The sequence below is a fragment of the Vitis riparia genome, chromosome 7 (genome assembly GCF_004353265.1).
Source record: "Vitis riparia cultivar Riparia Gloire de Montpellier isolate 1030 chromosome 7, EGFV_Vit.rip_1.0, whole genome shotgun sequence".
Lineage (NCBI taxonomy): Eukaryota > Viridiplantae > Streptophyta > Magnoliopsida > Vitales > Vitaceae > Vitis > Vitis riparia.
Window position 1 is genome coordinate 22,984,378 of NC_048437.1, and position 60,948 is coordinate 23,045,325.

The 60,948-nt window shown below is 33.0% G+C and overlaps 4 protein-coding genes across 11 annotated transcripts; 2 read left to right on the forward strand and 2 right to left on the reverse strand.

The window, feature by feature from the left end:
* Positions 1–12,619: 12,619 nt before the first annotated feature.
* LOC117919121 (homeobox-leucine zipper protein ROC1-like) lies at positions 12,620–17,380 on the forward strand. 3 transcript variants are annotated; one of them, XM_034836207.1, is made up of 11 exons: positions 12,620–12,795; positions 13,279–13,351; positions 13,945–14,019; positions 14,102–14,443; positions 14,842–14,955; positions 15,086–15,301; positions 15,465–15,645; positions 16,263–16,510; positions 16,586–16,702; positions 16,801–17,077; positions 17,180–17,380. In XM_034836207.1, the coding sequence occupies exons 2-11, from the start codon at positions 13,331–13,333 to the stop codon at positions 17,206–17,208; spliced, it is 1,620 nt and encodes a 539-aa protein (XP_034692098.1). In that variant the 5' UTR covers positions 12,620–12,795; positions 13,279–13,330; the 3' UTR covers positions 17,209–17,380. The 3 variants fall into 3 exon arrangements, with proteins under 3 accessions (XP_034692098.1, XP_034692097.1, XP_034692099.1); XM_034836206.1 differs by having other exon boundaries at positions 12,637–12,701; XM_034836208.1 differs by lacking the exons at positions 12,620–12,795; positions 13,279–13,351 and adding an exon at positions 13,434–13,631.
* Positions 17,381–19,807: 2,427 nt separating this feature from the next.
* Positions 19,808–39,906, forward strand: LOC117918425 (probable inactive histone-lysine N-methyltransferase SUVR2). 6 transcript variants are annotated; one of them, XM_034835079.1, is made up of 13 exons: positions 19,808–20,027; positions 21,008–21,045; positions 22,315–22,421; positions 25,042–25,128; positions 25,273–25,507; positions 25,618–25,653; positions 25,763–26,381; positions 26,963–28,200; positions 28,438–28,703; positions 31,364–31,430; positions 31,542–31,592; positions 37,448–37,541; positions 39,593–39,906. In XM_034835079.1, the coding sequence occupies exons 5-13, from the start codon at positions 25,325–25,327 to the stop codon at positions 39,619–39,621; spliced, it is 2,583 nt and encodes an 860-aa protein (XP_034690970.1). In that variant the 5' UTR covers positions 19,808–20,027; positions 21,008–21,045; positions 22,315–22,421; positions 25,042–25,128; positions 25,273–25,324; the 3' UTR covers positions 39,622–39,906. The 6 variants fall into 6 exon arrangements, with proteins under 6 accessions (XP_034690970.1, XP_034690969.1, XP_034690967.1 ...); XM_034835078.1 differs by having other exon boundaries at positions 19,808–20,023; positions 22,299–22,421; XM_034835076.1 differs by having other exon boundaries at positions 19,808–20,023.
* Positions 39,907–41,782: 1,876 nt separating this feature from the next.
* Positions 41,783–44,171, reverse strand: LOC117918168 (glutathionyl-hydroquinone reductase YqjG). Its single transcript, XM_034834682.1, has 3 exons — positions 43,387–44,171; positions 42,285–42,534; positions 41,783–42,195 (listed from the first exon to the last, which is right to left on the reverse strand). The coding sequence occupies exons 1-3, from the start codon at positions 44,169–44,171 to the stop codon at positions 42,004–42,006; spliced, it is 1,227 nt and encodes a 408-aa protein (XP_034690573.1). The 3' UTR covers positions 41,783–42,003.
* A 6,491-nt stretch (positions 44,172–50,662) lies between these two features.
* On the reverse strand, positions 50,663–51,400 carry LOC117918170. Its single transcript, XM_034834683.1, has one exon. It carries the CDS (start codon positions 51,398–51,400, stop codon positions 50,663–50,665), a length of 738 nt encoding a protein of 245 aa, XP_034690574.1.
* Positions 51,401–60,948: the final 9,548 nt, after the last annotated feature.

Genomic DNA, 60,948 nt, shown 5'->3' on the forward strand with positions numbered 1-60,948 from the left:
TGAAATATCCAGAATACTCTCTTGTTCAACCTCACCCATCCATCCCTTTCAAACCATAACCCTTTTCTTCTCCATTATATCTTCTTTTCCTTTCCTTTTTCCTTCACCTTATTCCTCAAATTTTCCTTCAACCCTCCATCTCATGACTCATCATTTAATTTTTTATCATTTGCTTTTGTGATATCCTATAAAAAATAAAGGAGATAGTTCATGATGCTATATGAATATGAAGTCTTCTTAACTATATAAATACATTTTAAAGTCATAAGAGCCCCCTTTAAGCCCAAAACAGACCATATGTATATAGTTAGGTGTGGGGTGTTATAAATAGTATCAAAATCGATCATCGACTTGGGTGTGAGGGTTTGTTTAGTTTCGTAAGAAGTGTTTGTCTATTTAACCTCGTAACCTCATGGGACACAATAAGGAAATTCCCTGCATTGAGGGGTGCATCAAATAAGAGAGAAGGTTATTGACGCTATATAAGTATAGTTCCTCTTAACTATGTGGACGAGTTTTAAAAATATAAGGACTATTTTGAGTTCAAAGTAAATAATGTCTATATGATTGAATGTGGATCGTTACAATTTTAGTGGCACTAAACATGAAAATATTGATTTTAATAAATATATTGGTAGCACCAAACATGAAAATATCAATTTTTATAGATACATCAATAGTATTTGGATTACAGAAACATCAAGATATATCATAAAATATCTATACGAATACATCGACATGTACTAGAAACAATGAGACAAAAATAATGAAAACTTGAAAAAATAATAGAAAAACAATACATGTATGAAGTTGTTTTGTATTTTATTGAAAAAATATATGTATAATTTTTGTGATATTAAGTAATAATGCATAGAACTTGAAAATATATTTATAGATATCTAATTTGGATGTATTAAAAAATTAAAAAGAAATGATTATATATTTATGGTCTTTTTAAATGTTTATAATTTTATTTTCGAATTTATATTTATCTTGTATTTAATTAATATGTAAAAAATAAACAAAGACTTATGAAAAACTATGATAATTGTTTTTATATTTTAATAATAAATAATAAATGAAATGGGATTTGAATATAAGATAATTAAAATTAATTTGTGTGGATCCTGCATTTCGCATGATGCGTTCCCACTCGATGGTAAAACTCATTTTTTATTTATTTTGTGAAAATTTGATTTTTTGAAAAAAAAAAAACGTTGGAGTCGCCACTTATTTTTGTTTTATTTTTAAAGGGAAAACAAAATAATAAAGAAAAACCTTACGTGTGACTCCTGAAGGAAAAACAGGTCTGTGAAAAACCAAAGTCGGATCCGGGGGTCAGGTTACCTATTGGAAAGATACGATGGTGAGTCGTAGCACCCCTCTAAACCCTATAATAAGGTCTCTATTAAATAAGGTAAGACAAGTGTGACAATGGATAAGGAAATCAATGGATACCAGTGAAATAATCAAATAATATAACGAATCATGTATGAAAATAAGCAAAGTGGGAGTGAGATCGTACCATAGCAACAAGTAATAGTGCGCTATAATGGAAACAAGGTTCCGAGTATAAAATTATCATATGCATAACAAAGAGTAAGACAAAGATCAAACAATATTCATTAAACATAACAGTTGGCAATTAGAAGAAAAAACTCATATGTCGGGCTCCCACCAAAGCTCAATTGATTTTGCATGAATTAATCCCACAAATTCCATTATTTTGGAATTATGAAAAATTCATTCATACTTATTAAAAAAAATAAAAGAAAACCAAAGATTATTTGAAAATCAAAGAAAATTTGTGAATTAAATTTTTTTATAAAAATGGTGCGGAATTAAAACTATTTGAAAGAAAATTGAAGTTTTAAAAATTGAAATATTCAAAAATTACATTTAAAAAATGGAATTAAAAAAATATTTGAAAATTGGAGTCCTGAAAATTAAATTTAAGAATTGGAATTTTGGAAATTAAATTTGAAAGAAATTGGAATTTTGAAAATTATTTGAGAATTGGAGTTTTGGAAATTAAATTTAAGAATAGAAATTTTGAAAATTATTTGAGAATAGAATCATTAAAAAAAATTAAATTTGGGAATTGGAACTTTGGAAAATTATTCGAAAATGGACGTTTTGAAAATTAAATTTTAAAAAGTGGAATTTTGAAGAATTATCCGAAAACTGAATTTTTGAAAATAAAATTTAAAAATAGTTAAAGTTTGGAAAGTTAAAGTTTTGAAAATTAAACTTAAAAATTAGAGTTTTAAAAAATTAATTAAAAAATGGGAGTTTTGGAAATTTATTTGAAAATTAGAGTTTTAAAAATTACTTGGAAATTTATTTATTTTTTAAATTAATTTTTGAAATTCAGAATTTTAAAAAGGATTTTTTTAATATATATATATAGATATATATATTTGACACCAAGAGATGACGGATTAAGAGAATGGTTTTTGGGTTGCATATAGGAATGAGGCCCATCTCCAAATGCTTTCCCTATATTTTATGAGGCCAAACATTTTATTGAATTTTCTATTCCCCATATCCAGGTATTTCAGCCTTCTATGTCAACATATAATGTACCAGAACTCTTTTCCAAGGCTTGACTCAAGAATGCCGACATTTGTGATGATGCTTACTATGCAAAGAACCATAAATATCCAAACATGTCTCCCAAAAGCCACCACAACCAAAACAACCAACCCGACCATAATATTCAGTACCCCAAACACACCAGAAATGGACGAATGATAGCAAGAATATAAACTAGGGCAAAAACTAGAAGTTTTTTTTCCAAAACTCCATTACCACTTTTTTTTTTCTTTTTCTTTTTTCTTTTTCCGACTCAAGCAATGTGTGCAGACTGTACCCCCTTCCATATCTAAGCTTCTTTAATTTTTCAAGCCTCTCTTTGAATAGCTCACAGTCGGTAAAATCTCAAACAGATGGCACTAAAAAAAATCCAAGAAATAGAAAATGATCTAAACAAACAACCTATAAAACTGGACTCCATTTCATGATGTACTTAATGGATCTAAGCAGGTGGAACAAAAAGGGAGCGTCTTGTATGATTAAACAAATTACCGAGCTCTAAGAAAACAACCCATATATCAATCATTTATAGGGGGAATCAAAGAAACCAGAAATGGAACAAAATAGAGCAAGCATGAAATGATGAAGAACCGTGAAAATGAGAAAGAATGAATAAAAAATCCGCAAAAATATCCTTACCTCACAGTGTTCCTTTGATCTTCACCTTGGTACTATGTTTTTTTTTTCTCTCAATCTTTGTTTTTCTCCCAACTTTTCTCTTTCCTGCCACTGCCAGTTTTTTTTTTCTATCCCCAACCTCCGAAAAATCTCTCACTAGTGGAAAACCCCCCCTCATCATTTTCTGTTTCTCCCATCTTGCAAGCCTCCACCTGCTCTTTGCTACCACCATGGCAAGTCATGTCTTTGCCACCCGTCTATGCAGCATGCTTCTAGCATCAAGAGGTCCCCTACTCTTCCAAAAATGCTACCAACTCTCCTGGGGTGGTGAGAAAAAAAAAAACTTTTGGTCTTAAGAAGGGTCTACAAATATGTCCCTCTTCGGTAGAGTTCACGAGTGTAAGAAAATATGAACACTAGAGTGAAAAGAAAGTGTGAATAGTGAGTAGAACAAAGTGAACTATACTAAAGAAGAAGAAGGACCCCCCAAGATGCACAAGTAGAACACAAACTCGCTCAAACCAACAAATGAACAAAAAATGCTCTAAAATCCTAAAACAAATGTAGCTCTCAGGGTGCCTCTAAAGTTGCACTAGGGATCTAGACTCTCTCTAAGATGTCTTTAAAAGTGACTCGAAAATCAATGCCAAAGTTGAGTAGTAGTCGAACCACCTAGGAACACAAGAACAAACGCATACAAAGGGAGAAACCACACATCTACTATATGAAAAATGATGGAATATGAAGTTGTGAGGGCAAGGTGTGCAAAGACTAGAGTCACCAAAAATAGAGAAAGAATGGGACATGGTCGTAATGACCGAAATCCCCAAACCAAAGGAAGGATTAGACGCAATCACAATGACCAAAATCACCGAACTAATGGAAAAAACAGGACGCAACCTCAATGACTCAAACTAAACTGACATGATAATGGCTGATTAATATAGGTGCGGTCCCAACTCGAAAACTCAAACTGACATGATAATGACTAATCAATATAAGTGCGGTCCCAACTCGAAAACTCAAACTGACATGACAATGAGATGGTCGATCGATATAAGTGCGACCCCAAAAACTCAAACTGATAAGACAGTGACCGATCGATATAGGTGTGGTCCCGACTTGAAAACTTAAACTCAAACTGACATGAAGATGGCCGATCGATATAAGTACGGCCCCAAAAACTCAAATCGATAAGACAATGACCGATCAATATAGGTGCAGTCCCAACTCGAAAACTCAAACTCAAACTGACATAAAGATGGCCGATCAATATAGGTGCGGCCCCAAAAACTCAAACTAATAGGAAAATGGCCAATCAATATATGTGCGACCCCGAAAACTCAAACTGATAAGACAATGACCGATCGATATAGGTGTGGTCCCAACTCGAAGACTCAAACTCAAACTGATAGGAAGATGAAAATGGTCGATCGATATAAGTGTGGCCCCAAAAACTCAAACTGAACTCAAACTGACAGGAAGGTGACAGATTGATATAGGTGAGACCCCAAAAACTCAAACTGATAAGACAATGACCGATCGATATAGGTGCGGTCCCAACTCGAAAACTCAAACTCAAACTGACATGAAGATGATCGATCGATATAGCTGCAACCCAAAAAACTAAAACTGAACTCAAACTAACATGGACAATGACCGATTGATATAGGTGCGATCCCAACTTGAAAACTCAAACTTATAGGAAGATGATCGATTGATATAGGTGCAACCCTAACTCAAACGAAATACAAACTGATAGGAAGATGATTGATCAATATAGGTGCAGCCCTAACTCGAACTCAAACTGACAAGACAATGACCGATTGATATAGGTGTGGTCCCGAAAACTGAACACAAACTGGTAGGAAGATGACCGATTGATATAGGTACGACCATGACTCGAACTCAAACCAACAAGACGATGACCGATTGATATAGGTGTGGTCCCAACTCGAAAACTCAAACTGATAGGAAGATGACCGATCGATATAGGTAAGAGCCTGACTCGAACTCAAACCGATAAGACGATGATCGATCAATATAAGTGTGGTCCTAAAAACTAAAATCTAACATAAGATGATAGAAATATGGCGATCGATATGGGTGCAATCCCAACTTGAAAACTCAAACTGACAAAACAATGACCAATCGATATAGGTGCGGTCTCGAAAAAAAACTCAAATTGACAGGAAAATGACTGATCGATATAGGTGCGACCCCGAAAAGTCAAACTAAACTGACATGATGATGATTTGATCAAGTGGCTCAAAGCTAGAGGATAACTAAAATAACAATGCAAGAAAACTCGACAGGAGGGGATATGCCCCAGTATGACAACTCATAAGGATCAATAACTAGGTCAAAAGATAATGAAGCTTGTGAAATGTCCAATGATCCCAGGGAAGGAGGGTATGCCCCAGTATGCAACTCACAAGGGTCAACAACTAGATCAAAATGTGAAAGTCTGCTAAAACGTCTGGTGCTCTAGGAGAAGGGGGTATGCCCCAACATGTAACAGTGAACAAACAGAGATACAAAATGCCTCAAAACTACTGTACTCTGAAATATGCTCATCCATCGTGTAATGAAAATGTCCAACCTCAAATAGGTAATGCCAAACATGACCATGTATCGTGATACCATGCTGACAAAACAAAAGTAACTGATGGATAAAAACAATGATGATCAATGCTCAAAATGCAAAGAGCAAGCAAATCAACACTCAACATGCCAACTGTTAAAATGAAAACATAATCACTATAAATCAACAATCTGTCATGCCCTGCCATCATGGAAGATGTTGAACCTAAAGTCCACAAGATGTATGAAAAAACAACCAAGGAAATCGATGACTGATCTACATCTTCTCCTAATCGAGAGAAGGGTGTGAGGTCACGTGTCACGTGTCACGGTGAGATGTGTGGGACAAAAGAAGGTAATGATCAAGCTCTGGTAAGATAGAAAGTATGAAAGTATCAAAGGTGAAATGTCTGAGTACGAAATGAAAGGTAGGTAGGTATCCGAGATCATCCAAGTATGCTAAGAAGACTAAACCCAAGGTGTCAATAACTCCATAATCTATCGAAAACAACAATCATAAATAAAAATTCAAATCTGAATGTCAAAACATCTAACTAGGTGGCTATGCCCCAGTATGCAAAGAAAACGACATGAAACAATCCAATGATCTTTATACCCCAGTGTAAAGGATCCAATGGGGTGGCTATGCTCCGATGAAAAATACTCTCCATCCCAACTATGCCCCAGTATAAAGGAGTGTATCTGAGTCAACAACTGTTGAGGAGGATCATGCCTAGTATACGTCAACAAATCAATCAATCTCTACTCCTGGTGCCGAATAATGGAAACATCTCTACATAATCCATATGAATTAGAATCCCAGTGCTCTATGAATGTGAATGAAGTGGTTATGCCCCAGTATAAACCATCTGAAATGACTATGCTCCAAGATAAATCAAAGTCCATCACCGATGAGAGGGTTATGTCTCAAAATAAATCGTCATCTCAAAAATCAACCATCGATGAAAGGAGTGTGTCCCAATGCAGAATATCGAGTAGAGTGACTGTATCTCAGATAAAAGTGCTCTTTGAAATGGCTATGCCCCAGTGTAGGGTCATCTCATAACTCCTAATCCATCATAATCCAAGTGAAGAAATGAACTGACTATGCCTTAAAGCAAAGCATCATCCTAAAAGAAAATGTCATTGATGAGTGGGGTATGCCCCAGTGTAGATCACATCACCTCCGAAAATCCATCACTAATAAGAGGGGTATGCCCTAGTGTAAATCATATCATAGCTCCTCATCCATCATGCTCCAAGAAATAATCTCCAACCAATCTCAAGTATAGCCCATGTGTGAGTTGTTAAGCACAATGTGAAGTCATGACCTCAAGGTGGTCGTAAGACATGACATGTAACGCAGACTGAGGTCTTAGGGTGAAAAAAACGAAAGAAAACTAGGCTCAATAATCCCAATGATATAATCCTTATACCTCTCAAGCATGAGATGCAATGCATAGAAAACATCATGAGTCGCGGACCTAAGGATCCTCACATGAAAAGTGATGATAAAGGAATAGACGTATCGAATAAGCAAGAATAAAGTGTGAATGCTGAACCCAAGTCAAACATCATGCATGATGATAAAAGAAGGAAATCAGATGAGGTAAAGTGAAATGGAGGAACAAAATAAAGATATGAGAAGACAAAAGATAGGAAAGTGAGTGATGGTCAACCTGCATCAAAGCATGGAGATAAGTCACATAAAAATGGATGTAATGGCAAATAGGGCAAGAATCCAAAGATCCTAAAGAAAGGTCGCTCGCCTCTCTCACAAAAAAAATCGAATGGGCGACTCATACTCTCACCCAAAACATATACCAAGATAGAATCTCAAAGAGAAGCTCTCATACGAATTCTCTCTAACATATAAACTCAATAAAGCAAACTAACACATCCATACATGTGCTCAATGGAAAATGGTATAATCAACAATGCATTTTTTATTTTTATTTTTGCGCATACTCTAATCAATAATGAATGAACTCCCATGAAAATACATACCCAAATGATCAAACTCTCTCCACATATGGATGTAACATGAATCCTCACTAACAAGACAACTTCTCAAACTGAAATCTCTGAACCACTGCCCATGGGGTGAATGGGGGGAAATAATGTGACAATCCTCCGTGCAGTGACATGTGTTTTTATTTATTTTGTGAAAATTTGATTTTTTGAAAAAAAAAAAAAACTTGGAGTCTCCACTTATTTTTGTTTTATTTTTAAAAGGAAAACAAAATAAGAAAGAAAAACCTTAAGTGTGACTCCTGAAGGAAAAGCAAGTTTGTGAAAAACCAAAGTTGGGTCCGGGGGTCAGGTTACTTATTGGGAAGGTACGGTGGTAAGTCGTAACACCCCTCTAAACCCTATAATAAGGTCTCTATTAAATAATGTGAGATAAGTGTGGCAATTGATAAAGAAATCAATGGATACCAGTGAAATGATCAAATAATAGAACGAATCATGCATAAAAATAAGCAAAGTGAGAGTGAGATCGTACCTTAGCAACAAGTAATAGTGCGATATCATGGAAATAAGGTTAGCCCAAATATAAAATTATCACATGCATAACAAAGAGTAAAACAAAGATCAAACAATATTCATTAAGCATAACAGTTGGCAATTAGAAGAGAAAACTCATATGTAGGGCCCCCACCAAAGCTCAATTGATTTTGCATGAATTAATCCCACAAATTCCATTATTTTGGAATTATGAAAAATTCATTCATACTTATTAAAAAAAAAAAAAAAATCAAAGAAAACCAAAGATTATTTGAAAATCAAAGAAAATTTGTGAATTAAATTTTTTTTTAAAAATGGAGCGAAATTAAAACTATTTGAAAGAAAATTGGAGTTTTGAAAATTGAAATATTCAAAAATTACATTTAAAAAATGGAATTAAAAAAATATTTGAAAATTGGAGTCCTGAAAATTAAATTTAAGAATTAGAATTTTAGAAATTAAATTTGAAAGAAATTGGAATTTTGAAAATTATTTGAGAATTGGAGTTTTGGAAATTAAATTTAAGAATAGAAATTTTGAAAATTATTTGAGAATGGAATCATTAAAAATAAATAAATTTGGGAATTGGAACTTTGAAAAATTATCCGAAAATGAAAGTTTTGAAAATTAAATTTTAAAAAGTGGAATTTTGAAGAATTATTCGAAAACTGGATTTTTGAAAATTAAATTTGAAAATAATTAAAGTTTGGAAAGTTAAAGTTTTGAAAATTAAACTTAAAAATTAGAGTTTTGAAAAAATAAATTAAAAAAATGGGAGTTTTGGAAATTTATTTGAAAATTAGAGTTTTAAAAATTACTTGGAAATTGATATTTTTTTTTAAATTAGTTTTTGAAAATCAAAATTTTAAAAAGGATTTATATATATATATATATGAGACGACGGATTAAGAGAATGGCTTTTTGGGTTGCATGTAGGAATGGGGCCCATCTCCAAATGCTTTCCCTAAATTTTATGAGGCCAAACATTTTATTGAATTTTCTATTAGCCTTCTATGTCAACATATGGTGTACCAAAACTCTTCTCCAAGGCTTGACTTAAGAATGCCGACATTTGTGATGATGCTTACTATGCAAAGAACCATAAATATCCAAACATGTCTCCCAAAAGCCACCACAACCAAAATAGCCAACTTGACCATAATATTAAGCACCCCAAACACACCATAAATGGACGAATGATAGCAAGAATATAAACTAGGGCAAAAACTGGAAGTTTTTTTCCAAAGCTCCATTACCACTTTTTTTTTTTTTTTTTTTTTTTTTTTTTTTTTTTTTTTTTTTTTTTTTTTTTTTTCGGATCAAGCAATGCGTGCGAACTGTAGCCCCTTCGATATCTAAGCTTCTTTAATTTCTCAAGTCTCTCTTTGAATAGCTCACAATCGATAAATTCTCAAACAGATGGCACTAAAAAAAATCTAAGAAACAGAGCATGCTCTGAACAAACAACCTCTAAAACTAGACTCCATTTCATGCTATACTGAATGGATCTAAGCAGGTGGAACGAAAAGGGAGCATCTTGTATGGTTAAAAAAATATCGAGCTCCAAGAAAACAACCCATATATCAATCATTTACAGGGGAAATCAAAGAAACCAGAAAGGGAACAAAATAGAGCAAACATAAAATGATGAAGAACCGTGAAAATGAGAAAGAAGGAATAAGAAATCCGCAAAAATATCCTTACCTGATGGTGCTTCTCTAATCCTCACCTTGGTACTATGTTTTTTTTTCTCTCAATCTCTGTTTTTCTCCCAACTTTTCTCTTTCCTGCCACTGCCAGTTTTTTTTTTCTATCCCCAACTTCCGAAAAATCCCTCACTAGTGGACAACCCCCCCTTATCATTTTCTGTTTCTTCCATCTTGCAAGCCTCCACCTACTCTCCACCTGCTCTCTGCTACCACCATGGCAAGTCATGTCTTTGCTACCCGTCCATGCAACTTGCTTCTAGTATCAAGAGGTCCCCCACTCTTCCAAAAATGCTACCAACTCTTACGGGGTGGTGAGAAAAAAAAACCTTTGGTCCTAAGAGGGGTCTACAATTTGTTATTAAAAATTTATTTTAATATTTTTTTATTTTGTAAGAATGTATTAAAAAGTATATTTATTTCTAGAATTTTTTTTATTAAATTAATATAAAACAACTTTAGTATATATTTAATGCTAGCAAATAAATCAAGGAAGATGAGTTAGCCTAAGTGGTTGTTACTTGCCATCTCCTTTGGTGTGCCCGAGAATCGGGGAAACATCGAAATATCATGGACGTTTGCCTGAAATATTGAGAGGATGACTTGTCTATTCAAATATTTTTTGGAACATCCAAATTATTAATGTGAACGAAAGAAAATAAAGAGAAAAAATAGAAAGAAAAAAAAATTTAATAAATTATTTTTATATATATTTTTAAATTTATTTTACTTATTTATCTCTATTATAGTAAGATTAAATAATTTAAAAATATATAAATTTTAAATTAATTTTAATTATATTTGATTTACTTTTATATTTTTTTTATAGTGAAACCAAAATGAGAAAATTATTTTCCTTAAAAATATATATATATATATATATATATATATATATATATATATATATATATATATATATTTTAGTATTTTTCGAAAATCAAACATAACTTGGGTTTTTGTCACCAAATTCAAAATGTAGGCCAATGATTTTGTTTTTAGTTTGCTTTTCTTAATTATGTTTGGTACTAAGAAAAAAAAATATTAAGGAAAATAATTTTTTTATTTTTGGTTCTTGAAAATTTTAAGAAAAAATGTGAGGAAAAAAATACAAATAAAAATATAAGGAAAATAAAAAATAAATTAAAACTTAACAAATTATTTTATTGCTACTTAATATTCATTTTATTTATTTTAACTCATTCACATAAAGATTAAATAATTTTAAAATATATAAGTTTTTAACTAGTTTTAATTATATTTTATTTTTCTTAATATTTTTTTATAGGACAAGAAAATCAATTTTTATCCTTTTTTAATATTTTTCGGAACGAAACATAAATATAAATAAAAAATATTTTGATAATATTTTTTATAATATATTAAATAACAAAAAATGAAAAAAAATGATTGTCCAAGAAAAAAAATATTATTTTCTTATACTTAATTTTATCGTAAAAATACGAAAAAAGTTAAATATAATTAAAATTAATTTAAAATATATATTTTAAAATTATTTAATTTTTATGTAGAAGAATTGAGATTGTATTTAAAATAATTTATTAACTTTAAATTTTTTTTTTCTCTTAATTTTTTTATGATCATTGGTTAAAAAGTCGGAAAAGAAGCCGACATATAGGGAAAAAAAAAAAAAGGTTAAGTGGGTATGGAAAGCTAAAATGACGAGGGAAAGTAGGTGCAAGATTTTCCCCATTTTATCTTCGATCTTTTGGATTTTCCGATATTATCTCTGATTTTATTTTACTTTATTTTATTCTAAATTCTGGCTTTTCCAAAAAAATCGGCTAAATTTCGGGTGAAAATTTATTTCATGTGTATTGTAAAAATCAAATTCCCACCCGAAAATAAACCCTTAACCATCGTGCTATTTTCACAATTGATAAACTTATTATCTTCGTAATAATTATTATTTTTTATTTTATTATAATAATTAAATACAAATAAAATTAAAAATAATATAAAAAAATCATATTTATCATCTATTTTTTTTTAATATTTTTAAGTACATATAAACTAAATAAATTATTTTAATATTAAATATATTTTATGTATTATCTAAAAGTAAATATTATATATATATATATATTAAATACATAATATTTTAAATATTTTTATAAGTTTTGATTAATTTCGATTTCATCGATTTTTTTTTTATATTTTCTTTCGATATTTTTATATTTTGAAAAATTCGAGGAGTGATATTTTTGTAATTTTTCGATAAATTTGTAGCTGGTCATAAAAAAGTTAACCATTTCACTCCCATTAGGACACAAACCCAACCCCTCTCGCATATCCTAAAAATATAATTTTGAATTATTATTAATATTTTAGTATATTAATATGTGAAATATTTTTGGATGAGTTGAGTTTCTTGGCTGTTTTCCCAAAAAGGTACATTCCAACAGAAATTTCTAGATTAAATTTGCCTTCGATCCCAGGGACAAATTTGTACTTTCACCTAAGAAAATAAGACTTCCAAGTTCCAAGCCTGTTACGAGAAAACCGAAAGCCCTGGCGCGGGAAAGTAACAGAAAACAGAAACAAAACCTTTCAAAATCCACACTCTCGTTTTTTTCTCCTATCTCGTTTCTCTCCCCCCTCCATAATCAAAGAAAGATGAAGACTTTGAGTTCTTCAACACCAACCCTTTGAATTTTTCACGGATTCTTCCATGTATCCAATCCTCAAACATTGATTGTACTTTGATTACTACATTTATGCTATTAGAATTTTCTTTTAATGGTTGGAGTTTGTTGTTAGGTTTTGGGTACGTTCCATTGTCAGTTCTCGAGGTTTTTGATTGAGCTTTTTAAGTCATATGATCAAGATCAATTTTTATATATACCAGAATTTGGTTTCTGGGTTTAGGGTTTTAGATGTTAATTTCCATACCAATACAATGTTTGTTCAATTGTTTGCTCACATCGGTATGATTAGGTTTGAGTTCTTTCTTTAAATTTGGACTCTCTGGAGAATGTAGTGAGAAATTTCACTTTTTAAGGGTTTTGAATGAGTAGGAAACCAAAAAGCCCAACTGTGAATCAGTAGAAGTTTCAGGGCAATGCAAAATTGTAGCTTTCATATGAAAATTTATTTGAGTAGAAAGTTTCATCGATCATCTACCAAGAAAGTCTGATTGATTCTTTTTGAATATTGTTTAATGGTTTTGTTTCCTTTATTTTGCTTTCAAGAATGCTGTTCTATCAATTTTATTTGATTGATTTACTTTATTTTATTTTTGTGAGTATAGTGTTATGCTAGAAGTTCAGAAGAAGTAAAAAGTGGATCTTCTGTATTCTAACATGGATAAAGGAAAATCAAAGGTGGTCTTATAATACCCTTCATCACCCTGTTCTTTCAATTGATTTATTTGAATTTGCACTAACTTTCACTGCTCGATATAGAACAAAAAGTTTTGGACCAGAATATGGTTCGGAGATGTTCATTCATGTCATGGAAATGGCAGATGTAATTGTTATCCGAACAAGATGGTTTAGGGCATAATACCTTTGCTTTGCAGGTTCAATTGACTTCTTTCCTTGAACCCTGATTGTTTGAGCAGTAATTCCAAGCCCTGCCAAACAAACTGACTTCCAACATACTGTGAGGATATTATCATTTTAGGAAGTTACTGTCATCATTCCTGTTTTGGGATTTTTCAGAAGTAGGGAAATACCATATTTTCCTAGTAGTCAGTATGAATGATACAGTGTTTGAATGATCCTTATTGGTTTTTGACAACATTGGGATGCCTTGTCATTTTCCTCTCATTTTCCACAATTGGCTGCCTGCATTCCATGTCCAATTTCTAGCAGCTGACAACAGTCTTTTTGTTAGACTGTCACTGACTTTCTGAGAATGATATAGGTTTAAGGTACAGGAATCCATTGTAAATTTATTTATATATCCTCTACAGGTAATTGAAAGGGAGGCGGACAAGTGTGAGAATCCTGCGGACAAGTGTGAGAATCCTCCTCTGAGAAAAGAGAAGGTTTGAACTGTTCAACCACATTTATCATTTGTGTTTACTTTGATTAGTATGCCAATGATGTCCTTCTATGCTTATGTTGCAGGGTTATGGATCATCTTCTAGGCAAAGTGAGGTTACTGCCAATAGGACGGAACAGCCAGTGAAAACATTGATGCGCGAAGTTGATGACTGTGAGGATGATGAAATGTTTTATCCTGAACTACAAGAAGCAAATAACATCTTCAAGGCGGTCTACAAGGAACTTATGACCATTGCTTTTGAAGCAAATTATTATGTTGAGGCTGTTCCAGCATTAGGTTCAATCGAGGAGTTGCAGAAAGTGTTCCGGATTTCACCTCCATCTGATTGGAGACTTGAAACTACCACTGAGACTGCCATAGTTCCAATTTCTGCACGATCGTTATGCATGAATATGATGAATCTCGTAAGATCATTAATCCTCAAGTTTGCTGTTAATTGACTGAGCCAAGTTTTCTTTATTCGATGACTGTTGTCTTAGTCTTGTATTTAATTTAAACCTCGAAAACTCCTGTACAAGTATGTTTATCCTGGTCCATTACACTGCACCTATGCAAAAATAATGCTTCAAAAGCCCATTAACAATGATGAAGGAAAAGGAATGGCTGCACATCAGTAATTATAATGAGAAAGCAAAACATTTGTCTCTCTGCATCAAAAGAATAATTTGGTACAGAAGGTGACAGAGCCCATATAAATTCTAATACATGATGGCTTCTTGTTAATGAAAGAGCAAATCTGTGCTTGCATTTCACTCCCAAATTTGTTTTTGTGTTCTTTTCTTACTTTGGTACTCTTTTTCAGGATTCATGGCATGCCTCAATGTCCCATATTTTCCACTATGTGGGTGGCTATATCCCAGATGGTGTTTTCAAGCACTTGAAAGATGAGGATCCTTCAATTCTGCATGTAGAAATGGTGAGCTTTCTGCAGCTCCCATGAAAATCACTATTCTGGATCAGTTTCTAACCCATTATAGCACAGCTATGCACCTACTCATGGAAAGGAGTCAAATGTCACATCTGATCTGTGGTTTTCTGTGTCACAGGTGAATGCAGAATTTCAATTACCTACACCATTTGCAGCAGTGAGGAAATTCTCCTTTTTAAGATTCTTAAAAGAGATCATACCAGATGAGTTATGGGCCATTATTGATGTGTCAAAAGATTACTTTCAGCATATAGATATGGATTACATGTTTGAAGGGAAATGTCGAAGGAGGCCATCAGGGGTCATAATCAGGGCCCGTGATGATCATTCTGAGGTCAGTGTAGTGGTACCATTTTTCTATATCATGCCTCGAACTTTGCCATTTGTATTTACACCCAGGAGGGTTAGCTGTAGAAGAATCCTCATTACTACAATAGTTCTCATCGATCTTTGGTGTTATTGAATTACTTTTGCTTGTTTGCGGTTGACTCGTGCAGATCATATGGATTGAGAATGTGGAAGTGCCCATGCTGTCTCAATTTCAAGACAATATTTATTCTGCAATAATCAATTCAGATGTGGCATTCAGTGCAAAGCGCTGGGTTAATGCATTTTTATGGAATTTGAAGCGATATCAAAGCGCATTTTTTATTCAAGAGATAAAATGGGGACGCCCATGTATGATGCTATCCTTTCTAATTACAGCTGATATTGTTGACGAAAAGTAGGTTTGGAATTTCAAATGAATAGGCAGTTACCCTGGCGAATACTTTAGATCTACTGCATTGTTGAAAGAAGTATACTAAATTTATACACATGTCAAACTTACCAAACTGGATACTGATATGGCTTTTAATGAGTAGTTATATCTAGTTGTGAATATTCATCAAGGGGGTTCATCACCAAAGTCTAAGTAAGATCGAGTCTACTCAAGATACATCCACAGTTCCATATCATTGTTGAAGGTCAAAATTGTCTGGATTTTTGAACGGGTTGTCACTATGAGCTGTTCTTAATCAGCCTCTTTTGATATTCAATATTGTAGTGGATATTATAATCAGAATTTCGTTCTATTTTCTGTGGTTTAGATTTTCATCTCTATGGAAGTTCTATTATAATGCTTTATTACTGAATAGAATCAGATTAATATTTTATATGGTTGTATGGTATTTAAGTATGGTAATTCATTTGTATTGATCAACACTTAAACATCCATTTATTTCTTTCCCTTTTTTCCTGTTTATGATACAAGCAAATCTGCAACTAGATGTTTATATCAATTGTGGGATGTGCAGATTATTTGTTTTTACTATCATTGACAAAGAACATGAGGCTGGACTTCATGAAATGTCTGAGGGAATCTCCTGATGATAGAGACTGGACGCTTCTAACTGATCATGGGATGAGGATAATGCAGGATGCCACGATGAGATCTCCTGAAGCATGCAAGATATGTGGTTACATTTCTGTGGTCAGCTTCCGAATTCAAGCCAAACCCCACCTAGTTTTTCAGTACCTTGTAAAAAAGAATCGACAATTACAGGTGAACTACATCTCTACAAGTCCCATAAGTCACTATCATTTGTTTTTTATGATGCAAACCTTTCCATTGTTGCAGTGGCATCTGTTTCTTGATGAGAATGAGGCTAAAGAAGTCCTCAGGTTTGCTGCAGACGATGAAAGCTACCTTATTACTCTACACCAGAGATCTATCATAACAGAAAACAGTTGCGGGGTACTAGTTTTTTTCTTTTTTATTCCCCTTGATAATTGTCTCCATCTTCTGATCCTAGCCTCACTTTGTTTACATGTAATGTTGTTCTAATGCAACAGAGTGAAGAATACATATTGCAAGAGGCTTCATGGGATGGATTTGGCTACTTGATCATATCAGCAATCATGAATCAGGCAGATGTTTTCTGTTCTCTCATTGCAGGATACAAGGATGTTGACTTGAAGCCTTCGGGTTTTGCAATAGTGCCTGATGGATCTGATTCCTCTCTAGTGACCTTCTCCCTCCAAGAAGTTCTTCAAGTTCCAGACACCCATACAGGAATTAGAGTCAAAAGTTGTGTCGCGAAGAGAATCATTTCAGAGATAATAGAAGAGAGTAAGTTCCTAGCTACTGGAATTTATTGAGAAACTCAAAACCAGACATATTTCACTCACTGGTCCTTTTTTTTCTTTTTTCTTTTTTCCATTCTTTTTGCAGTGGCTGATGTAGTAAAATCAGCAAGTTAAGCTTTGGGATTGCTTGATCCCTGAAATCACAGATTGTTGCTTCATTATACACTACTAGTGTTGTTTTGAATCGATTGAAAAAGGTATATTGATTCTTAGACACCATCATATCCAGTTCAAGTTGCTTGTGAAAAAAAAAATATTTAGATGAAATATTTGATGATTGTGATTCACATAGTTGATAGTTTATCAGTTGGATGGTTGGATTTTCTTTGATTTTTGCTGATTTTCAATCATCAAGAACTATGTCTAAAATGCTTGCCTTCCCATATTTTTCCTGCTCTTTTTTAATACTTACTAGGTGGCAGTTGATGGCTAGATACCACCTCTTATGCTCCTATATGATTAAGTGTGGATAAATATTAAATACAATAAAAAATATCTTATCACTAAGTTTGGTTCCCGGAAAACTTAAGGGAAAATGTAAAGGGAATAAAATAGAGATGAAAAGTAGAGGAAAAGAAGAAATGAAAGAAAATAAGAAACACATTTAGGTTATGTTTGGTTTCAGAAAATATTAGGGAAAAAAAATTGCTAAGGAAAAATGCATCATATTAGTAAAAAATGCATTTTCTCGTGTTTGGTTTTATTATGAAAAATGCAAAAGAAAATTAAATATAATTAAAATTATTAAATTTTTTGTATATTTTTAAATTATTTAATTCATATATAGAAGAGTTAAATCTATGAAAAAAAGTTTGAAGTAATATATAAAAATAATTTATTGACTTTAAATTTATTTTTTATTTTCCTTATATTTTTATTTTCTATTTTCTTTCCCTCGTATTTTCTTTCAAACTTTTTGGGAACCAAACATAACTTTAAAGTTTATAAATTATTTTTATATACTACATCTAATTCATTTCATTTGTTTTAACTCTTTAATATAAAAAATAAATAATTTAAAAATGTATAACTTTTTAATTAGTTTTAATTATATTTAATTTTTTTGATATATTCTATAAAACAACTAAACATGAAAAAACCATTTTTCTTAATTTTTTTTCTTTTCTTAATAATTTCCAATGGTTACGTTTGGTTCTTGGAATATATTATGGAAAGAAAAAAAATGTTAAGTAAAACAATTTTTTATGTTTGGTTTTATTATGGAAAATGCAAAAAATAACAAAAATAAAAAATCAAATGTAATTAAAATTATTAAAAAAATTGTATATTTTACAATTATCTAATATTTATATAAGAGAGTTAAATAAGCAGAAAAAAAGTTATTGACTTTAAACTTATTTATTATTTTTCTTCTATTTTTTTTTCTCTATTTTCTTTTCTAACAACCAAACATAGCCTATATGTTCTTTCACCATGCACAAAATGGTCGAAGGGTTGCAAACCATCGTGAAAATCCTCGGTCCAAAATGTTTTTGTTTTGTTTATCTAGTGGTATTTGAAAAAAAAAAAAACTTGATAGATGTAAGAGAGATGGGTCAAATGTGTTTAGCCATGCTAAAAAAAAAAATGCAAAAGTTCTTTTTATAATTTTCAAATTAAAATTAAAACAATAATAAGTTTAATAAACACTTTAAAATATTAAATTTTTTATATATATTTTTGGTGAGATTTGCCTTTTGAACCTTCCAAAAAATAAGTTATAGATATTTTTTGAAATTATTCTTTAAAATATTTAATTTGAAATGAAAATATAATTTAATAATGCCATTTTTACACATATATATTAAAATTACATTTTAAGATGTGATTTCCAAGTTTATATTAAAGTTGAAATTGTGATTCTTTTTAATATGTGTTAAAATTATAATTTCACAATATGATTTTAAAATTTATCAGAAAAAAAAGTTATAATTTTTAAAGGGACTTCAAATTTATTTTTTTAAAAATAAATAAGTGATAAAAATGATCACGTCATACCTTAGTTTTATACATTTGATAGTAAAAAGTAGAAATTTGAATATGGCATATATATTCCGTCTTTCAAAAGATTATTTTATTAAAAGGGTAAAAATGTAATTTTGGAATAACTTTTTATTTCATTCGTTTTTAATAATTTTTGTTTTTAATTCACAATCCCCGTCCCCCTCAAAATAATACTCAAATAAGTGCTTTTAAGTAATCAATTAATATTTTAAATTTAAGAATAAGATTAAGATAGCGTTTATTTATTTATTTAAATATAAAAGTTAAAATATTTAACTTTTTTATTAAATTAAAAATAATATATTAATATTAATTTAATTTAATTAAAATGGTTGATTTGGATTAATTTTAACCGAACGAAAAATTAAAATATTTTAATTTTTTTTATCCAGAAAAATAACAAAACCATGTCAGTTAGTAGTCGATCAGTAGTCGCGGTCACCTAAAAAACAAATCCACAAGTAGTACTTCAGAAATTATGATGGTAAGAGGTCGAACTCGTGGACATTTTTTTTTTCCTATAAATGAATTGCTTTTTGCTCAAAATTCCAGCGTGGAAGCAGTCGAAACGTTCCCGGTAGGGCCGGTACATTACTTCCCTTAAAAAATGGGGAACATTAAACAGCCCTGCGCAAGATAGCAGCTTCAGGAGTTAGTAGTTAGGAATCTCTCCCTCCACTGGCGCTTCCACCACCTTTGGCGCGTGGGCGCGTTCATCACAAGTGCCACTCCACACTCTCTCTGCACACGCGCATCGGCAGTGTGAGAAGCCATTTCTTCAACCTATATATTGCCTCGCCACTCTCATCGTTCTTTCCTTACTCGCTCTTTCTCTCTCTGGAGCGATCGATTCTTGTCGGTCCGTGCCCTACCTTTTACGTTTCGGAAGGCCGAGGAGGCTATAATACCCGGATTTCTTCGAAATGTTGGTAACCCTGGTTTCACAATCTCCCAGATTCTCTGCTTTTTGCTTTGTTTTTGTTTTTTTGAAGCATTTCTTGGATGAAAATGTCGTTTTATTGCAACACTTTCTCGACTGAGGGTTTTTGCAGCGTATTGAAAGTGTTTCCAAACTCTGAAACCTTTCATTTTTATTTTTTCCATTTTTTTTGTTTATGCGAAACAATATTTCAACTCTGTTTCGAAAAAGAACCTATAAAAAAAATAGATATATTTTAAAATTCTGTTTCGAGTGTTTTTGATGCGGTTGGAAGTGTTTGAGTTTCATTTACATGTACGTTAGTGTTGTTTGGCGACTGGAGTTCCTCTTGGAAAGTGCTTTTGACTTCGGCTATGTTTGGCTCCCGGAAAGTTTGATGAAAACGCACGGGGAAGAAAATACAAAGGAAAATAAATAGTGTAGTAAAATTTTAAAATTATTTTTATTTGCTATTTCAAATTCGATTTATTTATAAGATAATTTAAAAATGCAGTTTTTAACCTGTTTTAATTATATTTGATTCTATTTGGTATTTTTCATAGTACACCCAATGAGAAAATCATTTTCCTTATGTTCACCAAACATAACCTTAGTGGTTGTTTGATTGTCGAAAAGCTGAGGAAAAGGAAACGAAACCCTTTTTTTTTTCTTTTTTTTAATTTTTTTTATTGTTGTGATTTTTGTAATGGTTATTTATTTATTTATAATTTCACCGGGAAGGTCAATTGGAGGCTTTTAGTCTCTGGAAAACTGAGAAAAAGTAGATGAGAAAACCTTGATATATTTTTTTAATGTTGTTTGGTTGAAGAAAATGGTGAACTCAAAGGTTAGCAATGATTGTATGACACGTTTAAAGAGGTCCATATTTGAAAACGTGGTTACTTTGATTTTCCACCTTCCAGATTTTCATTCTTAGTCTCGTCCATCTGAACTGTTTTTCTTATTTTAATATTTGGGGGCAATTTTCAGGATTTCATGGCTTGAATCAATTTAGAAGAAGTTTTATGGTAAGATAATTGCTAGCTCAGGGGCTTGTCTGCCCGTCTTTTTGAAGGTTGAATTCTCTTAGAAGATTGTGTTTATGTGCACATGGCGAATGTATTTGTTTGTGCCTGTGCCTGTTTTGCACTTTCAAGTTTTAGACTTTATTTCTTTACTGCAGAAGCTGTTTGCTTTTACTTTGGATTGAGTTTCTTCTTTTGCTAGGCAACCAAGAATATATTAAATGTGCCGAATAAAAAGAAGGGTGTGCAATTCAAGCACACCCGGTATACAAAGGGAGCAAAAAAAAAAAAAACATAAGCACCACAAAAGAGCATACAAAACATCCTCCCTCTAACACAGTCAGTTAATAAAATCTAACAAGGAACACGGACTCTCTTAGGTGAGTCCAATGGAAAAGGGTACAAATAAAAGAGTCCTTATAAAGCTTGATCTAAGCATTGAATTCCATCGAAGTATCTTGGATTCCTCTCTTGTTGGAGAATCCAAAACAAGCAAAGAGAGGCTGTTCTCTAAATCTTTTTTCTATTTTTGCTAACAATACTTCCATGCCAAACCTTTAGCAAATCTTTCACAAAGAAAGGGAGGACCCAAGAATAGTCAGAAAGAGAAAATAACAAATGCCAAAGGCCCCTTGCCCTTCCACAATGGATTAGCAAGTGATTGGTGAATTCTTTTGAATTTATACATAAGCAATAATGGTTAGCTAACACCCATCCTCTTCTCTTAAGTTGATCTAAGGTTAGGAACCTTTCCCAAACTGCCTCCCAAGGCCCAAGAACCCCACACTAGCTTAGAGGGGAAGGAGTAGAGGAATTTCACCGAGAACTTCCCACTTTTGCTAATCTTCCAAATTAGGCTATCATCATCCTCCCCCAAGCCTCTTTATTAGAAGCAAAAGAGGAGAGACAAAAAAGAATCCTTTGAAGGAGCTTCCGTGCACCAAACATCAAGCCAAATGAGTTTCTTAGGACTCGTTTGGCAGCGATTCATGTTTTCATTTCTTCATTTGCAAAAGTTTCCTTTCTTTATGCTTTTTGATCTACCTTCATTTCATTCATAAAAATAGCCATCCTTGTATTGTTCAAAGGCATAAATATGTTGTAAATTGCATCCTAGTTTCTTCTTGATTATCTATATCATTTTTCATTAGATTTTGAAGTTTTCTCTTTGTTTTCATTTAAATTTCATATTTTGTGGTTTCTTCAAATATTTTGGATGTATGAGCACACTGTCCTACCTGTTGTAACTGAGGAAGGGAGAATACTATTTAGGTGAAGAAATGAATGGGAGCAATAAATGAGGCGATTTGGATGGTGCATCCACCTTAAAATCAGTTACAAGAAGCGGTTTGATGCCATGCAGGTCTACATTGGGATTGGTGAGTTACTTGTGCCATAAATAGAATATTTGTAAAACTCAAAGAAGGAAATAACAAAGTGGTATGAATTATGTGCACAAGTAGCTTCAACACCAAGAGATTCAGGAATTGGGGTAGAGGCTGGAAGTCACAACACTTTTATATTGACATGGCAAGGTCATGGTGAACAGTTGAATCAGAAGAAGAATCAATTGCAGTAAGCAAGAGAGAAGTGCAGTAATGGGCAGGGAGCTGGCTAGAGTATAATAAAGCTCTTGCCTCTTCAGAGATCTTTTTGTGATTGTAGTAATGTGATTACTATTGTGTTCCTTTGTAATTATTTGTATTAACTGTATGTAGGTCTTTTAAGTGAAACAAGGTTGCATCCTTCATAATATGGTAGCATGTATGATTAACAATTAATAACAGTAAGAAAAATGGAAAGAAAAATAAGAAACTACTAAGCCTGTTAAAGCTTGTAAAAGCTGGTGAAGATTATGCTCATATTCTATGAAGTTTCTGAAATTGTTGGAGAATGATACATGGAGTGCATATATTTGACCGAGTTACCGTAATATGATGGGAAATGTCCTTTTTGAGGAAAAGAGTAAAATTAGAAGGCTGTAAATCATATGATTAAGTCTTTTTATTTTATTTATTTTTTCTTTTTTTGGCTATGTTCTCTTCAGTGGACTCATTCAACGTTTTTGGCAGTTTTACTAGTCCTGTTAAAAATGAACTGTCATGTGAAAGTGGCAATTTTTGGCTTGAAGTCAGGAAATTGTGTTTCGAAATAGTATTTTTGTCCGTAATCTTGGTTCAGGTTAACATGGCAATTAAGCTGGATGCTAATCATTCTCTCCTTGGAGGGCAATAGCCTAGGAGGCCATGGTCTCCAATTTTAACCTATATATGCACTACTTTGGCTAGCCTTAAACGTGAAAAAGCAAGTCTGCACCATCTGAGCTGTTTGAAATCTAGTTTTTGGCTGGGTATTGAACTGTCATTGGATGAATAGATGCATTGCCATTCTTTTGTCCAATCCTAGAAAACCTGATTTTAAGTATCCTCTGATGGTGAAAATCTGGTGGCAGAAATGGATGGGTTTCATCTAAGCTGGCTCCTTTATGTGAACTTAAGCTCTTGCTTGATGCAACTATGGTAGGCACGAGTGCAATGTTGTAAAGTGTGTAATTTGATTGAGTTGTTTGAGTAGAATGTGCAAAAGATAATTTTTAGGAGTTATCTTTGTTAATATGCTTTAGATCTGCAAAAACCAGTTGTTTTGGTCTTATTAATATCTCCTCTGGTGGACTGATTTATTGATGTTGCATCTTATTAGTGATATATGCTTAGTCAACGTCTTTACACCCGTATGTATCTACACAATGTTTAAGTAATAATTTTGAATCATTTGTGAATATGTTTCTTTTTGGTGGGCTGTTATATGACAATAGCCTGCTGTATGTGTTCCTGTCTGAAAAGAAGAAGACACATAATGATGTGGGCTAGCTATACAATATATATATGTTTAAAATTTTATATTAAAGGTCTGGCATGTGTTGGTCATCATAGATTGTCAATAAGAACATGTCACTTGTGATTCATTACTGTATGATTCTAAAAAGAAAATGAATTTAGGGACTTCTTTTAGGTTATGACCTTACTCCAAGACAATCTCAAAGATGTGTTAAGAGGATTAACTTTTCTAATTTAATGAGGGACTTATTTTAGGAGAGAAAATATTACGACAATCTCGAAGATGTACCAAAGAGATTAACTTTCCCTGTTTTCATCATGACATTCTTAAAGAAGTGCTAAAGAACAACTATCCCCATTTTCACATCCTAGTTCGAAGCTTTCAACCTTGGATGAAGGTAAGAACATCCTAGTTCTTGATTTCTTGGAGAAACGATTTTTGTTTACTAGATTTTGGATTGCATCCAAGATATCAGCTAATTCTTTTCCAAAATTAGGGTTTTTGGAATGAGTCAATCACAATATTTTGTGCCAAAAAAAAAAAAAAAATTGGCACAATGGCTGCAATGATTTCCTTCTTTTGGCATTTTTTTGTCCATCTAAAAAGAAGGAAATCATTGCAGCTATTTGTAGATTTTAGCAACTATATACTAAAAATTGAGCCAAAACATTTTGATATTCTAGGTGTCTGAGAGAGAGATTTTTGGAAATTGGTTTCCTTATTGTGCAGAATTTCAGATCTGTTTATGGAGTTGGGTGCTTTTTATATGTGGATTCTACAGTCGACCAACACCATGTAGTAGATTATTCGGACAAGTCTGCTGCTGTTATTTTAGAGGTTTTTGTGGGGGATTTCATGTCTCCCTCAGTTGTATCTTTGGTTGGCAAAAGGTTGCTTTTATAATTATATAATATAATAGAAGGGGCATGAGCACTTTGGTTTTCAATAAGGCTAGTATTGGCTCTTCTATAAGATACCATGAAGAGGCTCTTTTGTGTTTCTCTTTCTATATTCTTTGAGGAATGTTTCATACTACTTTTTGATTCATAATGCAGTAAGTCCATTATTTCTCATAAAAGAAATTTGAGATTGTTGATTCCTTTTGTAGACTTTAACAATATTACTGCCTGCTATTTGCTTTCATAATTTTGCTATTTGCAGGTTCTTGTGGGCGGGTGGGTGGTGCTTCGGGTTGATGCATTTGGCAATTCTGTTCCCTGAAGATTTTTGGCTCTGCTGAGAACTGAGGTTTCTTTTGTCACGCCTCTATTTGCCTTGTTCTTATATTCAAAGAATATCTGACAACTTTATGCATCTGATTTAAAAAAGTTTATTCAAGGAATACATAGATGATATTGTGCATCTTATTTTTCACGTATCTGAAAATGCAAGTCCATTTGGCAATTGGGACCCTTAGTGGGGGAAAAAGTGCTGGTGATCTGAAATGGCAAGGAATCCAAGAGTTTTGGCAGCCTATCGTGCAATGAGGGCTCTGGGCATTGCTGAGGCAACTGTGAAACCAGTCCTGAAGAATCTATTAAGATTATATGAGAAAAACTGGGAACTAATTGAAGAAGAGAATTATAGAGCCCTTGCTGATGCTATATTTGAGTATGAGGAAACTAAGGTCCATTTTGCCCTTTTTTTGCTTAAAAGTGTGGTTTGTTTTGTTTTTCAATTCTTTTCTTTTTATTTCCTTTTTGTTTTTTCTTTGATTTTGTCGATTTCATTTATCAGGTGGATGAACAGAAGAAGCAATCTGAGATTGCTAATGTATGTCACCCATTTCTCATTCTTGCATCACTTGTGTGTTTTTGAGATCGCATTCCCACTCTTCCATTTATAGCTGCTAACTAATTTGCTCTTTGACTTCATTGACTAGCAAGATAACATTTTGGAGGGAGAGACTCGGTTGCATGATGAGCCTGCTCGTCCCTTAAAAAGGTTGCGCTTAAGAAACCAAGAAATTCAGGTTTCACCTTCTCTCGCAAATTCCAGCCAGACACTAGGTGGAGCTGTAATGAAAAGGCCTAAATTGGAGGATGCTGAACAACCTCAAACTCTTGCTGAACGGCAACCACAGGGTATAGCAGAGACACCTGAGCCCAGTGTTGGAAACATAAGACCTGAACTGCAGCCTGTTTCATCACCACAGGCACATCTTGTAAACAAAGGAAAGCAACCTGCTTTGCCCCAACCCTTGGCAGTGCAGGGAAGATCTGATTTATCTCCACCATCTGCTACAAAGAGGGCTGAATCTGATCTTCTTCATACTCAGCAACGCCTCAGAGACAAGGGAAAAGAGCCCCTGTCACCCCAAATTGCTGCAAAAGAGAAAAGATCAATTCCTGTCAGATCATTCCACCTGAATGCTGAGCCTGGCATTATTCTTTCACCAAAACGGAAGGTGCATGATACTCCTGCCTTAATGAAGCCTAAAGATGAGCCATATACTGATGACATACTGCAGCTTGAGGTTCCTATTGCTGTGATCCATCCAGGTAACTTGCTATTGTCTCTTGCTTAACTGAGTTTGTTGTTCTTAGGTTACCATTGTGTTAAAACCTAATTTAATGATTTCTAAATTGACATTTTAGATGTCTGTTGAAACTTATTAATGTATTTGTACGTTTTCATAATCAGCCTACCAATCATGTATCCACAATGACAAAATTTTGAACCATTGGGACCAGGTAGTAATTTCTGACTATTTTGTGCATGGTTTTTAATGGTAAAAGTATAGGGTTTTGACATTGTAAATAGAAAAGGAAAAAGAAATTAGAAAGAAAGGATCTGAAAAAGGAAAAGAAGTTAGAATAAAACTCCAAGTGTGTAGAACGTTCATAGAATTTTTCGGACAGTAATTCCTTGCTCCCTATCTCTTCGTTACCTACTTGTGAAGAGCAAAGTGAAGTTAAGAATGAAAAAGAAAAAGCAATTCTAGGGCAGGATATACCAAAATTCATGTGACTGTGTTAATCATCCAAATCAGAGACATAATGGTCTTGCATTTACCTTGTTATATATTATACTGCAATTCATGCCTTTTTGATGCTTTTCTTTGTTTTATTGACTTTTACAGATCCATTACATAAAAGAAATTTTCCTGAAAATAATTCTACTGGAAAACTAGATGGCCCACAACCCCCTGTAAACAGTCGTGTAGATGGAGAAGATGAAGTTAATGGTGGTCCAGCTTCATCAAGCGGAGCAGGGACCAATCGTGAGCTTGCAAACATCTCAAATCTAGAGATTGCTTCCTCTCCCTTGGGAGAGGTGAAGATTTCTCTGAGTTGCAACTCTGCTCATGGAAAACCTGATTTCCGTATGCCAAGTCTTGATACACTTTTAAAGTTGGTAGAAGATAAATGCCTAAGATCGTATAAAATTATTGATCCAAATTTTTCTGTGACGAAACTGATGAGAGATATGTGCGACTGCTTTTTGGAACTAGGAACTCACACTGAAGAATCACATGAAGGATCAATAAATACGACACCAACTGGTGATTTGTTGGGAAAATCTACTGCACCAGATGCTGTAGGTTCCTGTGGGGATGAGGAAAATTTTAGCATGTCATCTTGTATAACGAATGGATCATTCAAGATTCAATGCTCAACTGAGGTGGCTGTGCCTCAGATTCCAAGATTACTTTCAACATCTTTGAATGGCCTGGGTGATCACATACAGCTCGATAGCAAAATTACTGAGAACAGTTGTGGAGAAAATGGCCAGGAAAAGGAAACAAATGGTCCCAATAATGCAAATTCACTTAGTCTGGTGTTGGTTCAACAGCGTCAATTAACTCCTGATGATATAAGGTTCATCCATGATGTTGATGACATAACAAAAGGAGAAGAAAAGGTCAGAATTCCATTGGTTAATGAAACCAACAGTGAGTTCCCAACACCCTTTCACTACATATCCCAAAACCTAGTTTTTCAAAATGCCTACATGAATTTGTCTCTTGCTCGGATTGGGATTGAAAATTGTTGTTCAACTTGTTTTGGTGATTGTCTATCTTCTTCAACACCTTGTGCCTGTGCATGTGAAAGTGGGGGTGATTTTGCATATACATTAGAAGGACTAGTTAAGGAAGACTTTTTAGAAGAGTGCATTTCAAGGAGTCGTGACCCTCAACAGCACCAGCTTGCTTTTTGTCAAGAATGCCCTCTTGAAAGATCCAAGGCTGAAGATATTTTAGAACCGTGCAAGGGTCACATTGTGAGGAAATTCATCAAAGAGTGTTGGAGCAAATGTGGCTGCTCCAAACAGTGCAGAAATCGTCTGGTGCAGAGAGGCATAACTTGCAATTTTCAGGTGAGAAATTGATCCTGGGATATTGTAATATTGCTGTTAATTGGTATTGGGACTAAATTATTTTCAACTATGTGATATGTTCCATATTTTATGAAAATTTTTCTTGACTGCTATTCAAATTTTATGCTCAGATACTCATATGTTGTACATATTTTGGGAAGACTGCCTATTCAACACCCTCCTGTTAGTTACATACATTTTCTATGATTAATTGACCTAGGATTTTCTATGTTTTAGGTGTTTTTGACTCCTGATGGAAAAGGGTGGGGTCTTCGGACCCTAGAGGATTTACCAAAAGGTTCTTTTGTGTGTGAGTATGTTGGGGAAATATTGACTACAGTGGAGCTGTATGAACGAAACATGCAAAGTACCAGCAGAGGCAAAAAAACATACCCAGTGCTCTTAGATGCTGATTGGGCTTTGAGAGGAATCTTGAAGGATGAAGAAGCTCTCTGTCTAGATGCAACATTTTATGGAAACGTTGCAAGGTTTATCAATCACAGGTAATTCTTTTAGAAACACACAAACACTTGCCTGAATGAATGTTGCTATATTTCTTTATCATTGTTTATTTTTTTTATTTAACTGGTATTGCATATGTCAATCATATTTTTGGTTTTATTGCTGAAGGTTTCATTTGGCAAACACTAAAGAGATGGTCTTGGTCCTTGAGGAAAGTGTTCTATTATTCAATTATTCTCTTATTGATCCTTGTTCTTTTCACTGGCCTTTGGAACTAAAGGCCATGTTATTTTGGGAGCTCAAACCTGCAGAAAATTCATTGTCTTTCTTGGACCATTGCTTTTAAGAGCATAGAATTTTTTATATATTGAATAAGATCAAGGAAATACAAGGCCCATTCTTCTAGTACGTATTTTAGGATGATTTTCTCTATTAAGGAGTTCACACATTTCTCATTTTCACTTGGAGATCAAGCTCCTATTGTTCTGAGTACTTTTGATGAATCTAGGGCAAAGTGAAAAAAATGGTTGCTTTCATATAGACCTTCCTCTATTAAGGAGTTCACACATTTCTCTTTTTCACTTGGGGATCAAGCTCCTATTGTTCCGAGTACTTTTGATGAATCGAGGGCAAAGTGAAAAAAATGGTTGCTTTTAATATAGGACCATAAAGGAAAACTTGTGTTTTCCAGATTAGTGGTTGAGGGTGGCTAGATCAGAAAGAGGGCCTTGGAGGTGCAATGAATTGTTCCACCATATTCTAGATGTTGCATGCATTTTAGACTGTTCTTTCTCTTGGTCTTCTTGTTCGGTGAATAATGTTGTTGATCTTTTAGCAAAGAGAGAAGCATTGTATCAGGCTTATTTTGTAGGGGATTTTTTTACCCCCTTGAGGAATTTCAAGATATATACTCATCCTTATTCTTTTGGAGAAGTTTTCTCTATCTCTTCTTTTGGTCAGATCTTGTCTACTTTGGAAGGATTCTTCATCCTTCATTTGTACTTTTAAATTCATATCAATGAATATGTTTGTTTCTGATTTAAAATATAGAAAAAAATAGATTAGTGGTTAAGGTTGATTCTGTTAGAGCTGAATTTTTAACCCTTGCTGGATGTCTTGAGGAATGTACGTTTAGAGGATTTGGAACATTATTCTGGATGCATGATGTGGTTTGAATGTCTAATGATAAGCCCAAACCTGGTCTCTTCCATCATAGTTGCAGAGGGATTGTGGTTCTGTATGTCATGTTAGGAACCACTTATACAGTGGATTGATCGGGAAGTAACATAGAGTTTGACATGCTTGCTGAAATAGAGGTTAGGATGGGTTAGTGTGTGTGTGGTGGACCCGTTATATAGTGGATTCTTGATTTGTATATCATGCAGTGGACCCTATATACAGTGGATTAATAGGGAAGGAAACATAGAGTTGGTCTTGCCTACTACAAAAGAGGGGTTATTGTGTTGTGTGTGTCTTGGTGTGGCTGGGAGGTTGTGGGTGGACGTTGGTATTGGAAGATGAGTTGGGATGGCTGGGATGTTGCTGTTGGAAGAGGTTCAGAGCCCTGGGTTTGGTGTTGTAAGGTGGTGTGGGGGGCTTTAGGGGTATAACAAACCATGGAATGGAACCAGAGAAAATAGGAAATTTTACCTGGGAAAATGCATATATGAAATGAAAGGACTTGTCATTTCTTCTAATGGACTTGTCATTCCTTCTAATGGACTTGTCATTCCATCTTTAAAGCACCTGTCTCATTATTTTCAGAAGTTTCTGGGTAATTCCAATTAACACAAAAAGAGCCTACTTATCCTGGACCACTAGGAAGCAAATGAAAAGGCAGTTGAGTCACTCAATTAGCGCCTGTAAATAGTGATTAGTCATAGTCCACTCCCTGCCTTTCAAATGATCAATAATCGATTTTTTCTGCCATACTGCTGTCAAAAAAATAAAAAAATAAAAATGGTTACTTTTGGAGGGCTGAAGATCACCATGTCTCTAACACTAGGAATGTGTTTATCTCCTGAAAACACCACCTCGAAGTAGTATTTTTACTGAAAGCCTTTTTTGGAGTCTTCAGCCTTACTCTATCATTTCCTTACCAAGTGGATCTATGCTCATGGGTAACTTACACAAAGGACTTCAACATGCCAATCTCCCCCATCCTTATCTCCTCAGGTTGATTGTCTCCATGCTCTGTTGGAGAGCTGTAATCCTACACAAATGATTCCCTCTCTGCCCAGACCTATAGAGGTTTGGCAAACTCACCTTGAAAGGCCTAAGCTCTTCAGCATGCCAAATCGTCACTCTGCCCATTCTCCAGCAAAAGTCAAACCAATCTCGCTGTCTTGTATTTTTCTGTCTTCTTTGCCAATGAAGTTCCTATTCTTGTTAGGGAAAACAACAATGATTATTTCTGCGCAGGTAATCTTTGTCAGGTTTGTGACATAAGCATATTGTGTTGAAGGATCAATTGTCCTTTTATATGTTATTAGTTTAATTGTTTCTATTGATTTCTCATGGTCTTGCTTCCTTGGTCAGAGGGTTTAGATAACTATGGCATCTTTGCCATTCTTTCTCAATTGACTTCTATATATTATTAATTTAATTGTTCCTGTTGTTTTCAATATTTTTGTCATTTCTTTCTCTTTATCCAAGTGCATTTTGTTTCAGTATCTTATAAGTTCATATTTTATGCTTTTAGGTGTTTAGATGCAAACTTAGTTGAGATACCAGTTGAAGTGGAATCCCCAGATCATCACTACTATCATGTATGGAATATTAGAAAATTTATATTCTTTTTACTGCCTCCTTTTTGCTAGTAGTTAAAACAACTTTTACAGTAGCGAATTTTATGGAGTTCTTTGTTTTCCATCTCGCAGCTTGCACTTTTCACAACAAGAAAGGTAAATGCTTTGGAAGAGCTGACTTGGGTAAGTAGTTTAACCTGTTTTATTACTACTCATTTGAAAAATATGGTTTATCATAGTTTTGATGGTATGTTTTATCCATCTTGAATCTGGGTGTACAGATATTAAATCTACTAGTAAGACGCTAAAACAATAAAACACTAAACACATCATGAATGAAGTGAAAACTCAGTTGATGTTGTAAGTTTAGAAACCATGATAGAAACATTTTGTTGCAACTACAACAATAACACAGGTTAACCCAAACTGATGTCGATACACAGCCAGCCACTCACATATCCATGCACTCATACTTACCAATTTTATTAGTGTAATGTTGAATTCTTTCTTTCTTTCAACATCATAACAGGGCCATATATAGGCAACTTGTGAAATAAAGTATCCATACAAAAGAAAGCGGCTAAACTATAAGAATGCTTTGTTAACTATAAGAAAGACTCAGTTCCCGGCAGAAGGGGAGGAAAGAACAGTTGGGAATCAGCACGAGTTTGTCATTGAAGCTACACATTCTTTCCTGGAATGTAAGAGGGATCAATGAGGGGGAGAAGTGCAGAGTCATCAAGTCAATGATTCACTCACACTTGGTTGACCGTGTTTGTCTTCAAGAAATAAAGGTGTAGCAAATGTCGGACCCTTTGGTGAGGAGCTTGGTCGTGGGGAGATGCTTGGAATAGGGGGCAATGGAAGCTAGAGGTCAATCAAGGGGTATTTTGGTGTTTTGGGGCAACCAGGTGCTGGACCTTATTGAGATGGAGAAGGGTGCTTTCTCAATCTCCTGCTGGTTCAAAAATTGTGAGGATAATTTTGTTTGGATGTTTATAGGGGTTTATGGCCTTGTTTTGACTAAGGAGAGGGAAAATTTCTAGAATGAATTGAGTGATATTAGAGGTCTTTGGAAAGATACTTGGTATGTGGGAGGGGGCTTTAATGTTGTGAGGTTCCCAGAGGAGAGAAGGAATTGTCAAAGGAGTTTGGCTTCTATGAGGCGCTTCTTGGAGATAGTCGAGGACCTAGAATTAATTGATCTTCCTTTAACTGGAGGTTCTTTCACTTGGTGTGGCGGTTTAAATAATAGACTAGCTTCTATGGTAGGCTGTTTCCTTGTTTATGAAGATTAGGAGAACTAGTTCAATGGTTTGCTCCAAAGCATCCTTCCAAAACTTGTCTCTGATCATGCACCAATCCTTCTTGATGGTGGAGGGATTATGAAAGGAAAATCACCTTTCATATTTGAAAACATATGGCTGAAGGTTTCACAGAACTGGTGAAAAGCAGGTGGGAAGTGTTCAAGGCTAATTGAGCCATATTTTGGCGGTCAAGCTAAAAGCCTTGAAGCAGGATCTTAAGGCTTGGAATAGGGAGGTCTTCGGGAACGTTTCTACTAAGAAGCTAGCAACCTTGGCATAATTGGGATATTGGGACTCTCAGGAGAGGGAAAGGCCTCTTACAAAGGATGAAAGGGAGGTTAAGAGGGGGGTGGTGGAAGATTTCAAACAATGGGCAGCAATGGAAGAAATCTCTTGGAGACAAAAATCAAGAAAACTATGGCTAAGAGAGGGGGATAAGAACACAGTTTTTCATTGGTGAGGAAACCTACTCTCTATTAGGCTTTTTGGAGTGGCTTAGGACCACTTGAGGGTGGGTGAGGTTTTTCCCCTTTTTTTTTTTTGTTTCTCCAGCCTTGTTTGGGGCTGTTCAGTATACCCCCTGTATACATGCGGCTTCTTAGCCTTTTCTATTATATTTGATTGTTCATCTATCAAAAAAAAAAAAATGGCCAATGCTAGAAGAAGAAGAAATTTTGTGGCCAAGTTAAGAGTGGATGGGGAACTGCTAGTTGATGAGATCAACATTAAAGTGGGTGTAGCAAATGCCTTTAGCAGGATTTTTGCTGACTAGGGGGATTGGAGGCCAAGCATCTGTGGGCTGAACCTTGACTTCTTGTCTAGCGTTGAATCAAAAGCACTAGAGATCCCATTCTCTAAGGAGGATGTCCTAGCTGCCTTGTCCAGCTTTAGTGGGGATAAAGCCCTCAGTTTGGATGGCTTCACTGTGGCTCTTTGGCAATGCTGTTGGGGCTTTTCATAAAGTGAGGTTATGAGGTTCTTCAAGGAATTCTATGATCTAGGGTCTTTCCAGAGGAGTTTAAATATCACTTTCCTAGTTTTGATACCAAACAAAGTTTTTTTTGGGGTGGGGTTGCATTGAAGATCTAAAGGACTTTAGACCAATTAGCTTGGTAAGAGGGTTATACAAGCTTCTAGCTAAGGTCCTTGCTAATAGACTTAAAAAGGTGGTGGTGGGCAACTTAGTCTCGAATTTTCAGCATGCTTTTGTGGCAGGGAGACAAATCTTAGATGATGTGTTGATAGCAAATGACACCATTAATGCTAGAATTAACGACAAGTTGAAAGGAATCATCTGCAAGCTAGACATTGAAAAGGCTTATGACCATGTTGATTGGAGTTTTGTTCTTGCTCTATTGGAGAAAATGGGGTTTGGATCCAATAGAATTAAATGGTGTATCTCTATAACTTGTTTCTTGGTTTTGATCAATGGATCCCCTTTAGGTTTCTTCCAAAGCTCCAAGGGGTTGAGACAAAGAGACCGTTTGTTCCCCTATCTATTCATTCTAGCAGTGGAAACTCTCTCTCACATTTTGCTAATGGCAAAAGAAGGGGGTTTTACTGATGGCTTCTTGGTAAAGGGTAGAAATGGTTTGGGTGTGGAGGTCTCTCATTTGTTATTTGCAGATAACACACTCATTCTTTGTGATGCTAGCAAAAAGAACTTAGAGTACTTGAATTGGATCTTCATGTTGTTGAAAGCCTTATCAGGACTAAAGATCAATATGGAGGAAAGTGAGTTGATACCTGTTAGAGATGTTTCTAACTTGGAGGAGCTTGCAGGGATTTTAGGTTGCAAGGTGGGTGCTTTTCCTACCACTTATTTAGGCCTACGCTTGGAAGCCCCTTACAAGTCCTATAGGGTTTGAGAAGGAGTGGAAGAACGCTTTCAAAAAAGGCTTGCCTTGTGGAAGAGATAATATCTCTCAAAGGGAAAGGGGGAGGGAGACTCGGATAAAGAGCACGTTGTCTAACTTACCTATCTATTTCATATCTATCTTTGCCATCTCGAGGAGGATAGCTGTGAGATTGGAAAAGATGCAGCAGGATTTTCTATGGGAAGGGGAGTCTTTGACTCACAAACCTCATTTGGTGAATTGATCTGTTTGCTACATGGAAAAACTAAAAGGAGGTTTGGGCATAAAAAAATTATCCATTCTAAAAAGGCGTTGTTAGGAAAATAGTCTTGGAGATTTGTGAGTGAAAGGAACCTCCTTTGGAAACGGGTTATTGTAGGAAAGTATGAGCAAGAAGGAGGGTGGTGTACTAAAGAGGTGAGAGAGGGGTATGGTGTTGGTGTGTGAAAGACAATCAGAGGTGGATGAAAGGCGCTCAATGATAGAACAAGGTTCAGAGTTGGAGCTGACAATGGGGTGAAGTTCTAGATAGATAAGTGGTGTGGGGACACTGGGCTAAGGGATTTGTTTCCAATGCTTTATTCTATAGCATCCTCAAAAGATGCTTGGGTGGCTAACATTTGGGTTGTTGTAGCATTGTCCCTAGGTTTGTTAGACAGTTACATAATTGAGAGCTTGAGGAGGTGGATGTATTTTTTAGGAGATTGTATGAATACTCCATTAGGGTGGACTTTGAGGATGCTATGGTGTGGTCGGGATCAAGGAATGACACCTTCTTTGTTAAGTCTTTTTACCCCTCTTTGGATTGTAGGTGAGTGGAGCCTTCCCTCATGATATAGTTTGGAATTCTTAGGCCCCAATGAGAGAGTTTTTTTTTTTGCTTGGGAAGCTACATGGATTGGGATTTTGACTCTAAATCAACTTAAAAGGAGGGGTTAGAGGATTCCTAATAGATGTTACATGTGCAAAGAAGATGGGGAAACAAGTGATGATATTCTCCTTCATTGCATAAAAGCACGCATTGTGTGGCAGTTGGTTTTTGCTTTATTCGATGTATAGTGGGTGATGCACTCTTCAATTAGGGGATTTCTCTTAAGCTGGGGTGGCTCTCTGGTGGGAAGAAAAGAAAAAAGGCTTGGAAGGTTGTTCTGTTATGTGTGTTCTAAACCATATGTAGGGAGAGAAATAGGGGAGTCTTTAAAAATTGTGAAATTATAGATTAAACAATTAAAAATTCTTTCTTGAATCTTTTTTGGGATTGGGTTAAATTGTATATTGGGGGTGGCTCTATGTTGATGTTAGGATTTGTGGATTGGTTAGGCTCTATGTAGGGCACGTTTGCTGGTTTTTGTGTTTTCACACTTCCTTTTGGGTATTGTGGCTGCTTTGTATACATTGTGTATACCCTTTTTTATTTATTATACATCTTTTTTATCTATCAAAAAAAAATTGTATAAATGTATAAAGATTTCATGAGAGGGATGAGGAATCCTCCCACAACTATACAAACCCAATCTAAATCACTAAAAACCTCTGCTATACGAGGAGATTTGTACAAAAAAATTGATCACAAAAGAATGTACCAAAGGAACTTCTCTTGAAAAGACAGCTAGGCTCCTCTCAATGGTGGCCCAACCCTAGTGGTGTATGTACCGCACACCAACTGTCCCTATCACTGTTGTCAGATTTGAAGTTGCATCTCATCCCTCCATTTCTCCAAACTTCAAAACAGAAGTCCCTTTCTCCTGTACTTGAAGCCTTCCAAAAGCAATCTCCTTTTCGTAGCTGATTATTTTTTTCATTTTAACTCTGCCATCTTCTTTTACAAATTAATAGAGATGTTTTGTTTCTTACTCTTGCCTTCCATTGATATTGCCTTAGGAAGGACCTTTTCTTGCCTTGGGATGCTTCTATGCTCTTCTGTTGAACTATCTATTGTCCCCAAAATTCTTTCTCAAGATTGACTATAAAAATCCTGTCTCATTGTAAGCATGCAGTTCATCTTTTCTGACTGTCACTAACATTTATTAGTTTGAGCCTGTTTGGTGCTACTGTAGCTTTTAGGAAAGTGGTCCTTTGATGAGAGTTTTGTGGAGAAGAGTTTTCTAACCAAAGTTTTTTCTTTTGTTCTTTGAAAACAGTTTGAATTCCTCTTTTTGCATCCTCTTCTGCAAAGACATCTCAATATAGTGTTGCTGAAAAGATCCCTTATAGCTTAAAATCTGCTTTAAAAAAAAATGCTTTGATGCATAATCAAACATGCTTTCAGACAGTTAAAAAGCTGCACCCAAAAGGCTGCCATCTTCTTTCTCCTTATGAACACACTGCATGTGGAATCCTAGCTGCTGGAATAGATTTCTGTTATGATAGTGTTATCTTTATTTACTCCTGGTTTTGCATAAATATGCGCAACTTCATTTTGACATACCTTTCGATTTGTACTGTTTATTGTGTCCTGTATGCGAGGATGCAATTTTGATCTTTGTTTTTTATTTTAAGGAAAAATTCTGAATAATTGTTGGCAAATATGTCTGATTGTCATATTCTTACTGTCTACTCTTAAAAGTTAAACATCTCTGAAATATAAAGAAGTAGAAAAAAAACGTACCCTATCTATGTCTTTCGTGTCTAAATGCAGAAAATTTATCCAATCAACAATTCACATCCACCAATCTAATTAAATGAGTAACATTTATTCATCAGATTCCTTTCCCTTTATTGTATACATGCAACCAACAGATCTCTACCAAAGCTTATTATTTTTGTATGTTTGCTGATATTAAAAAGAAAAAGTATGTTGAGTTAATTAATCCATTTATAAAATGAGTTTGTGGGAGTCTATATTTGTAAGCAGCTCAAGTTAATGTATCTGCAGGATTATGGCATTGACTTTGATGACCAGGATCATCCAGTTAAGACATTCAGATGCTGTTGTGGTAGCAAGTTCTGCCGTAATATGAAGCGCACAAGTAAGTGTATCTACTCTTCAATTACCAGAATCTAAGATGGTATTTGGTTTTTTTTGTCTAAAATCCAAATAGACCTGTGTTTGACTTGAATCTGAATGGAGTTTATTGATGTCTGATACTTTTGAATATTAAGGCTTTGTTTGGGTACACTTCCTGTTTTTTGTTTTTAATAATAAAATCTTCTATATAAAAAATAGAAATTCTTATATAAAAAGTATAAACTATATATATATTTTTTATAAATGACAAAGAGCATGTATTAAGAGACGCCAAAAAAGGGAGCACACCCAACGTATACAGACAATATGCACAGAATAAACCAAAACAAGCACCAATTAAGATAGAGATATCCAAAAAAATAGTGCAAAGCTAGCCACAATAAAGAGCATCTAAGAAGTTCAAAAGAGAGGGGTCTCCAATTCCAAAGGATCTTGGGACCACTCTAAAAGTGATTGAATGAAAACGTCCTTCAATCTTTGATTTGACAATTCTTCATCTTTAAAAATCCTTAGATTGTGCTCTTTCCAAATACCATCAAAATAGGCAAATTGGAGACAAACGCCAAACTGTTCTTTTCTTCTTTTTTAGCCCTTTACATTTCCGTTGTAGGAGATGATTTCTCATTGAAGCCGGAAACACCCAAACCAAACCAAAGACTGCTAACAACAAGGTCCAAAGCTCTCATCTTGTCACAATGAATTAGAATGTGATCAACTCATTCTTCACTATCTTTACAAAAGCTACATTGATGATCATGGACTACCCCCTCTTTATTAACGTATCTACAGTTAAGATCTTCCCCCAAACAGCTTTCCAAGCAAAAAAAACGTGTTCTAAGAGGAGCACAGGATCCCCAAAAGTATAGACTTATCTTATGTCTCTAAAAATTACTTTCAAAAACTTCAAAATTTGAGGTAGTAAAATATTTTTAATCAGTTTTTTAAAAACCATTACATTTTCAATTTATACCTCTAAAGAGTTCTTGTATTTTGCATAAAAGTTACTACTATTTATTGCTTTTGAAAACAGATTATTTGAATACCACTTACGTTATGTCGTTAAAATTTATGCGTTTAAGAGTTCTTGTAATAGTATCTTATATATAAAATGTAGTAGTTATTGTATAAAAGGTATGGACTTACCTTGTGTCCTTAAAAATTAAAATTAAAATTTGAGGTGGTAAAATTTTTTAAATAGATTTTAAAAGCTATGATATTTTTAAGGTAAGTCTCAAAAAGTTCTTGCATTTTATATACGAGTCATTAAAAACAGAAAACAAGAAGTATACCCAAATGACACTTAAGTTGTTTGTTTTTATTAACTTTTTATTTTTGTTAATGTCTGAATACAATTAAGTGTTAGCTTTAAATATGTTTATGAACTATAGTTTTCTTGAGAATATAATGAGTTGCGAAGCAAAAATAGGCTGCATGTGGTTGAATTTTGCTTTCAGTTTTGGGAACATTGTGGATTTAATTTAGATTAATTTCTTTTCCAAATCATGAGTTTTATGTTGCAGGTTTCTTTTTTAAACAGGAATTGGCAAGAAAATTTTAGATCCAAATTTGCTCAAAAATAAGAAAGAAAATGGACAAAAACAAAACTTATTTCACTCATATTCAGTTTTGTGATAATGAGAATGTTGCTAATTTGTCATTCAAATTGCATAAAAATGAGGTGGTTTGATTTATTTGTAAGTTAAAAATGACCCTAAATTTTCAAAAATGACTTGGGTTTTATTTTAACAAGCAAACAAGGCCTAAGTTTGCGTATCCTTGTTACAAGAATATGGTGACTGATTGCTCGAAAGATATTTCGAGGTATCTCTTGGAAGCATTGAACTTGATGAAAGACCATGAAACAGTATATTTACCTAATAACAAAAAGTTATTTTCCACTTCAACCATCCTAATCGGTATTTTTAAACAGGAGCTATGTCAAATTTTCCTTGGTTTGTTCAATAATATGCCAATACTCTTGTTTAGCATGAAATTTTTCTTCTTGAGAGTCAGTGCGCCACTGCTACTAACGATTATTAATCTGTGGTGCAGGGTCTAGGTCTGCATTAAGTTTGGGATGAATGGAACATAGGACTTTTAAGTAATGCTATTTTGACATTGGAATCCTTTTTGCCTCAGTGAAGAGTTTCACCTATGAAACCAATTTTGCTGGACTGTATTTTCTGGTACAGCCTATCATCCTTCTTAATTGACTGGGCTTTCAGAAATCCTTTTATCACACTTTTGGCTAGTATTGCAGGTTGTTGTTGTACAGGATCTTGTGTATGGACCAAGCTTTTTTAGGTTGTGTTTGGTTCCAGAAAACACTAAGGAAAGAAAAAATACAAAGGAAAATGTTTTTTTTTTCATGTTTGGTTATCTTATAAAAAAAATAAAATATAACTAAAATTTTATGTAGGTTTAAATTATTTAATTTTTATATCGATGAGTAAAAATAAATAAAATGAGTTTAAAGTAATAAATAAAAATAATTTATTAACTTTTAATCTTTATTTATTTATTTATTTATTTTTTGTTCTTTTAACTTTTTCTTTTTATTTTCTTTTTCTTGCATTTTCCCTCATATTTTTTTTATCGTTTTTCATCATTTGAACTTTTTTCTAAAAGATATAAATGTTTTAACCTTTCTCACCCTCTCTGATTCCTCTTTAATATTTGAATTTCCACAATCAACACTTCTATCTAGGAACATGAACACATAAAAAAATAATAAAAATTCTATGTTGTACAAAAAATTAAAAGAAATCTAGAAAATATAATATGATATAAAATATATATTTGAAGTTATTTTTTGATAAACATATATCGTAAAAATGGAAGATTGTTTGATAATATTTTCTTAAACTTGTTTTTAAAAATTATCTTTTATTTTTTTAGCTTAAAAACAAGTTTTAAAAAATATGGTTAAATAAGTTCATGTTCTCCTTTTGTTTTTAAAAATCAGTAAAAGTAATTCACTTATTTTCTAAAAATTGTTTTTTATTTTGCTTTATTTCTAAAACTTGTTTTCAGATAACAATAAACAAACAATATTATAAAATTTTAAAAATAATTTTTTATTTTTAAAAATAAATAACTGTTTTTAAATCATATGGCCAAACAAACTCTTATATCATTTGAAAACAGTTTTTTTATATTTTAAAATTTTATTATCTTTTTTATTAGTAAAATAATTTTTATATATTTGATCATTTTTTAGATAAAGAAGATTTGGTAAATTTTATCAGCTAATAATTAACTCTCCTAAGTGAATTAATAAGATTTAGGATTATTTTAAGTAGCTGGCATTTATTATTAGGTGAATTATATTTATTATTTTAACTAAATGATATTGTCTTTAAATTTCACTTGTCACTTATTTATTTGTAAATAAATTATTTAAAATTAAATATAATAGTTTCATATGTCTCAATGTAAATCTAAATTTTATAAATATGCATTTATTTGTAATTGATTGATAATGTTGTGTGTGGAAGAATTTAATTGGATTGGAGTTAAATATTCAAGTGGACCCATTTTCTAGATATATGTCTCAGTGGTATAAAAGACAAACAAAGAAAATAATGAGCAAGCTGGTCTAGACCTTGTATAGTTAGTGCAAGTGCTGTGTACATTAATTAAATTGGCTTGTATTATGTGTGAAAATGTACAAAAAAAAATAATTGTATTTGATGTTTATATATGTATGTAAATAATGGTTTGTAAATTTAATAATATTTATAACATATATCATTCATGCTCATTGTATTTTTATATTTTTGACAAAAAAATATCATATTATATTATGTCAATTACTTTTTAAAATTTTTTAAAATATATATATAAATTTACATTTATTTATTTTTTTGTTGTTATGTCTTATTTACTATTTAAATTTTCATATAAATATATAGAACTTTTAAGATGAGTTTTAAATTATGCAATCCGATCAACTCAATTAACTGAATTCAATCTGATTAATCTTAACCTAACCCGATCAACTTGAGTCTAAGCTTAACAATCTGAACTCAACTCAAGCTTATAGTAATGAGATAGGATTGGGCTTAGGTTGAATACCTCGGATGGGTTAGGGTTGAGTTGAATTGAACTTAAGTAGATTGTTTCTTAATTTAGGTTAAGCTTGAATTAGTCATCAACCCGACCAACAATCTGTCCAAGTTGCAGACCTATCACTAAACAAGGGTGTTTAGAAAACACCAATTTCCTTTAAGGCTATCTTTGTCCAAAATATTCTATAAACTCCATACCAAATTTACATCTTTTGCGGAATATAGCTCCATAATCACTTATTCTTACCACTAAAGCACAATTCTCCCATCTGAAAAGATCAAATCTGATGTAAAGCAAAACACTTCATAAGAAGGTGAATTATATATCTGAATTTTCGACTACATACAAATACAAGAAACTGATTTACAAGTATAATGTATAGGTAGGCACCCTCATGAAACATGGGTGGCCATACTCTGATCAACTGAAGACAAGGATTCCCTGTTATGAGGTCTGATGAGGGCTTCATGCTCACAACCCGACGGCATAGTTGGCCGAAAGCTGCCTGGGTTCAGCGGAAAAAGAATCCCGTAATACCCATCCATAATTGCTTGAAAATTGCAAGTTGCTGCAACCTTAGGAATCTGTTCAGGGAATAGATACACACTTTTTAGGCACACCCACATGAAATCGTACCATAAATATGATAAATGTTTTCAGAACAAACTAGTACCTGGTAAATGTCTCGCATGTATCCATGAAGATTGGGATACTCAAGAAGCTTCTTCTTCGTGCATTTGAAAAGAACGTTGTACACAAGATCGAAACGAACCAGAGTAGTAAAGAGGCAAATGTCTGCAAGAGTAAGCATATCTCCACACAAGTAGCGGCATCTGCTCAAATGATCATCTAACATGTCCAATGTAGTAAACAACTCGTTCACTGCCGTGTCATATGCTTCTTGACTTTGGGCAAATCCACATCTGCAAAATTCAGATTCAAACTTATATGTCAAATAAACACACAAAATCATGTGGACTTGCATATGGAAAGGTCAACCATGCTATACAACTTAACAACTTCTACCAAATGTTCATGCTAGACAACAATGAATTCAGCTCAATGACTCTGCGACACTAATGGTAGCATCTCCTACTAATTCGAAAGGTCTCAATGATTACCTGTAAACCCCCATTATTAACATGGGGTAAATTAGGGATAACAAAGTTTGATATGATTCACAAATATGATTTCAAGCCGATATGTTTTTCATAGATTTGGGTAAAGGATAATTGTGTTTAGATCAATTTTATGTCGTACTGTATAATTCGTTTAATAAATGTTATTTTTAGGTCAACTCGTATAATACAAATTTAATTTGAATAGACCTATTTAATAATTATATTGATTAAGTTTATTACAACCATAACCTATTTAACCTGCGTTTGACTTATTTAAAATTTGATTTTGAATAAATAGGTCAATTGAGCAATGAAAAATATCATGTTAGGAAGTTAATAATATTGACTCAACGTAAATATTAAATATGTTAGATGACAATGTTAGTTGTTCAATAACTAGATCATATTTAGGTTCGTGCTTTTAGCATTTTGACATGACCTACTAACACGAATTGCCACCAAAACGGGAAATCATGCATTTTCTAATTTCCCTTATGAAAAATCATATAATGATATACTATACCTAAAAGCAAACACCATATACTTAGACTTCGTACAAAATAATCATTGTCCAAACAAGACTATATATTATCAGCTCAGAGAATTTCTATTAGAACTTGCTAGTATGAGAGGCATTCTCCATAAACATTATACCTGTAAACCCCATTGTTAACACCAGGGTATATCACACGATTCCACTCCTCAATCCTCTCCTTTAAGGCCGGTGGTGCCAAGTCCAAAGCCGGGTTGCTCGCCAACCCATTCAACCCGGAGTTGAACAATTGAATTATGTCATAACTCTCATTGCACACAACCTCCTTCTTCTCTACATCCCACAGCATTGGCACCGTGGACCGCCCATTGTACCCGCCTCGTCTTAGCCTATAAACCTCCCTTAGTGTTCTGCACCCATTGGCCGTATCCAAACCAGGGACAAACGTATCCCCATCAGGGGCAGCTCCATCCTTGAATTCCCATGAACCATCGGTCCCCGGGGCTGCAATCGACACCGGAATGGCGTTCTCGAGGCCCTTGAGGGCTCGGACAATTAGGGTTCGGTGAGCCCAAGGGCAGGGCAAGGCCACATAGAGGTGGAGGGAGCTAGGGTTTTGGCGGGAAAATTGGAGGGAGTTGAAATTGGCGGGGAATTGGGAGGGCGGTCTGGAGTAACGGCCGGAGGGATCGGAGGGGGCGAGCTGGGACATGAGGAGGTGCCAGGTGGCGGACCAGGTGGAACGGACGGTGGAGATGAGGAGTTGGGGAGGGAGGGAGTTGCCCCAGAGGAGCTTGGTGATGGCGGTGAGTGGTTGTTGGAGGGACATTCTAGGGCTGACGTGGGATCGGGAGGTGGTGAAGGTGATGATGACGTGTGTCTTCTTCTTCTTCCTTGTGATGGGGAGGGATGGGGTGAGGAGGGCATTTGCACTGTAGGAGGACATGCTGCCTTCTGCTTGCTGGATCTAACGGTTGTAAGTTATAACCGCCCTATCTGAAGGGAATGTTTTTTTTTTTTTCCACACTTTTTTCTCTTGGTTTCTATTTATATCAACATTTTTAATAATTTTTGGGATGCAAAATCAATAAATTATTCTTAATCTTGGTAACAATTTCGTCTTGCAGAAGGATCAATCCAAAAAACTTATACTAATATTGATTTTAATACGTTTCTTATTTTTTATTTTTAAAATTAAAATTTTCTATACAAAAATAAAATATTTTGTACAAAAATTATGAATTTATTTTATATCTTTAAAATTTTATACTTTAATTTTTTAAATAGTTTTTAAAACTTTTATTTTTCAATAGAAGTTTGTAATAATTTTTTATATCTTATATAAAAATTACTATTATTTTTTTATTATAAAAGTAAAAAAAAAAAAACAGAAAATATATCCAAACAAATGCTAATTACTTCAAAAAGAATATAAATAATGATTGAATAAAAAAAAAATTTACAATAAAATTTTATTTATTTGGTAGAAAATGAGAAAAAGAATATAAAATTCAACTAGTCAATTCACATTTTCATCAAGCATTGATAACTAAGATAGTAATCAAAATCTATATACAAATGGTTGTTTACAACTGTTGGGGTGATGATGGAACAAACCTATAGTAATTCAAAAGAAGAAACAAGAAAATTCAAATGGAAGTAAAAAGAGATTCATTTGTTTAGAGGCTTGTAAATTGCAATGTCCTAAAGACAAAATTTTGGCACCCTATTCTTGATTGCAATAGTAAAAAAATTGTGTCTGTCTTTCAGGATACAACTCTTAAACAGATATAAAGAGGGAAATCTCCTATTCATATCCTTGCAAACCAAGTGTTGTGTCCCTTCCAAAGGTTGCGTCTCCTTCATTAGACATGTTCTTTTCATTCACCAATTTTTCAACAATCCCCCACATGAATGAAAGGACTTAGAACATTATTGGAGAGACAGATGAGAATGCATTAGGTAAGGTGTCTTTTGGACTTGAACCTACCTTAGTGAATATCCATCGGATTTGGTCGGCGACAAAATGAACTTAAGTCTTGAACTTGTTCGCCTTAGTAGCAGTCAAGACAGTGGATATCACACATAACTCATCTAAACACATTTTGGTTTATACAGTTGTGTTCATTTTGGTTTTGAACAGATCCTGACTTCATGAGAGCTTTAGAGAATAAAGCCTTCACATTCTCATAGAAGCGACCCCACTTCTACCCTCATATAGGTGACATCAGTTAAAAGTATTTTGCTATACTTTTCTTAGTACAAGATATCGATGTCATTAAATGTATAACATACCCTAACCTTCCGTAGACAACACAGTTATTTACATATATAGGAATGAGAATAGTGTGTTTTTCTAGCATGATCAACTCTGCCTAGTTGGCCTATTGAACCTAGATCTTGGGATCTCCAGTCAACTAGGTTAGGTTTCTGCCCGAGTCGATCATTTTATAGGCTTTAAACCCATTCCTCTCATAGTAACTACAACTTGCTTATTGGAGCCAAAATATGTGCTCTAATGGCATATATTTGATATGATTTGTGCACCAAAGGACATTCAAATCACCCAACTTGACCTAAATCGATGCTAAGGCCCTAGCCATGAGTTTAATTTGTACTCTGGAGACTTATCTCAGGTTCAAGGGAAGAAAAGGGTGTAGGTTAAATTACTTTAGATTTTGAAAGATCAAAAAAGGGCTAAATGAGGAAATAAGTGAGTCGAGACTCATGAACCATAAGGAAAGGCAAGACGAGGACATCATGAGTTTAGAAGATGAGAAATGACCATTATGGAGTAAGAAAGAAGGCAAGAAAACATGGAAAATGAGGCATGAAGCAAGATTCAGTTGCAAGGAAATTAAAACTCAAAAATCTGATGGCAATATATACTTTGACTTTGAGGAAAAATTTAGAGCACTTACTGGAGTCCATTTTATACATACTATATATCGTTTCAAAGATCAAGAAGTCAAGAGTCTAACACTTTAAACGGTGTGCAAATCGGAGCTGAAATGAAGAAGTTATGGCCATTTGACAACTACACCAAGTTGAAGGGTCATTTTGAAATTCAACTTATGAATTCGAAATCCACTTCGAAATGACACCAATTTCCAATTCACCCACTTCCACTTTGATGTTTCACCTCCTCTACCTCGGGAATTGAATCTAAGGCATTACATCCACCCTAAGTGGACCCCACATGACTAGAAATCACCATTTTATTATTTTTTAATCATTTTAGGAAATTATTTTGTAATAAGTGGCCAATGAGAGCGTGCCACATGTTAGGTAATTGATGATATTATATAAACTCTCTTAATTCTAGGTTTTAGGGATCTTGGATTTTTTTTCCAGAGAGTTTGATATTGAAGGTGGAAGAAAATGAGAACTTTGGTTTGTTTTCTTTTTTCTTATTTATTAAATATATTGCTTTTAGTTTCTTTTGATTCAAATATGGATTGCCCTATTATGGATTGTGAATGTGACATCACCCCTATGAGAGGCTAAGAGCCAACTTGGGGTTTGGAGAATGAAAACCTAAGGGTTATGAAACCTATAGGGACAATGGGTAAATTATTATAACAATGAGATTAATTATTGGTTGGGTGACAATTTATCAATTTTTTTATCCTATCCTTGTGAGTTAGTTTAGGGAATGATACGGTAGGTTATTACCCGATACTAGTGATTCTTGGTAATTCTTGATCATTAGTTATCCTCGTCTTCCCTATCGTTATTTGCCCTAAAACAAAGTTATAAGGAGTAGAAAGGGTTAAAAAGTCAAATCTTAAACTGGTAATCAATTTCATTCATTTGATGGATTTAGGAATCTATTTTAAAAAGGAAAAATTAGGTTTCGGATGCAATTTTGAGTTATAGAAATCAACTTGATCATGAATGACCAAGGATCCCAAAACCCTAAGATCATATTACTTACAATACCCTTGTTTTCTCTAATTTTTATACCCTAGGTTGGATTGTGGAAAACCCCAAACTTGAATAAATCGAATTTAAAATTGATATCCATTTAGTTATTAATTTAATTTCTTTTACTTAGTTTCACATTATTCTCATATTGTTTTTCACTTTAGGATTTAAACGAAAGCAATTCATTGATTCTAGTATTGACAATTTCCATAAGCTAGTCCTTGAGGACGATACCTGGAATACTACAAAAGTTGTAGTGACTCTTTCTCTAATTTTTCTTGACCAGAGTTGCTACATAAAAAAGGCTAAGTATTTTGGTACAACAGAGAAGTTCGGTTACTTGCTCTCTAGACAGTCCTTTATAAGTAGATCTGCTATATTATCTTTTGACTTCACAAAGTCGGTAGTGATCACTCCATTCGAGATTAACTGTTTGATTGTATTATGTTTACGTCTTATATGCCTTGATTTACCATTATAAACAGAATTTTTAGCCCTTGCTAATGCTGCTTGGCTATCACAATGAATACATATGGTCATTACAGGCTTTGGCCACATTGGAATGTCTTCCATAAAATTTTGAAGCCATTCAACTTCTTCTCCTGCCTTATTTAAGGTTATGAACTCTGATTTCATGGTCGATCGTGCTATACATGTTTGTTTGGAAGACTTCCATGATATTGTTGTTCCACCTAAAGTGAATATATATCCACTTATTGATTTGGATTCCAAAATGTCATAAATCTAATTGGCATAACTAAATTCTTCAATAACAAATGGATACCTTGTGTAATGCAATTCATACTCAATAGTATGCTTAAGGTATCTTAGTACCCTAACAAGAGCAAACCAATGCTCTTTGGTTGGGTTATTAGTGTATCTTGCCAATCTATTTACAAAATAGGCAATATCAGGTCTAGTACAATTTGCAATGTACATTAGACTTTCAATCACCCTAGAATACTCTAGTTGTGATACACTATCACCCATATTCTTTTTCAATTTACTGTTTGGATCAAAAGGTCTAACACATGGTTTGCTATCATAATGACCAAACCTTTTAAGCACACTTTCAACATAATGGGATTGGGTAAGAACATATCCTTCATGATTTTTCTTAACTTCAATACCAAGAATCACATTAGCAAGACCTAAGTCTTTCATGTCAAATTTTGATCTTAACATTTTCTTGGTAGAATTTATAATGTTCTTGTTTGTTCCCATTATGAACATGTCATCTACATATAGACATATTATGACATGTGAGTTATTAGTGCTCTTGACATACACACATTTGTCACACTCATTTATCTTGAAACCATTAGATAACATGATGTAATCAAAATTTTCATGCCATTGTTTGGGTGCTTGCTTTAATCCATAAAGGGACTTGATAAGTCTACAAACTTTCTTTTCTTGTCCCTTTACCACAAATCCTTCATGTTGTTCCATATAAATTTTTTTTTATCTAAATCTCCATTTGGAAAGGCCGTCTTGACATCCATTTGATAAATTTCAAAATTATGGATGACAGCTATAGCAATTAACATCCTAATGTATGTAATTCTTGTTACAGGAGAGTAAGTGTCAAAGAAATCTAAACCCTCTTTTTGTCGATATCCTTCAGCTACTAAACGTGCTTTGTACTTGTCAATAGTACCATCAGTTCGTAGCTTTCTTTTAAATATTCATTTGCAACCAATTGGTTTATTTCCCAGAGGAAGATTAACCAATTCCCAAGTATGATTTTGCATAATGGAATTTATTTCATCATTTACTGCTTCTTGCCAATAAGGAGCTTCTGGTGTTGACATAGCTTCTTTATATGTTTGAGGTCCCACTTCTGTCAAGAAGGTGATAAAATTAGGTCCAAAAGACGTGCTAGTTCTAGCTCTTTTGCTTCTCCTAGGTTCAACATCATCCCTTTGTTCATGTTGAGTTCTAGGCAAGCTATCATCAAATTTTCTTTTGATGATTTCATTGTGTCTTTCTTTGAAAGGAAATATCTCTTCAAAGAATTCAACATCTATGAATTCTATAATGATATTATTATTAATATTAAGAACTTCAGATTTGATCACTAGGAATCGATATGCTAAACTATTTGAAGCATATCCAATGAAGACACAATCAATTGTCTTTGGTTCAAGTTTTATCCGTTTAGGTAACGAAACTTGCACATTTGCAAAACACCCCCACATTTTCAGCCTTTTATAGGAAGGCAATTTTCCTTTCCACAACTCATAAGGAGACTTTGATGTTTTCTTATGAAGTGTTTTATTTAAAATGGTATTAGTTGTAAGCAATGCTTTCCCCCACATGTAGTGTGGTAACCCCGAACTATTTAACATAGAATTAACCATGTCCTTAAGTGTTCGGTTCTTTCTTTCAGCAATACCATTTTGTTGTGGTGTATATGGTGTTGTAGTTTGATGCACTATACCATGTAATGCACAAAATTCAGAGAGAGTTGTAGACTCATACTCTTCTCCTCTATTGGACCTTAGCATTTTCAAAGTCTTATTCTTCTTATTTTCAACCTCATTCTTGTATGTCTTAAAGACATCAATGGTTTCATCTTTGCTATGTAACAAATAAACATAGCAAAATCTACTATAGTCATCAATAAAAGTTATTAAATATTTTATGTCACCTCTAATTGGAGTCATTTTCAAATCACAAAGATCGCTATGAACTAATTCAAATAGTTCACTAGATCTTTCAATTGATTTAAATGGCTTTCTTGCAAACTTTGATTCAACACATATTTCACACTTACATGTTTTATTAATACCAAATTTAGGCAATAAACCTAAGTTTGCCATCTTATACATGGAACGATAATTAACATGTCCCTACTGAGAATGCCATAATTCACAAGACTCAACAATGTAAGCAGAAGACATAAAACTTTTATTGATAGTTGAAGTAATTACATTGTCATTGAATACATTAAGTTTGAACAAACCCTCACTCATGTATCCCTTTCCCACAAAGGTTCCACCCTTAGTCAACACAAGTTTGTCACTCTCAAATATAAGTTTAAATCCCTTCTTACTAAGAAGAGAAGTAGATACAAGGTTCTTTCTAATTTCAGGTACAAAGAGGGCATCCATTAAGGTGAGTTTCTTCCCTGAAGTGAGATTCAGAACCACATCACCCTTGCTTTCCACCATAGATGAAGAATCATTTTTCCATGTAGAGTTTTTCTCCACTTTCAATCTTCTGGAAATTCACAAAGGAATTTTTATCACCATAAATGTGTCTAGTGGCTCCATAATCAATCCACCAATCCTTAGAGTCCATCACAACATTTGACTCTAGGATTACAACAACAAAATTTTCAGATTCTGCCATGTTTGCTTGACTGGCCTTTCCATTTCTTTCAAGTTTCTTCTCATCATTTTTGTGCCAGCAATCCTTGGCACGATGGTCGGATTTTCCACAAACCCAACAAGCCCCTTTGATCTTCTTATTACTAGGTTTGTTGTTGGCAAGTTTCTTCCTCTTTCAATTGTTGAAGAGAAGTTTCCTCTTCTTGGAGCACTCTCCTTCCACAATATGGGCCTTGGCTTCCATGAATGACTTGCCAACAAATTTAGCATTCTTTTTGTTGTATGCTTCAATCCTAAGCCTTACTATCAAATCCTCCATAAAAAATTCCTTGCGTTTATGTTTCAGATAGTTCTTAAAGTCCTTCCATGAAGGAGATAACTTTTCAATGATGGAAGCAAATTGAAATGCTTCATTGATCATCATTCCCTCAACATGGATTTTATTGATGAGGATTTGAAGTTCTTCAACTTGATTAATAACAGTAATAGAATCAATCATTTTGAAATCTAAAAACTTACTAACAATGAATTTCTTTGTTCCAGCATCTTCAGTCTTGTACTTCTTCTCAAGTGTCTCCCACAACCCTCTTGTTGTAGTGAATGAAGAGTAGACGTTGTAAAGGGAGTCAACCAGGTCATTGAGAATGTAGTTTCTGTATAAGAAGTCTAAATGCTTCCAGGCCTCTATAACATTGAATGTCTCATTTGTTGGATGTTCTGGTGCTTTGGGGCATTCCTTCTTTAGGACATGAACAAGGCTGAGGGTGGTGAGATAAAATAACATATTTTGTTGCCACCTTTTAAAGTCATCTCCATTGAATTTCTCTAGTTTTTCATGATGTGTTCCTACCTTAATAGGAACTGGAACTTCAGTGTTTGGTAAGGTAGAGTCTGACTTGAATGTTTGTTCCATGATCACTAAATAAAATTATGTCTTTGGATTGTTGGGGTGATGATGGAACAAACCTGCAATAATTCAAAAGAAGAAACAAGAAAATTCGAATGGAAGTAAAAAGAGATTCGTTTGTTTAGAGGCTTGCAAATTGCAATGTCTTAAAGACAGAATTTTGGCACCCTGTTCTTGATTGCAACAGTAAAAAAATGGTGTTTGTCTTTCAGGTTACAACTCTTAAACAGATATAAAGAGGGCAATCTCCTATTTATATCCTTGCAAACCAAGTGTTATGTCTCCTTCATTAGACATGTTCTTTTCATTCACCAATTTTTCAACAACAACAAAGGATAACTCTCCATTTTTATCAGAGTATACAATACTAAGTCAATTCATATCTTCATCAAGCAATGATAACCAGAGTGGTAATCAACATTTGTATGCAAATTGTTATTTGCAATCATTGTTGTCAAAGACGATCATCTGGTTCATTTAGGCCACCAATTGAGGTAAGAAAAATAAAAATGCCTTTTGAAGACCCATGTGAGTAACTTCAAAGAGGTAACGCCAAAGTGGTCGCCTTAGGATAAATTTTAAGGCATAACAATGATTGTCTTCTTTCATGAGGCTAAAAACTTAGAAAAAAATAAAGTAAAATATTAAAAATAAGATTTTAAAAGTTAAGCTATAAAAAATTTGATTAGTTGATAATATAATATTAATAAAAGAAAAAAAAAGAATAAGAAGATTTAGGACTTAGGTAAAAAATGAAATGAATGAAAGAAGAAAAAAATGTTTTTGGTTACCTTGTAGCAAGATGAAGACAAGATGGAGGAAATAAGATTTCAGCAGCTATGTGGTTTACTTAGGTAAAGTTTTTTCCTCTTTCTATTCTCTATAACTCTTATACAATTTTTTTTTTTTTTTTTGTTCTTCACAATTTCAATTATGAAGTCAATTTTTTTTTTTTTTTAAATATCTTTGTTTGTGTTGTGATTGTTGTCACAAACTCACCTCAAAACTAACCTATTTATTTTATTCTCTACAAAGAAAAAAGTATTTTTGCTTGTGTTGTGAAGACTCATAACTAATTTTTTTTTTTTGTCACTGGCACATTGTAGAGAGTCAATCCAGTTCTTTTTGTTTCTTTCTCTGTTTGTATTGTCATTACACACCATAGAGAGTTGACTTTTTTTTTGTGCTTGTCATTGCACATTATAGAGAATTGACCTTTTTTTCTTTTTTCTCTGTGTTGTTAATATACACTGCAAATAGTTTTCTTCTACTTTTTTTCGACCCATCTATTCAATGGGTCTCACCACTTAACAGTTTTTATTATTGAAAATACACTTCATTTAGACTACCAATCACAACCACACTTATTTTGTCTTCCATGAGCATTTTATAATTTTTTATAAAAAAATAAAAGTATTTTTTATTTCATAATTTTTTTACATTGTTGTCTTGTTTCCCTTATATTTTAAATTTTAATTTTTAAAAATAAAAAAAAAATAAAAAAACTAAATTTTAGATTTGGGAATGACATTGAAAGATGACACCTCATCAAAAGGTATGAACAAAAAAAATCCAACTTAGAAATATAATTATTGAATGATTATAAGAATATAAATTTGATTACATTTTTATATTGTGGGAAGGAGAAAGAAAGTGAACTTTAAAGCAAAACAACATCAAATAGGAAAAAAGGAAATACTACAAGGTGTTTAAAATGTAAGTAAGAGAAGAGCTTGAGCAGTACATGACTAATAAAAAGAATAAAAAAGACAACTATAGTTATTTTCATGAGTTTGATAACTTAGAAAACATTGTTGATATTGATAAGGAAGAGGAACTTGAAGAGTCAATTTGAATGGGAAAAAAAAAGTTGATAATAGAAAAAGTAACATGGGAAGTAATAAGAAAATGAAGTCAATAACAAAAAGGTTCCATTGATGCTTTTGTATCTCAAAAGTTAAAAAAGGTAATTCAGCTTTGTAAAGAGGAGAAGATGAAGCAAAGTTCTATAAATAATGTGTTTGATAAAAAGAAAAGGGAAATTGTATGTCAATACATTGGTTAATTCTTCTATTGAGCAAAGATATCAGTTAATTGTGCAAATTTGGATAGTTTTAACTGAAAGTTGAAGCTATTGGACAATATGGCTCAAATACGAAACTTCTCAGTTACCATGAATTAAGAGTTCCAATCCTTAAAAAAAGAAGTGGAGTATACAAAAAAAATTATTGAAAAATCACAATGTTGCATAGATGAGGTATGAAGCTTCTATTATGTCTGATGGGTGGATAAATAAAATAAATTGAACCTTGATGAATTTTTTTGATAAATTGCCCAATTTGAACAATGTTTATGGAGTCCATTGATACTAGTTCATTCATGAAACTAGGAAGAAGACATTTGAATTATTGGACAAGTTTGTGGAGTGCATTGGAGAGAAGAATGTTTTCCAAATAATAACTAATAATAGATTTAACTATGTATTGATAGGTAAGATTTCGTTTGATAAAGTTCTTTAAGTTTTATTAGTACCATTTAAATTGAAACATTATATTACAACATTATTTATCATTTTTACTTATTATGTTTTTTATGTTAAAATTTTATACAAGAAAGTTTTTAGAGGCAAAGTGACCACATTTGAATTGGACATCTTGTGCAACTCATTGCATAGACCTCATTGTAGAAGATATTGGGAAACTTTCTACAATTAAGAGGACTTTTGCTAAAGTCATCTCATTGAATGGGTTCATCTACAATCATATGGGGGTGCTAAATATGATGAGAGAGTTCACCAAACAAAGAGAATTGATTAGGTCCAGCATAACTCGATTTGCAACATGTTTTCTTACCTTATAAAGTATCCATATGTGAAAACGTAATTTGAGATTAATGTTCACTTCTGACAAGTAGTTAGCTAGTAAATATGGAAAGGAAAGCAAAAGGACAATAAGTCTTAGAGTTGTTTTGATGCCTTCATTTTGGAATCATATTGTCTATATTCTTAAAGTGATGGGTCCTCTTGTTAAAATTCTTTGACTTGTCGATAATGAAAGAAAATCAGCTATGGGGTACATATATGAAACTATAGATAGATGTAACAAGATCACTAAAAAGTCATTTAATGAGAATGAAAATAAGTATAAGGAGATATTCTGTATCATTGATAAGAGATGAGAATGTCAACTTCACCATCCTTTGCATGTAAAATGTCACTTCTCAAACCTAAAATTTTTCTATGAAAACCATGTTGTGGAGTTTGATGAAAAAGTGACATCGGGATTATATTCTTGCATAGATAGATTTGTTTTTTACATTGATGTGCAAGATAAGATCATTTGTGAATTGTCAACTTATAAAAATGTAGAGGCTCTCTTCAATATTCCAATAGCCATTAGATCAAGAAACATGCTAGCTCTAGGTATAAAGTATTTTAAGAAAGTTTATATTTTTAAATAAGATATTATATTACTTATTTTATTAGCTACTAGATCAAATATTACTTCTAGTCTACAAATTTTTTGTTTACATTTGAAACATTATAGCTAAATGGTAGAAATTTTATGACAACACAACCTCAAATTTGCAACAACTAGCCACAAAGATTCTTATCTTGATTTGTAGTACATCGAGTTGTGAATGTAATTAGAGTATATTTGAGCATGTAAGTATTTAATATTTTATATAATATATAAATTTTATTTGTTAAGTTGTAATATAGCATGTGATAACATTTATTGATAAATGTTTATAGATTTTCACCAAGAAGACGAACAAAATAAAGCAAAAACGGCCAAATGACTTGGTGTTTGTTAAATACTACCAAATTCTTAAAGCACGCTATGATAGATGGAATGTCATTGACCCCATCCCATTGATAGACATTGATTAAGGTAATGAGTGGTTAGTTGGAAAAATAGGTGAAGAAGACACCTCCATTCATGCAAATGATGACTTGGTTTTTTACAATGATAACTTGACATGAGGTGTAGTGGTAGTGGCAAGTGCAGCAGGTGTAGGAAATACAAATGCTTTCACTAGACTTGAAGCAAGATCAAAGACAAGTTTAGAAAGGAAAACTTTGGACTTGGTTTTTGATAATTTTCCTTTTAAATTATTTTTATTTGTTCAAGAGATGATTTCTATTAAAAAAAAAAAAAAACAGGAAAATCGTCTCTTCAAGAGACGATTTTCAAAAATGAAAAAAAAAAAATCAATCTTTTCAAGAGATGATTTTCAAAAATTTATTTTTTCCATTTTCTCATTTTTTTTTTAATAATATTAACTAATAATATATTCATACAATAATATAATTATTATAAATATATGAACTATAAAATTAATTAATTTTATTTACTAAATTTAATATATAAAAATAATTATAATTATTGGGATATTTATCAACAATAATATTTATAAAAAATATAAATTATGTTTGACATTGATATTAAAAAATATTATTTTATATTAAGTTAGATATTGATTTTAAAAATATGTTGGTATTTATTTCTAATTTTACTTTAAATTTATTCAATTAATTATAACTATAAATAGAAATTAATTTAGTTTTATATTGTTTTTTTATTTATAAGATAAATAATATTTATGTATTACTTTTTATTTCTTTCATTTTTAGATTAAAAAATAACTATTATCAATTTTATGTGAAAAATGAGTTTATAAAAAAAATTATTATTTATTTTTTAATTTATTAAATGATTATTTACAAAATAATCTTTTTTGTTTTAATTTTAAAATTAATTTTATTAGATAAACTTTAAAATTAAAAATGTTATTCTTTAATTTAAAATTTCACAATAAAATATAGATTCACATATTTTTAAGAGAATTGTCACTACTTCACACATTAATCCAACAATGCATTGCACCACTGCACTTCATCACTTCACACACTATTACACTATAATACCATTGCAACACTCAACCAATTTGACATTTTCACGCAATTTGACCGTTTCAAGTATTGTCATTTCTTCTAAACAATTTAAACATTATTTTTTAAAAAAGAAAAAACACACCCTCCATCCTGCACACTACGCCCATCTTACCTTAAAAACTTTTTGTTTGTCATCTTCACTTACAAAATAAAATTTGATTCAATCTTCATCCTTATTTTTTCTCTTTCCATATTTGACTCTCCTTGACTTCTTTCCATATCCCTCATTTCCCTCTACGGAACTTCTATGCACTCTTTCTTTACACGCTCACACCACTCAAGTAATATTTTTTTGTTATTTTTGCTTTATTTTTATTTCATGTTATTTTGTAATGGTTTTTGTTGTGATATAAGTTTTTTTTTAATTTATTTGGATTATGCAACATTTATTTGAATAATATTTGTTAGAAATTATCATTTTAAATAGATGAAATCATTCAAAAAATAAAAATTATTTTATTTTATTCCTAAATAATATTTTTTTCTCTACTTTGTTTCATTTTCTTTTGCAATGCATGATAGATATTTATGTATATATATATATATATATATAATTTATTGGATTTATATTAATTCTTTTATAATACTATTTGTTGTAAATTATCATTTTATAAAAATGAACGGATTCAATCATTCAAAAAATAAAAGTGATATTAGTTTATTTAATTAATATGAAATAATAGTAATATTGTTTATGTTTAAAATATTAAAATAAAAAATAAAAAATAAAATAAAAATATTAGTAAAATGAGAATGGAAAATAATAATAATAATAATAATAATAATAATAATAGAATAATTATATATCTATATATTTGCATAAAATATGATTTAAAAAATATTAAAATCTAAATTATATACATACAACATTATCCAAAATTATGAATTTATCCTATATATTTTTTAAAATTAATATTAGTCTTAAATTGTTGAAAATTTTATTGTGAAATATTGAAGTCTAAAAATAAAAATATAAATAAAACTAAAATGTTATTTGATTTAGTTAAATGGATGTTTAAATGTATATAACATAACAAAAAAAAAAAAAATAGTAACCGTGTATAATATAAAATAGTAACCGTGTATTTAAGTGTATATAATATACATTTAAATATTAAATATATATAATATGTAAATATACATTTAAATATCCATTTAATATATATATATATATATATAAAATAAAATAAACTATGAATTTAGTAATGGATATCAGTATTAAATCATTTTTTTCATATAATATTAGTTCAAAAATATTAAAATCTAAGAAATAGAAATAGAACATTATCTGAAATTATGGATTTATCTTACATATTTTTTAAAAAATAATATTGTCCAAAAAATTCTTATAACATATTAAGAGCTTTAAATATAAATATAAATATAAATAAAATTAAAATGTTATTGTAGACCGCTCTTTTTGGACCAACCGACATTTTTTTTTATTACTATTATTTTATTGCATTTTAAGAGATTTTATTTTGGCTTTTCCTATCACCATTGAGGGACACCCAGGGGTGAGCTGGGTATTTTGATTTGAGAGAGGTAGTGAACGTTGTTTTAAGGAGAGCAAGCTGAGGAGAAAAGAGAAAAACAAAACAAGCAACGAGAAAGAGTAGTGAAAATACCTACATGAGGCGAGCTATGAGTAGCAAGAAGAGTAGAGGAAAGTTTACTGATCTTTAGAGGAGCATAGGAACACTTCAGGTATGGTTTCATTGCACATTTCTTATTCATTCATCCTCATTATCATTGTTCTTCATCATCTCACCATGCTACTTGAGTATTGTTAATATGTTTTGTTGCGTATTAAGTTTTGTTGAATTGGAGTTTATTTCGTGTTTGCTTTGTTTTGGCTCTTTTTCGATTTCTTAGATTTCTCCAATAAGTAACTGACATATGGATTTGTCTTTGAGCTTGATATCTGATTAACCACATTACCGATCCTTATTTCTTCCACTTTGTTTTGAATCTTTTAATTAAAACATGAAATTGAATCTAATTCAATAACATGTTGGTTTGTTTACTCTTCCTAGGTTATACTTTATTTTCCGTTTGTGTTTCTCTTTCCCTATTCATAGAGGTTCTGGACACCACTCGGACATCGGGGAGAGTAAGCAATAAGTGGTTTCAGACTCTCAACTCATCCATTCAACAAGCTTCTTCGTACTATCATAGAGCAGATAACAACAGAAAAGCCGATGGGGCTCATTCTTAATCCTGTCAAGTCGGATTCATGTTGTGATGGAGCAGGCAACAGTAGAAGGAATGATGGGGCTCATTCCTAGTCCTGTCAAGTAGCCCCCTCCACCTCTTTTCCACATGCATGAAATATCAACTTGTATGGCCGCTTTTTTGTATGCCAAGTCACAACCCTAACTTAGCTCCTCCCTATCTCGGGCCCACACATATAAATTCTCTATGCTTGGCCACCCTGCAATGTCTAGAGTCATTGTACACATATCATTTGGAGTTGGCAGAATGATGTAGCTCCCTTGTTGATCTGTACCAACAGAAGCTCTAGCATCAGCTCACCCTCAAGCAGTCAAGTTTGAACAGTCCATCGCTCAGGGAGTTTTTCAGTTTCTGGGCACGATTCATAGAAGGAAGTTGTCGATAAGAACGCCCAAACAAATTTGAAACTTAACTGTGCAACTTTGTTGTGGAGGATAAAAATTCAAAACTAATAAGAGTAACCAGTGGCTACCTTCACTCATTTGAAGAATTCCCAGAATTTTCATGTAAAACCACAAGGATTTCTCTTCCCTTGGTCAGTTTTATGTTTCAGATTGCAAGAACAGCTGCAAACTTAAGGTTTATGATGAAGTGAGTGATTTTCAGAGCAAACATATTGACAATAAGATGCACTTGAGGAATTCCCGAGCTTTGAAGGCAGCTCTGCTGGTTTCGTTTAGCAAAAAACAGTGCATCATAAAGAATAACATGAGTATTTCCTTGGCTTATGTTTTCAAAATTTGAAGATGTGAATGGATCTACTATTCCTAGAGTTTTAGTTGTTATGATGTCTTTTGATCATTTGGTGTCAAAATTCTCGAAAAGCAACCAACAGGTCCATGGTAGTGTGCAATTCGTTGAAGTCTAAATGAAAATGAAGGTGAATACATGGCCACCAGTAAGGAAAGGCCACCTTCGATGCATAGTCTCGGGCATTCCATTCCTTTGTTTCCGGCTTCTGTATGGCTTTTATGGCCATCTTTTGGTGTCCCACTTTCAAGCACCTCTTTCTGGATGCAATTCCTTGGTTTCGTGGAATGGTGCCTAAGTCGGAAATGAGTACGGGGAATCAATTCGGATATTGAGAAAGCTTCTTTCCATCCATCCCCACGTACATGTGACCCATGCATGCATGCCACCCAAAGCCTTGGCAAAGCCTCCATCAAAATCCTTCTTTCAGAAAATCCAAACCTTAAGCCGAAAAACTTTATGTCGGAACCTCATTACCATGCTCACCACACTTCCTCAGTCTCTCCCTCTTAGGAAAAAAAAAAAACTATGGGTTCTCTCTCTAGGTTTACTGTTTATGCTTTCTAGAGTGAGGGGTGTTGCCCCAAGGAAGTGTATCGATGTGCCATTCATAGAAACAATGTGCCTACATGGGTTTTTTACCACATCAAGTCCTATAATGGAGGCTCTGAGATTCAGCTCATCCTTAACAAATGCACAAGGACTATTACTGTTTTCTATCCATCTTCTCAAAACTCAGAGCTTGATCAAATAAACTTTGAGTTCTCGGGGAACAAGTCTGACCAACCCTCCATTTTACAAACAAATGTCTTCACGGGAAGAAAATAAGAGAGAAAACAGAGAATCTATCTTTGGTTTGACCCAACCAAAGCTTTCCACTCATACTCAGTTCTATGGAATAAATATCTAATAGTATTCTTGGTGGATGATGTCCCAATGGCATTGTTAAAGAACAACACATATTTAAGAGTGAAGTTTCTATTTCGACCAACCTATGAAGGTATACTCAAGCCATTAAAAGGTCAGCAAACAAGCTACTTGCTTTAAATTGAAATCACTAGCATCCACAGAGCAGACATAATTGCACCCCAGGCCCCACTCTGCATGGCCACCCTCCAGTGCACCACCTAAAGGCCACATATCATTCTCTTTGATTTTTCATCGTTGTCAAAATTTAATTTTCAAAATTTCAATTTTCAAATAATTTTTAAAACTCCAATTTTCAAATAATTTTCAAATTTAATTTTCAAATAATTTCAAAAACTCCAAATTTTCAAATAATTTTTAAAACTCCAATTTTCAAATAATTTTCAAATTTAATTTTTAAAACTTCAATTTTCAAATAATTTTCAAAAACTCCAAATTTTCAAATAATTTTAATCCCACTACGGTTTTCGAATAATTTTAAGTCTTTTTTTTTTCCTTCCTTCCTTCGGGTTTAGGGTCACCAAAAATTGCATTTTTTTTTTCGATTTTCTTGATTTTTAATAAACATAAATGAATTTTTCATAATTCCAAAATAATGAAATTTGTGAAATTAATTCATGCAAAATAAATTGGTCTTTGGTGGAGGCCCAACATCCATGATATTTTCGTTAAAAATGATTTGAGT

Bases quoted from the DNA above. Each gene is read 5' to 3' on its own strand.
- LOC117918168 (XM_034834682.1), bottom strand. From the start codon at position 44,171: ATGTCCTCCTACAGTGCAAATGCCCTCCTCACCCCATCCCTCCCCATC. The intron at 42,535-43,386 runs GTATAATGTTTA...TGAATTTTGCAG, and splicing joins GTTAACAATGGGGTTTACAG to ATGTGGATTTGCCCAAAGTC. The intron at 42,196-42,284 runs GTACTAGTTTGT...TTCCCTGAACAG, and splicing joins ACATGCGAGACATTTACCAG to ATTCCTAAGGTTGCAGCAAC.
- LOC117919121 (XM_034836207.1), top strand. From the start codon at position 13,331: ATGGATAAAGGAAAATCAAAG. The intron at 15,302-15,464 runs GTCAGTGTAGTG...TGACTCGTGCAG, and splicing joins CCCGTGATGATCATTCTGAG to ATCATATGGATTGAGAATGT. The intron at 15,646-16,262 runs GTATGATGCTAT...TGGGATGTGCAG, and splicing joins GATAAAATGGGGACGCCCAT to ATTATTTGTTTTTACTATCA.
- LOC117918170 (XM_034834683.1), bottom strand. From the start codon at position 51,400: ATGGAACAAACATTCAAGTCAGACTCTACCTTACCAAACACTGAAGTT.
- LOC117918425 (XM_034835079.1), top strand. From the start codon at position 25,325: ATGGCAAGGAATCCAAGAGTTTTGGCAGCCTATCGTGCAATGAGGGCT. The intron at 25,508-25,617 runs GTCCATTTTGCC...TTCATTTATCAG, and splicing joins TTGAGTATGAGGAAACTAAG to GTGGATGAACAGAAGAAGCA. The intron at 25,654-25,762 runs GTATGTCACCCA...TTCATTGACTAG, and splicing joins AGCAATCTGAGATTGCTAAT to CAAGATAACATTTTGGAGGG.